Source organism: Helianthus annuus, chromosome 11 (assembly GCF_002127325.2).
Source record: "Helianthus annuus cultivar XRQ/B chromosome 11, HanXRQr2.0-SUNRISE, whole genome shotgun sequence".
NCBI classification, from domain to species: Eukaryota; Viridiplantae; Streptophyta; class Magnoliopsida; order Asterales; family Asteraceae; genus Helianthus; species Helianthus annuus.
The window spans coordinates 71,592,408-71,649,529 of NC_035443.2; the positions used below are offsets into that span (position 1 = coordinate 71,592,408).

General features: G+C 38.6%; 2 protein-coding genes and 1 long non-coding RNA gene across 3 annotated transcripts; all 3 read left to right on the plus strand.

Annotated features, from left to right (window-relative positions):
• Positions 1-30,846: 30,846 nt before the first annotated feature.
• LOC110892102 lies at positions 30,847-31,967 on the plus strand. The gene is made up of 3 exons (XR_002565835.2): positions 30,847-30,956; positions 31,045-31,136; positions 31,229-31,967. It is a non-coding gene; the product is annotated as an uncharacterized LOC110892102 (long non-coding RNA).
• An 870-nt stretch (positions 31,968-32,837) lies between these two features.
• LOC110888398 (DExH-box ATP-dependent RNA helicase DExH9-like) lies at positions 32,838-33,556 on the plus strand. The gene is made up of 3 exons (XM_022135924.2): positions 32,838-32,958; positions 33,035-33,145; positions 33,383-33,556. The coding sequence occupies exons 1-3, from the start codon at positions 32,857-32,859 to the stop codon at positions 33,554-33,556; spliced, it is 387 nt and encodes a 128-aa protein (XP_021991616.2). The 5' UTR covers positions 32,838-32,856.
• Positions 33,557-33,764: 208 nt separating this feature from the next.
• On the plus strand, positions 33,765-34,461 carry LOC118484025 (curved DNA-binding protein-like). Its single transcript, XM_035979905.1, has 3 exons — positions 33,765-33,843; positions 33,939-34,230; positions 34,389-34,461. The coding sequence occupies exons 1-3, from the start codon at positions 33,765-33,767 to the stop codon at positions 34,459-34,461; spliced, it is 444 nt and encodes a 147-aa protein (XP_035835798.1).
• Positions 34,462-57,122: the final 22,661 nt, after the last annotated feature.

A 57,122-nucleotide genomic window follows, 5' to 3' on the forward strand; every position in this document is an offset into this window, starting at 1 on the left:
TCAATAACTTGAGGACCAATGTTGAAATTCCTCTAGTTCCTGAAACCCGAATTCATAACATTCATCCTCAGCAGAATATTATAGGTGATGTTCTCAGTGGTGTAAGGACAAGGAATCAAATCAGAAATAATGAAAATGCTGGCTTGTATGCTGAGATACGAGAATCGGGACAACAAAATGATTGGTCTTTCGCCTGCTATGTTAGCCAAGAAGAGCCTAGATCTTGGAAGGAGGCATTGAAAGATGATTCCTGGGAGGAAGCCATGCAAGAAGAACTTCAGCAGTTCGAGAAGTTGGGCGTATGGAAATTGGTTGATAGGCCCGATCATTACAAGAAGATCGGAACTCGTTGGGTGTTTAAGTGCAAAAAGGACGACCGTGGGATTGTTGTCCGAAACAAAGCAAGGTTAGTTGTTCAAGGCTTCAGTCAGATAGAAGGTATTGACTACAATGAAGTGTACGCACCTGTTGCCCGTCTGGAGGCTATTAGAATCTTTCTAGCCTACGCATCCTTCAAGAAATTCAAGGTGTACCAGATGGATGTTAAAAGTGCATTTCTTCACGGAGTAGTCGAAGAGGAAGTATATGTCGAGCAACCACCGGGGTTTGAAGATCCATTACATCCTGACAGAGTTTTACTACTTAACAAGGCGCTATATGGTCTTCATCAAGCGCCTCGAGCCTGGTATGAGACACTGTCTACCTACCTGCTGAACAACGGGTTTAGACGGGGTTTGATCGATTGTACCCTCTTCATCAAAGAAAAAGGTGAAGATCTTCTGTTGGTACAAGTGTATGTCGATGACATTATCTTTGGTTCTACTGATGATAAGTTATGTAAGGAATTTGAGAAGGTGATGCAAGATCGATTCGAGATGAGTGCGATGGGTGAAATGACGTTCTTCTTGGGTTTGCAAGTTAATCAGTCCGAAGCTGGAATTTTTATCCATCAAACCAAGTACGTCGAAGACATCTTGAGCCGGTTCCAGATGTCCGATTCGAAGCCAATTTCTACTCCTCTTCCGCAGAATCACGGGATTACTCCGGATGAAAAAGGGGAAGCTGTGGACTCTTCACTTTATCGTGCTATGATTGGATCCTTAATGTATCTCACCGCATCAAGACCCGACATTATGTATCCAACGTGCCTTCTCGCCAGATACCAAGCAAATCCGAAGGTCTCTCACTATGCTGCTGTCAAAAGGATTTTTCGTTATCTGAAGGGTTGCCCTGACACCGGGTTATGGTACCCTAAGGATGATAACTTCGATCTCAAGGCTTACAGTGATTCTGATTTCGGCGGCTGCAAGAAAGATGGCAAATCAACTACAGCAGGATGTCAGTTCTTAGGCAATCGCCTAGTCACTTGGCAGTGCAAGAAGCAGACATGTGTGGCTACGTCTACATGTGAAGCGGAATAGATTGTTGCGTCTAGTTGCTGCTCCCAGGTTCTATGGATCCAACAACAGATGCGGGACTACGGTTTTGAATTCCTAACTACTCCTATTTATGTTGATAAGGAAGCTGCTTTACAGATCACTAGAAATCCTGTACAGCACTAAAAAACGAAGCACATCGATATTAAATATCACTTCATACGTGATTGCTTTGAAAAGAGACTTATCGATGTGGTTCATATTCATACCGATCACCAACGTGCCGACCTTTTTACCAAAGCATTTGATAAATCAAGATTCGATTATTTACTTTTGGTAAACGGCATAAAGGTGAAGCAAGAGTAACCGACATCGGGAAATCGTTTTTGTAAATATTTTTCTAAAACCAAAAATCCAAAAATATTTTTTTACTTTATTTTATTTTTGAATTTTAGGGGGAGAAAGTTTCAAGAAAAATACAAAAACATTGAAAAACCACAAAAATACAAAAATATGTCTTTACTTATTTACTTTCTGCATTTAAGGGGGAGAAAATTCAGAAAAACACAAAAACAATAGAAAAACAAAAATGAGTTTCTTGGTATATAAGAGACAATGATATTACATCAGAGGTCGGTCGAAACATGTTTCTAGAAATCAAAAGAAAAGAAAATGATAAGTAGCTCTACTAATGATGTACCGGTAGACTCACGATCATTTTAAAGTATGCAGGAGATATAAACATAACGAACTGAAAACCGCGTGGGAACCGCTCATTGGCATATGGTCTTGGTACCGAAATTTCGTTTGATAGATTGCCGAGGTTCTGAGATATTCGGGGTTTATGTTGTTTATCATCTGGGTATCATGGTTGTTTCTATAAAAGACAAAGTCTAGTTCTTCCATGATACCATACATACGTGTACATATCTCATACTGCATTCGACCTCAATAAGTGATAAACAATCACATGTCCAATCAAATAAGTGATAAAATATCACATTTATCCGGGAGTCAAGTTCGTCTCTCTGCTGTACGAAAGTACTGACCTGTTCACGGACTTGCTCCTGTGCCCTCATGCATATGAAAATCAAGTTCCTCATCAATAAGTGATTTCATCATATAGGGCTTGGTTTTCAAATTCAAATAAGTGACTTGCTCACATTTTATATACGTTGAAAACGGATGATAAATGGTATACTCGCCAGTAAGGTGAACTCTCGTGCATACCTTGATACGGGAATGTGTCGTGAGTGGATGAACACCGGTCGGTAAGTATAAATCATACCTTAAATGTATCTCAATGTATTATGATTACACTTGATCGCTGAGTTTAAGTGGATAACAATATCGGTAATTGTGGTAGAATACTTATCCACCTCTGTAAAAGAATATTAAAAGGAAATGTGTTTTGACAAGAGACCGCAAACTGATATGATTCTCTTCGCCAGAAACTCGCAAAAATATTGTTGTGTTTGTACATATTTATTTACTGCTTAACTTTTATTGTCTTATTTTAAACAGTTTTGTCGTTTGGTGCATATCAGCACGACATTAGCGGTGATGTCGTTTGATAACACTCAAAGGATATTAAAATTGTTGTCTTTTAATTTATCAAAATCCAAAAAGATTTTCAATTTAATCTTATTTTTGATTAACCGATGTTGGTGCTCGATCCGATACCTGGCAAGCCGAAATACTTCATAAAACTGACCTTTGCAGAACTTCATAACGGGCAATTTTTCAAAATGGTCGTTTCTGAAAACTTTTAAGAATTTGAAGGGTTTGAGTTGCAAATTCCCAAAATCCAAAGTGTTGGTGAAAATCTGATCCTTCGAGGAAGCAATGGCCCTCGAAAGATCAGATGGTCAATGAAAGTCAATCCTCATGGTCGAAAGATGAATTGGTCAACGAAGGATTTGACCAATTGGATCCTTCGAGCTCATCGGACTTTTCGAAAGATGGATCAGGTCGAAAGATATCCTTCGAGGGTCCCCACAAATATCTGGTATCTTTCGATCCAGATCCACAAATATCTGGTATCTTTCGATCCAGATCTGGATCCTTCGACCCAAAGTCTTATCTTTCGAAACACCTTTTCATCTTTCGAAAGGTTATCGATCCTTCGAGGCGGTTCGAATTTCGAGATCAGAGTATAAAAGTGGTCTTCTTCTTCATTTCAACATAACAGTTCAAAAGTTCATCACAAAAACCCTCTGATCTTACCAAAACTCTGCCAAAATCGAAACAAAAATTAGATTATCAAGATTACAACAACAATCACGGTAGGATAACCCTAATACACTTTACAAACAACAATCTGTGTTAGGATAATCCTCATCTGATCATGTGATTCTGATTTCTCTTGTTCTCATACTTATGAAAATGATGGATGATATGTGATATATATGTAATGTGATAATGTTGTAAATATGTTAATGGTAGGTTTTTGATGATCATAAGGTTTTAACATGGGATGGTAGTTTCTGATGTCAAGGGTTTTTGGTTTGGGTTAACAAGAGCTTTGTTTGGGAATTTGGTCTAAATCGGTACATGTGTTTGTGTTTAGTATCTGGGTTAGGATTAGTGTCCGGGTTGGTTTTGAGGTTGATGTTGTTAAATGGTTTAATGTTGATGCTTGAAGGATTTGAAACACACTTAAAAACAAACTTAAAACAATCACCGGAAAATAATCCGATGAACAGTGCCGCCGGAAAACAACACGAAGGATGATGATTCTTAACCTCGAAAGATGGACTGCAAATTATCCTTCGAAATGTGACTCGAAGGATACTAAGTTTTTCGAAGGATTCATCCTTCGATTGATCAGATCTTTCGATTGACCAAGATATCTTTCAAAATTAATGATCTTTCGAAAGCTGATCCTTCGATAAGGCATTTCATCCTTCGAGGAAAATAACATCTTTCGATCAAATTGTCATCTTTCGAGTCAAGTGTCAATCCTTCGATGTCTAAATGGAATCCTTCGAAGAAACAACACTTAGAAATTTTTCAAGAAATTGAAATTTTTCTAAGTGTGAACTCCTTGTTGACTATTTGACTATTTGACTGTTTTCTCATTACGTGCCCTTGTTTTTTCATGAACAGAAATGGCACCGAAAGGGAAGAAGGAACGGGCAAAACCAACTAAGAAAGAAAAGTCTGAAGTTGAATCTATGTCCGAGCCAAGACACAGCATGGCCGCGTGTCACACCCCGACCGCGTATAACATGCAACCACGGCGGAAAACGTCGGGGAGTGTTGTGAACAGAATTTAAATTGTTTCATAACCATGGCATACAAGTTGTATTTTATTTATAAACAAGGGTGTTACATTGTCTTGGAAAGAGAGTACGGAAATCAAAACATAATTAAGCTAGTTCAAACTTCATTTTTTAGGCTCTAAGGCACAGGTCCGCCCTAGAATCATGATCATCGTCCTATGGAATAGCTCCTGAAAACACATGTGAAAGTAGGTACGTCAGCATAAAAATGCCTGTGAGATACATAGTTTTTGTGAAAATGGGGTTCATGACTTGAGCTTAAAGAAATGTTTAATAACAGTCAGTCATGAACCTTGTAATTTGTCTTGCTTTGTAAACCATTTGAAAAACGATAACATCAAATGATATGTATAGATAAGTGCAAGGTTAAATGAATGACCAAGTAAAATGAGTTGAATAAGATAAGTTGTTTGTGAAAATAATGTCTTGTGAAGACTATGTTATTTATGTAAAATGTAATGTGTCTAAACTGAAATGACTTAGATAACGCCACGATATGTAATATTATACAAACACTTATATATAGGAAGTACCAGCGGCGTATCCACCATGTTTGTATCATATTATATACGCCACGTTACTTAAATCATTTACCCAAACCAATCCACCATGTAAATTGTTCATGTGTAAACCAAATGTCAAGTGTTATTGTGTAAACCATGTCAAATGTTTATGTTCAAATGTAAACCACCAAATGTGTATGTCAATGTCAACATGTTTATGTTCAATGTAAATCATGTAATGTGCATCCCAAAATGTATCATGTATGGTAAGCGAAATGTATCAACTTAAACCATATGTAAAATGCACAAAACAAGTCGTTGAAGTAACACGTGGTTTAAATCAACGTTATGTTATGTGGAAAAATGCATGCTCTATTGATATTAACATTTATGTGGTATTGTAAACTATGCATACATCCAAGCCTTGAGACTGTGGCGATAAACCCTTAAACAAATTAAAGGTTTATCTAAGTTATGTATATCGAATTCGGTCACTCCTTCCAGTCCTATCAAACCCAGGACTTCAGGAATGGGAGTTGTCAATTCCTATGGTACCACTACCTACTAACGAACGGCGTATCTAATGTTAATGAATGTATTGTCCCATGTTAAACAAACCAAATGTCATAACAAAATGAAGGCATGTGATGTAAACAATTGTACTAAGTATGCTAAGTAAACATACGAAGCAGAAATGTTCATGTAAATCAATGTGCCCATATGCTGAGTAAACATATGCAGCAGAAATGTTCATGTAAATCAATGTGCCCATATGCTGAGTAAACATATGCAGCAGAAATGTTCATGTAAATCAATGTGTCCATATGCTGAGTAAACATATGCAACAGAAATGTTTATGTAAATCAATGTGTCCATATGCTGAGTAAACATATGCAACAGAAATGTTCATGTAAATCAATGTGTCCATATGCCGAGTAAACATATGCAACAGAAATGTAATGTAAATCAAATGTACTAAGTACGCACACAATGGGCATACGTAGCATAAAATGTAATGAAATCATGTACTATAATGTACTAATGAGCATAGCAGATATACGATGTGAAAACATGGAAAGCATGAAAGTAACAGATAGGCACATGTGTCTCACCCCAAAACAGTTTGGAAAACAGTAAAAGATGGGGTTCTATGTACTCACCTGAGATTGCTTTGAGTTCCTTGTATAATAACCAGATAATGCTAAAGATCACGGAATATCAACGGCACCTAATAGGTAGCTTATGTTAATATACCGGACCAAATCGGAAGGATCGGATAGTACGCGGGTTCGTAAACCAAACGAGTATGGAGACTCGTGTAATATGGTTTAACAAAGCCGACATACTAAAATGAAACTCAACCTAAGTGCTTATGGTCCATCACGACCTGTTATGCTACCCTAACGCGTCGTTCGCGTAGAACGCGTATGGAACGCCTAACATCGTGACCACAAGATATAACCTCGGAAGGTTATAGCTATGGTCACCTAATGTGTTTGGTCAGGTCCTAATGACCGACCAAATGGGTCGGGTTCGAAAGGATAAGCGATGGTTTAGATCGCTTACCTTACGACCCTATATAAGCACTATACTAAACGTGACGAGCTAAGCATGTTAGAACATGCTTAACTAAGTTTGAAAACAGGTTTGACATCAAAACAAACGGCTTTGATGCCCACGAGTAGTTTGGTTACAAAATACGCAAGAATGCACATTTTGGCCAAAACTACGACTCGTCACTGAGCCTAGATTACGTGGTGATCAGTAGGTATGGTCACTACGGACCATAACCATCGTGATCACGCTCACGTTATGAAGTTCCATGAACTTCGCATCGACCATAAGCTGGTCAATGCAGAAAGTCAACAAAACGTTGACTTTCGGACTCGAAAAGCGAATAAAAGAGCGAAAGAAGACTTACGGAGGGTCCCCGAGTGCTAATCTAGATCAAATAGCTCAGGTATGAAACAATGGTTTCAACTTAGAGCTTCAAGATCAGATTGTTGTGATTTTTACACAAAAAGGGGGGGAGGTATTTATAGGAAAAGTGGAACCGTTAGGATTGTTTTATCGAATATCGTGCCTTGATCTCGTGCGTACATGTGTCCAGTGGTTAAATTCACTGAACTTGGCCCTTGGCCCTTCATTGGGTGAAAAGGCATCGCCTCTTGATCGAACGAAAGGCCAGATTTTGCATTAAATGCAAAATCTTTCTGTCAGACATCCTTACGCGGCCCGCGTGAAAGTGTGTGCAGGTCTTACGCGGGTCGCCTGGCCCCGTCTGATCTGCACCACTTGCAGAATTTACGTATTTGGCCCCTGTTGCGTTTTTAAGCTATTTCCAGCCCTTTTAAGACCTGTAAAGCCATCTTTAAGGCCCTAAAATGATGCCTAAACATTGTGGACATGAAACATGCCCAAAAATGTTCCGGATGTTGGCTCGTTTGGCGGTACGATCGCGATGTTCGCTTAATTACGACGGAATGCGCATAAGCGCGAAAGACGATCCAAATGACGCGACGAATGGATTTTTCTTATGCCAAACACTAAGGCATAATATAAGGATGCTTACATAAATTTTTGGATGTCCGGATGTATTCAGAACGTAAGTTATGCGCAAAAGTGCAAACTTGTGCACTTTTTGACACTTTTAGTCCCTGAATGACCCAAAAGTTTATTTTAGCATACCAAACCCTTCAAAGCCTATTTCTAAGCTATGCAAAGGATATTTATGGTATGTTTAACTTATGGACATGTTCCGGAATGTTCGTTACAGTTCAAATTGGCATACTTTTACAGTTTGTCAAGTTTAGTCCCTGTAAGCGAATTAACTTGTTTTTGCTATACCAAAGCCTTCAAAACTTATTTCTAAGTTATGTAAAGGTTATTTAAGGTATGTTGAGTATATGTTGATGTTCCGGAGTATTTGTCGCATTAAACTGAGTACGTTTACGCACCAGTTTGCGTATAATGCTCCAGAAAGCGATGTAGAGTTTGAAATTGAACGAAAGTCAAAACATAAAAAAATGTAAAACATAATCAAACAATCATTGGGATAAAAAAAACATTGTTTTATTGATAATTGAACTGTTCACAATGATTACAAGCACAAATGTTACAGTCTCCCCTACTTGTGGAAATTTCGTCCCGAAATTTATTTAGAGGAAACTGATTGAAAAAGATGCGGATATTTTGCCTTCATTTGATCTTCACGTTCCCAAGTAAACTCGGGTCCACACTTAGATTCCCAACGAACCTTGACCAAAGGAATGCGCTTGCGTTTAAGCCACTTGACTTCACGTTCCATGATTTCTACCGGTTTCTCAACAAACTTCAGTGTTTTATCAACACGAATTTCGTCAAGCGGTATGTGGAGGTTTTCATCAGCTAAACACCTCTTGAGATTGGACACGTGAAAGGTTGGATGAACATTTCCAAGTTCAGGAGGTAACTCAAGTCTGTAGGCTACCTTACCGATTCTTTCGACGATCTTGAATGGTCCAACATATCTAGGTGCAAGTTTTCCTTTCTTTCCGAATCTGATCACACCTTTCCAAGGTGAGACCTTAAGTAATACACGATCACCGACTTGAAAATCCAAGGGCTTGCGTTTTAAGTCCGCGTAATTCTTCTGACGGCTTCTGGCTGTCTGAAGGTTATCACGCACTTTCTTTACCTTTTCTGTTGTCTCTAGAATGATGGCAGGTCCAGTAAGCTGAGCCTCACCGATCTCATTCCAGCAGACTGGTGAACGACATTTTCGACCATAGAGAGCCTCGAAAGGAGCCATGTTGATGCTGGAGTGATAACTGTTGTTGTAGGAGAATTCAATCAATGGAAGATGTGAATCCCAACTACCACCAAAGTCGATCACACAAGCACTAAGCATATCTTCCAGTGTCTGGATTGTTCTTTCAGATTGACCATCCGTTTGCGGATGATAAGTTGTGCTCAGATTAAGTTGGGACCCCATAGCAGATTGCATGGTTCTCCAAAAATGGGAAGTGAAACGAGCATCTCTGTCAGAAATGATGCTCAAAGGAACACCATGTCTAGCTACAATTTCATCCACGTAGATTTTAGCAAGTTTGTCAGCCGAAAAATCCTCACGGATTGGCAAGAAGTGCCTGATTTGGTAAGACGATCAACGATTACCCAGATGGCATCGTGACCTTTCTTTGTGCGCGGGAGTTTGGTAATGAGATCCATAGTAATGTTTTCCCATTTCCACACTGGGATCTCTGGTTGCTCCAATAATCCGGAAGGACGCTGATGTTCAGCCTTAACCTTAAGACAAGTAAGGCATTTGGATACGTATAAGGCAATGTCTTTCTTCATACCAGGCCACCAATACTGAATACGAAGATCCTTATACATCTTATCTGAGCCAGGATGAATGGAATAACGAGACTTATGGGCTTCATCCATAAGCAAGGTACGAAGATCATCTTGGCTTGGGACCCACAAACGGTCCATGAAATAGTACGATCCATTGTCTTTCAGTTCAAGAGCAGGTGTTATGTGATAAGGAAATTCCTTATCCATTAAACCTTGTGAAACACAAGCTTGTTGAGCCTGAGAAATACGGGCTTGGATATCGGTTTGAATAACAGAATGGACACGTACACAATGAAGCTTAATACGTTCCTTGCGACTTAATGCATCGGCTACGACATTCGCCTTACCAGGATGGTAGCGAATCTCGCAGTCGTAGTCGTTTAGAAGTTCAACCCAACGTCGTTGTCTCATGATGAGCTCTTTTTGATTGAAGATATGCTGAAGACTTTTGTGGTCTGTGAAAACCACACATTTTGTACCGTACAAATAGTGTCTCCAGATTTTGAGAGCGAAGACAACTGCACCCAACTCCAGATCATGAGTGGTGTAGTTCTTCTCATGAATCTTTAACTGCCTTGATGCGTATGCTATGACTTTGTTTCTTTGCATCAGGACGCAGCCAAGTCCTAATTTAGATGCGTCGCAATAAACGACGAAATCATCGTTGCCCTCAGGCAATGTTAGGACAGGCGCGTCGCAAAGCTTTTGTTTCAAAGTCTGAAACGCTTCCTCTTGTTTGACTCCCCAATCAAATGGCTTGTTCTTCTGAGTTAGAGTAGTTAGAGGAACTGCAATCTTCGAGAAATTTTCTATGAAGCGGCGGTAATAACCCGCTAGACCAAGAAAAGAACGAACTTCAGTAGGGGTAGTAGGTGTATCCCAATCCTTAATCGCACTGATCTTGGAGGGATCTACATGAATACCTTGTTCGTTGACAATGTGTCCTAAGAATTGAACCTCTTTAAGCCAGAATTCACACTTGGAGAATTTGGCGAAAAGTTGTTCTTTCTTTAGGAGTTCCAAAGTAAGACGGAGATGTTGCTCATGATCAGCTCGCGTCTTAGAATATATCAAAATGTCGTCAATGAAAACAATGATGAACTTATCCAAGTAAGGTTTGCAGACCCTATTCATCAAGTCCATGAAAACAGCAGGAGCATTAGTCAAACCGAATGGCATGACTGTGAACTCGTAATGTCCGTAACGAGTACGGAACGCTGTCTTTGGAATATCTTCTTCATGCACACGGAGCTGATGATATCCAGATCGTAGATCAATCTTTGAAAAGTATGAAGCACCTTGCAATTGATCAAAGAGATCATCAATGCGAGGTAGGGGATATCGATTCTTGATGGTAAGCTTGTTAAGCTCACGATAATCGATACACATCCTAAAAGATCCATCCTTCTTCTTTACAAAGAGAACGGGAGCACCCCAGGGTGAAAAGCTAGGACGGATAAAACCTTTGTCGGAGAGTTCCTGCAGCTGTTTAGATAATTCTTGCATCTCTGACGGTGCAAGACGGTATGGAGCTCTGGCAACGGGATTTGCACCAGGTACGAGGTCAATACGGAACTCGACTTGGCGTGCTGGAGGTAGACCAGGTAAGTCTTCAGGGAATACTTCGGAATAATCCCGCACGACAGGAATATCTGAAATAGACTTACCCTTGCCTTTATCCGCTGTAACATGCGCTAAGAAAGCCACATAGTGCTTTCGCAGATACTTCCGTGCTTTAAAACAGGACATGAGTTTGAGACCACCGGCAGGCTTCTCACCACGAACCTGCAGGATCTCGCCTGTTGACAGTGGTACACGAATAATCTTCTCAGAACAAATTATCTCTGCATGATGCTTGGATAACCAATCCATTCCCACTATAACGTCGAAACTTCCAAGTTGCATTGGCGTGAGGTCAATAGGAAAAATATGGTCGTTAAGGTTTAACTGGCAGTTGCGTAGAACGGGATTAAGAACAATGGGTTCACCACTGGCAACCTCTACTGTCAAAGGTTTACCTAGTTTCGTTCTAGACACGCGAAGCATTGTCTCAAAAGACAATGACACAAAGCTCTTGTCGGCACCCGAATCAAAAAGAACAGATGCTGGCTGATTATTAATAAAGAACGTACCGTTCACCACCTCGTTGTCTGCTTGTGCTTCTTGTGCATTCATGTTGAAGACTCGACCTCGAGCCGGTACCGGATTCTGGTTTGCATTCTGGTTCTGGTTGACTAGTCTTGGACACCGATTTCTGTAGTGGGTCAGATCCCCACAATTATAACATGCACCTGGTGGGTAGTTTGGTCGTGCAGCCTGACCCTGTTGCTGAGCAACCTGTTGAGCAGGGTTCTGGACTGCGTGATTCTGAGCAAACCGACAAACATCGGCAAGATGACCCGACTTCCCACAGTTAGTACAGAAACGGCACTGATATTGTGGCTGGTGGTGACTGTTGCATCGATTGCACAAAGGTGCACTTCCTGAGTAAGGTTTCTTTGCTGCAGGCTGGTTGGGAGCTGCCTGGTTAGTTTGGGCAGTCACAACAAAATTTTGGGAAGCCTTACGCTTCCTTGACCCCCTTGAGGAACCAGAGTCCTTTCCCTTCTTGTTCTGACCTTTCTTACTATCCTCCTTGTCAGCCGACTGCTTCTTGCCCTTGTCACCCTTCCTGTGTAGTTTATTCTTTCGGATCTGCGACTCAGTCAACGTCGCCGATAACTCGATTGCCTGACGGAGTGTGGTAGGGTTGCTACCAGTAAGGATGTCTTGTACTGAGTCAGGCAGGCCGTCGATGTACCTTTCGATAGCCTTGTCGAGTGGGGTAACCATAGTTGGGCAAAGAAGACTCAACTCCTCAAACCTATCTGTATAAGCCCTGTGCTCACCACTATCTTGCTTCAAAACATCAAATTCTTTCTCCAACGCTCGCTGTTCATGACGAGGACAAAACTCCTTCATCATAAGGGCTCTCAGTTCAGCCCATGACTGAGCTAGAGCAACTTCCGCACCTTGATCTCTCATAACCCCGTTCCACCACGTAACAGCCCTCTTCTGAAACACACTCGAAGAAAACTCGACCTTGCGATTGTCAGGACACTGAACATGACGGAAAGTGTTCTCGATGCTCTCGAACCACTGAAGAAGCCCAGTTGCTCCCTCAGAACCACTAAACTTGAGTGGCTTAGCCGAGTTAAAATCTTTGTATTTGCATGTACCATTGTTGTTGTTGTTGGCCTGGTTCCATTGAGTAAAGAGATTCGGGAATTGGGCAGCCATCTGCTGCGCAATGATCTCTGCCAGTTCAGCAGTCGCTATTTGGTGTTCACGTCGAGGAGGCATTCTGGAAGAGGAAAACATGAAAGGAAACGAGTGAGATGATTGGGTGTAGAGAACGAGATGAAACAGAATCAATAAAAGCAAAGATAGTGGTTATGCATCGAATGCAAACAAGCGATATGAAATGTCTAGTCAAAGTAAATGGGTCAGAATTAGTGTATCGCGAAGACATGCTCTCCTATAAGTGAACACTCACCCCAAGAGTTCCCAGGTAAGAGTGACTGGTCCGATTATGTGGATTTGTACGAACACTCTAGCCTTAGACAGAAAACTCAGGGTACAGGCATTCACCCTTCCAGTTCGCATGTGTTCACACTATTAACCCAACACTTTGACGGAATTTTTGAAAATCCAAAGGGGTTCAAAACCTTATAATAGAGGGTTCAAAACCTTATAATAGAGGGTTCAAAACCTAGTAATGAATCATCCTAGAACAGATGATTAATTTTCAAAGCGGATTCGGAACCGAAGTTCCCGTTGTGGTTATCACCTAAGGATAGGTGATGTGCATGTTTTAAACTCTAAACACAAGATAACTTGTGTTAGGGTCCTAAAGTTATAGTCTAGGTCAAAGCATTACTAATAACCTAGTTCCCTATAACCATTGGCTCTGATACCAACTCTTCTGTCACACCCCGACCGCGTATAACATGCAACCGCGGCGGAAAACGTCGGGGAGTGTTGTGAACAGAATTTAAATTGTTTCATAACCATGGCATACAAGTTGTATTTTATTTATAAACAAGGGTGTTACATTGTCTTGGAAAGAGAGTACGGAAATCAAAACATAATTAAGCTAGTTCAAACTTCATTTTTTAGGCTCTAAGGCACAGGTCCGCCCTAGAATCATGATCATCGTCCTATGGAATAGCTCCTGAAAACACATGTGAAAGTAGGTACGTCAGCATAAAAATGCCTGTGAGATACATAGTTTTTTGTGAAAATGGGGTTCATGACTTGAGCTTAAAGAAATGTTTAATAACAGTCAGTCATGAACCTTGTAATTTGTCTTGCTTTGTAAACCATTTGAAAAACGATAACATCAAATGATATGTATAGATAAGTGCAAGGTTAAATGAATGACCAAGTAAAATGAGTTGAATAAGAAAAGTTGTTTGTGAAAATAATGTCTTGTGAAGACTATGTTATTTATGTAAAATGTAATGTGTCTAAACTGAAATGACTTAGATAACGCCACGATATGTAATATTATACAAACACTTATATATAGGAAGTACCAGCGGCGTATCCACCATGTTTGTATCATATTATATACGCCACGTTACTTAAATCATTTACCCAAACCAATCCACCATGTAAATTGTTCATGTGTAAACCAAATGTCAAGTGTTATTGTGTAAACCATGTCAAATGTTTATGTTCAAATGTAAACCACCAAATGTGTATGTCAATGTCAACGTGTTTATGTTCAATGTAAATCATGTAATGTGCATCCCAAAATGTATCATGTATGGTAAGCGAAATGTATCAACTTAAACCATATGTAAAATGCACAAAACAAGTCGTTGAAGTAACACGTGGTTTAAATCAACGTTATGTTATGTGGAAAAATGCATGCTCTATTGATATTAACATTTATGTGGTATTGTAAACTATGCATACATCCAAGCCTTGAGACTGTGGCGATAAACCCTTAAACAAATTAAAGGTTTATCTAAGTTATGTATATCGAATTCGGTCACTCATTCCAGTCCTATCAAACCCAGGACTTCAGGAATGGGAGTTGTCAATTCCTATGGTACCACTACCTACTAACGAACGGCGTAGCTAATGTTAATGAATGTATTGTCCCATGTTAAACAAACCAAATGTCATAACAAAATGAAGGCATGTGATGTAAACAATTGTACTAAGTATGCTAAGTAAACATACGAAGCAGAAATGTTCATGTAAATCAATGTGCCCATATGCTGAGTAAACATATGCAGCGGAAATGTTCACGTAAATCAATGTGCCCATATGCTGAGTAAACATATGCAGCAGAAATGTTCATGTAAATCAATGTGTCCATATGCTGAGTAAACATATGCAACAGAAATGTTTATGTAAATCAATGTGTCCATATGCTGAGTAAACATATGCAACAGAAATGTTCATGTAAATCAATGTGTCCATATGCCGAGTAAACATATGCAACAGAAATGTAATGTAAATCAAATGTACTAAGTACGCACACAATGGGCATACGTAGCATAAAATGTAATGAAATCATGTACTATAATGTACTAATGAGCATAGCAGATATACGATGTGAAAACATGGAAAGCATGAAAGTAACAGATAGGCACATGTGTCTCACCCCAAAACAGTTTGGAAAACAGTAAAAGATGGGGTTCTATGTACTCACCTGAGATTGCTTTGAGTTCCTTGTATAATAACCAGATAATGCTAAAGATCACGGAATATCAACGGCACCTAATAGGTAGCTTATGTTAATATACCGGACCAAATCGGAAGGATCGGATAGTACGCGGGTTCGTAAACCAAACGAGTATGGAGACTCGTGTAATATGGTTTAACAAAGCCGACATACTAAAATGAAACTCAACCTAAGTGCTTATGGTCCATCACGACCTGTTTAGGTAGCTTATGCTACCCTAACGCGTCGTTCGCGTAGAACGCGTATGGAACGCCTAACATCGTGACCACAAGATATAACCTCGGAAGGTTATAGCTATGGTCACCTAATGTGTTTGGTCAGGTCCTAATGACCGACCAAATGGGTCGGGTTCGAAAGGATAAGCGATGGTTTAGATCGCTTACCTTACGACCCTATATAAGCACTATACTAAACGTGACGAGCTAAGCATGTTAGAACATGCTTAACTAAGTTTGAAAACAGGTTTGACATCAAAACAAACGGCTTTGATGCCCACGAGTAGTTTGGTTACAAAATACGCAAGAATGCACATTTTGGCCAAAACTACGACTCGTCACTGAGCCTAGATAACGTGGTGATCAGTAGGTATGGTCACTACGGACCATAACCATCGTGATCACGCTCACGTTATGAAGTTCCATGAACTTCGCATCGACCATAAGCTGGTCAATGCAAAAAGTCAACAAAACGTTGACTTTCGGACTCGAAAAGCGAATAAAAGAGCGAAAGAAGACTTACGGAGGGTCCCCGAGTGCTAATCTAGATCAAATAGCTCAGGTATGAAACAATGGTTTCAACTTAGAGCTTCAAGATCAGATTGTTGTGATTTTTACACAAAAAGGGGGGGGAGGTATTTATAGGAAAAGTGGAACCGTTAGGATCGTTTTATCGAATATCGTGCCTTGATCTCGTGCGTACATGTGTCCAGTGGTTAAATTCACTGAACTTGGCCCTTGGCCCTTCATTGGGTGAAAAGGCATCGCCTCTTGATCGAACGAAAGGCCAGATTTTGCATTAAATGCAAAATCTTTCTGTCAGACATCCTTACGCGGCCCGCGTGAAAGTGTGTGCAGGTCTTACGCGGGTCGCCTGGCCCCGTCTGATCTGCACCACTTGCAGAATTTACGTATTTGGCCCCTGTTGCGTTTTTAAGCTATTTCCAGCCCTTTTAAGACCTGTAAAGCCATCTTTAAGGCCCTAAAATGATGCCTAAACATTGTGGACATGAAACATGCCCAAAAATGTTCCGGATGTTGGCTCGTTTGGCCGTACGATCGCGATGTTCGCTTAATTACGACGGAATGCGCATAAGCGCGAAAGACGATCCAAATGACGCGACGAATGGATTTTTCTTATGCCAAACACTAAGGCATAATATAAGGATGCTTACATAAATTTTTGGATGTCCGGATGTATTCAGAACGTAAGTTATGCGCAAAAGTGCAAACTTGTGCACTTTTTGACACTTTTAGTCCCTGAATGACCCAAAAGTTTATTTTAGCATACCAAACCCTTCAAAGCCTATTTCTAAGCTATGCAAAGGATATTTATGGTATGTTTAACTTATGGACATGTTCCGGAATGTTCGTTACGGTTCAAATTGGCATACTTTTACAGTTTGTCAAGTTTAGTCCCTGTAAGCGAATTAACTTGTTTTTGCTATACCAAAGCCTTCAAAACTTATTTCTAAGTTATGTAAAGGTTATTTAAGGTATGTTGAGTATATGTTGATGTTCCGGAGTATTTGTCGCATTAAACTGAGTACGTTTACGCACCAGTTTGCGTATAATGCTCCAGAAAGCGATGTAGAGTTTGAAATTGAACGAAAGTCAAAACATAAAAAAATGTAAAACATAATCAAACAATCATTGGGATAAAATAACATTGTTTTATTGATAATTGAACTGTTCACAATGATTACAAGCACAAATGTTACACCGCGTATCTGCAACCGGAAGACAAAGTTAGTCCGGAATACAAGGGGATAATGGAGTATCTTCATCGAGCACGAATCAACCATGCAATTACTACACAACACACCGCTTACCAGTCCCAGATCAAGGAATTCTGGAATTCTGCTGTGGTTGAGACAGTGAATAATCAAGAAGTGATTAGAGGATTCGTTACTGAAAAACCCGTGGTGATCACCGAGAACACCATCAGAGCGCGTATGCAATTGGGAGATCAACCAGAAGATTCGACTTCTATTGATTTACAGTGTCAGCGTGGTTTATTGATGAGGCTACGTTACAGCGATAATGTGCTAGCAAATCAGATAAACAAAGGGTTTATGCCGTTACGATACAAGTTCTTATTGCATATTCTTATTCACTGTCTGAGCAACAAACGGTCTGGATACGATTTGTCACCTATTGAATTGACGGGATTGTTTACGGCTTTAATTCTGAACAAGCCGTTCAACATATCACGTTACATCTTTGACAATCTGAAAGAGAATGCCCGCAGGCCACTTCTGTCAGCTAATCAACGGACGTCAACCAAGTTTTGGTTATATCCAAGATTCTTGCAAATGATGATAGATGATCAGATTCCGGATCTTCCCAAGGTTGAAGCAGATGTTCTACCAGTTAATCCGATGAACGAGCGTACATTGCTGATCTTCAAGTCTATGTCTAAGTATAAGGAATCCGATCCAGTCAGAAAGCTTATTGGTCACCTCGATGTTCCGACCTACGAGGCACCACAGAACAACAAGTGGCGTCGAGATGCAAGTGATTCTGATGACGAAGAGCCCAGGTTAATCGCGTTAGCTAACACACAACTCGGGGCTAAGCACGGAATTAAAGCATCAAGCAAGAAGTCTGCTGGAAGTTCCAGTGCTGCAACACATGTTGAAGTTGATGTAAATGTTGCTGCGGAAGAAGTTCAAGGAGTGTTCATCGAATCTGATGTCCGTAGTGATATTGGTGGTACTGTAGTTGGAGATACAGGTGGTAGTGCAGGTGGTGATGGTGGTACTGCAAGTCGGTCAGGCGATGATACGACCGACAAAGGTAAAGGTAAGGTGGACGAGCCGAGGAAGTTGGTGGATGAAAGCAGATCATCTTCTGATGATGAAGGAGGTTCTGGTAATGATGATTCGTCTTCTGAAGATGATAATCCTCCTCCACCAGGGATGCAAAAGGTTTATGATCAGCGCGGGAATTTTCGTGGCTTTGAACGTATAGAGAAACCGGTTAGAACCACAGAATCTGACAAAGATGAGGATTATATTCCTGCTGCTCCTGGTTTGATTAGAAAGAGGAAAGCAAGAAGACAGGGTACTCGTACTTCAAAGAAATCAAAGGACGGATCAGGGTCAATGGGTGAAACTGCTGGTGATGCCCCTATACCTGATTCGATCCAGCATTCAACGCCTCCAGAGCATCAGCTACCTCCTGTCAGTGATCAATTAACTACATCAGAGATGCTAGCGCTGGTCTCTTCTCCTCAGACGTCTTTTGGGACACGCACGGCGACTGTTGATCAACAGCCGCCTGCAACTCCCGTCTCAGGTACGCACGTACGTCCTCCTCTTGTTATTACTGGTCCAACAGGTACTTCCGGTCCATCTGTTCAGTCTGGCTCCTCGGGACCTGAGCCTTCACGGCCGACTCTAGCAGAAACATTGTCTAGTTTGTCTGAGGCTGAGAAAATTCACTTCCTGATCGAACAAATCAGTGAATTGGGTAACTTAGTCGTTCGGAATACTAGAAAGATTGAGAGTATCGTGTACAGCGAACTCAGGATGTGGAGGCACACAACAAGCTAGTCTCAATTGTTAGTGCACAGAATCTTAAGATAAAAGAACAAGCTCTAGAGATTGAAAGGCTAAAAGAAGCAAACAGGGCTCGTGATAGGGAAGCTAAGATAATGAAAGAGCGGAGTGATGTGTTAGAGCATGAGGCAAAAGTGTTAAAGCAGAAGCATGAAGAGCTGTCGGAGCGCTATAAAAATCGTGATGATCGCTTAATAGAAGCCTTCAAGCCTGTTCATGCAAACTTCAAGAAAATTGATCACAAAGTAGGTACGCTTTGGAATGAAAGGTGCAAAGCATTAGGCATCGTTCCCTCAAAGCGTGGCGATGACAAAGACGATGATGCAGCAAATCCTGATCAACCAGCTGCCTCAGGTTCCGGTGCAACTGCATCCGGTGCTACAGGTGGGTCTGGTACATCTCAAGATGTTCCTACTGCTCCTCCAACAGCTACTACTGGTCCGTCTGAGCAGACTGAAACGTTGGAAGCTTCGGCAGGGCTTGAACATGTTAGTCTTGAACCGGAAGCGTTTGCCGATCTCCCTGAATCCTCAATTGTTCAACAGTATCATCCAGTCACGGGTGAACTATTAGAAGAGGGAGAACATGTTACAGAGATGTCTGATGAACGTGTATTAGCTCTGAAGGAATTGGATGAAGTTGATTTGAAGATGATCGATGCTACTCCGTTAGTTCCAGACGAAACCGATTTCTCTACGATTGAAGAAATCTTCATCGGTTCGGATCCGGAACGTCCTGTTTATGTTGGTCAAGATAATGCGGAGTTTAATGCTCTTGATGATGAGTTTGTGGCAGCAAAGACAGCAGAATTTGCTAATCTTTCTTCAGATTCTCCTACAGCTCAAGAAAACCGTGAGAAGACCGTGAACGAATGGCGAGCGGATTTCCTAACTAGGAATCCTCCTCCGCTCCCTCCGTTGGATCAAGTCAACTACATGAATCTGGAAAAGAATCCGGCTCGGGGTCGTATTATCAGCTGGATGTTCATCAAGGAGCTTCACTGCATGGTTGTGAAGCGAGAATGCGGCCTTCAGTACTTCAGGACTCTTCTCAGCATTCTTTCACTTCCTTATTATGATGTTGCTGTTTTGGCTCAGCTGAAGGTTATTAATCGAGTCGAAGACAAGATGGTGGATCTGTTTGCCAAGAAGATCAGGTTGGAACGAAGAAGGGGTTGGAAGGATCCGCTATACAAGCCGCAGTTTCCTCGATACGAGCAGATCAGGTTTACGCTTGATCCAGACACAAATACTGCTCGTTATCGTTTGGTTTATGATCCTCCAAAGTTGATGAAGAAGATACCGTTGTTGAAGATGAAGACAGATTTTCTGGGTAACTTTCGTTGCTGGGTTTATGATGCAGATACTGGAGAAGCGGTGATCGTATTCCAAGACAGACAGGAGAACTTTCGAATGATAGATCCAATGTGGATTACTAACATGTCCAGGTCGGATATTATTGTTCTTGAGGATCACGAGATCAACTACTTGGTTAGGGATCGGGAACAAGCAATGAAGTTTCAAAAGATGGCTTTGTATTGCTTCAACCTACTTGTGAATGCGGGAAGTGCATGGTCAACGCATCACTTAACGGTTGAAAGGACGTCAGAGACGTGAAGACACGAAGATCGAGACAAAGCTACAGCCAAGGGGGAGTTTGTTGGTACACTTGTGGCTGTACTTTGTCTGTATTTTGTAATGATATAAAACGATGTCTTTTGTTAGTCTTGTTTACGTCTTTTGTTGGTTTATATATGTGTTTTGATGTAAGTTTGACCAAGTCAACCATCCTCCTGGTTTGACTTGGCCAAACAGTTAACACATGGTTTGTAAGTTGTTTGTGTCGAAGGATGAGTCATCGAAGGATTGTTTATATCCTTCGATGAGCTCGAAGGATAACCTTCGATGGATGTAGATGGACCTTGAAGGATATACCATCCTTCGAGGTATATGTGGATCCTTCGGTAGGTGTCTGATCGATAGATGATCCTTCGATCAGTCTTTCTGATCCTTCGACCAGACAATCTGTTATGAGTATATATAGTCTTGTAAGGGGTTCACTTCACAGTTAGACAGAAAGACAGAAAGTGTGTGCATGTGAGTGAACTTAGTCTTGTAGAGAGCGTATTTTCAGTTTGGTCAAGGGCTGTAACCGTGTCCACTGAAATACAAGAGAAAACTTTGATATCTCGTGTGTCTACCTTTCTCTTTGTAGCTTGTGTTCTCATATAAACTACCGGTTTGCATTCTAGCTTGGATTCCGCACTTGCTAGTGTGTTAAACATAACAAGGATAAGGTTTAACCTCGACCTCCGGGGGACCTACAGTACCTTCTGACGCAGGCTTTTAACTTTTTTCCTCTTTTTTTTTCTTCTAAGTAATCTTCTTTTTTTAAGATAATTAAATGATATATTTCTATCTTTATTAGCAAAACGCCAAAAAAATACTAAAAATGGTTAACCATTACAAAACGCCAAAAATAACAAAAAAAATATAATAATAATAATAATAATAATAATAATAATAATAATAATAATAATAATAATAATAATAATAATTAAAAACAATAGTTATCAATTTATGTGTATGTGTACAATGTGTGTACAAAAGGAATCTTATGAGTTTTCTCTAAGTTACGAGAGACTACATGAATTAATGAAATACGTACGTGTCTCTTTTTAAAACAAAAGGAATCTCTGGCATCAAGTACAACATTTCAACTATATATAGAAGCTTATACCAACAATTCATTTCTCACATCTCTTTTTCTCTCGATCTCGCTGTGTACATATATATTCTTATTTTATTATTTACACTATGATAATAATAAAGCCCTGCCCCGTTTTAAGTGTTTTAACTCCCGATCACCGCTACCCATTCCGATTGATCTAAAGCCCCATAACGCATGTCAAGGCTCTGCCCGACTAAGTTCGTTTGGGTTCGGTCTCGTGACATCGGGACAAGATTGAATTAGGAGTACTATACTTACCACGAGTGCATTATATATTTTTTTAGCTTAGAAATTATACCCAAGATTTATACCAGAAGATTTTCTAGTTGAACCCTAAAGTTACAAAGTGAGTCCATTCTCTTTTCTCACCAAAACTATTAATTATTATTTTACCTTGTCCAAGAGGAAACCCTAACTAAGACCCCCCAAGTAATTCTGCATAACCCCTAAAAATTTCAGAACAGTTGGAATCAGGATCAGGGCCCCTAAAACTCGGGGGGGGGGGGTATTCCCTAGTTAGTAATATCTACACAGTTTGTTGTCGAAATCGAATTTTAACGAACGGTTGACTCAGCTAGGCTACCAGGACGCGAGGCTACCCTATGCTAGAAGGGTTCCCCTCGCGCCACGCGACAGCCCCTCGCGCCACGCGAGGGAGCTGTTTTCCAGGTATAAATAGGGGAGTTTGGCAATTGATTTCTGGCATTGGTTCGAAGTTCAAATTCGTTTCCTACACTAAGTTATTCACTTTCTCGTTCAAAACACACACACAGCACGAAATTCTGCTACGATACAGGGTAATAACTCGATCGCTATTACGATTCAATGTCCGATCGACTGAAACTATCCAATGGATGTTTAAGTGCTGCCCACATTAGGGTTATACTTTGTCATTCGTCGTGATTCCGACACGATGTTTGAGTGTCGCCCGAACTCGGGCTATACTCTGTCATTCGTTGCGAATCCGCTGGATGTTTAAGTATCGCACTTTGTCATTCGTTGTGAGGTTTTAATCTCGTGAGCTTATCGTAAAAGTTGTATTCAGTTACTTACCTAGTTTCATGTGCATCATTGTTTAAGTTAGGATGTCAGGCTTATCAGTAGGCTAAACTCTACCCCATACACTTACAATCAAACTAGATGCTAATTCTCAGAAGAATTTTAATCAGGAAGCTTGTTAAATCAATACTGCATGCTTATAATGTGAGTCATTCTCCTTTTATCAACATTGTTTTACAATACTCCAAACTATTTTCAAAGTTATAATTACAGGGATTAAGTCGTGGTTATCTTGAATCACTGGCTAGTGGGGTATTGTGCACATTACTAATTTCTCACGGTTAGGCTAATAAATCCTCACAATGATAATCATCACTACTTAGGTGAAAGGACCCAATAGTGGTATGACCATCGTCACCAGGAGGTGACACGGCACCAGATAAAAATAAGATAAAAGCCATCGTAATCGCTCTTATGCTGTAATTCATAACTAAGGGTCATTTTATAAAAACCTGAATGAACTCACTCAGTATTTCCTGCTGACAAAACCTTTTTAAAACGCGTTTCAGGTAATTACAGTAGATTGGAGTAAGAGTTGGATACGGCACTGAAGGCATAAATTAGTGGCTTATTTTCTTAATTACATTAAATTAAGAAATATGGTTTTACGTAATCGGGTTTATCCCATATTAAAGCTACCTTTGTAAAACATGGGTTTATCCCATCTATTTAATAAACAAAATCAGGTGTTTCTAAACTCTGATAATTTTTCCTAACTCACGGTCCTGATGAAATTTCCGCTGCGATGTTTTTAAAAATAACCACCGGTACCACTTGGCTGTTCGCGGCTCCCGATTCCGTCCAGGGTGGGTTCGGGGGTCGTGACAGCCCTGTTGTGAAACTAGCCTAATAGCAACAAATAGAAAGAGAAAGAAAAGAATAATAGAGGGAAAAGGGAATTGGTATTTCATTGATTGAGGTATATTTACAATGTGATACAATAAGGGTATAAATAGGAGTACAAAACTTGGAGAGGAAGCTAATCTATTTTGGTGTTGATAACCATATTAATAAATAAATATATTCATAACACTCCCCCTTGGTTATCTACTTAATACACCGTGAGATGTCCTCATTAAAAACCTTGCTAGGAAAACCTAGTAGGACAAAACCTCAACTAAGGGAAAAAGAGTGCAGAGCGTATTTTTTTATTCTGATACTTCTGGATCAGGTATGTTGCCTCGTTAAAAAACCTTACGAAGGAAACCCAACGGGACAAAACTTAGTCAAGGGAAAAATAGTGCAACTTGAATAAGTCTCCCCTCATTTTAACATGTATCTTTTAAATGAAGTGTCTCCATCTTCCTCGAAAGTTGCTCAAAGCTTTTGTAGCCAATGATTAGCCGCTTGATTCCCTTAATGTGCAATCCTTTATGTTCGCAGCGTTGTATGATCTTCATATGAGTCTTCCAGTGCTTCTTCTTGTAAATAAATATCGTAAGATCCATAATTTTGTTTCGTCACATTCCCTATATTTACAAAACTATTGTTTTGATGGTTAGCAAAACATAAACCCATATCTTTTGTAAATAAATATATGTTGTACCAAAACATTATCTCTTCACTATACGCAAGTTATATCTTGTTAATGAATTTAACGACATATGTTCGTGCATAACCACCAAGGTATATCAGTACAATTCTTATATAACTATGGTACTTCTGGAATAAGGATCGTTGTTTCTTTGATAGGAGATGATAAAAGTCATTCTCTATAGCAACAAATTAATATCATTAAATGTACTTACACCATAAGCTTTGTCCGTATGCAATGTCCAACACCTTCTTGATGTATTATGATTGATGGATAATAATATAAGTACATGTTCCACATATTGAGCCATAACTTTGCAATGCCATCTCTAATTTGCAAATTATTGATTTAAATATTTGAGCTCATTTTTTATCTCTTAAGGAGATTCAATGAAATCAACATATATAATAACACTTGTAAACCTCATATTGTTCTTTTAATGAAAACACGTGGACCAACTACACCATGTGTATATCCCTTTTGAAGTTCATTAATAAGTTGATTATGTCACGTTCGACTCTACTATTTTAGTCCATATAAATCTTTTTCTAACTTTATAAAGATACCTTGTCGAGGTTTTGAAATCAATGCCTTAGACATTTACAATCATCCACATACTTCTTTCCACGTTGACTAATTATGTATAATCATACACTTTATAGGAGTTCCGTCATATAAACTTCCTCATTGACTTCTATATCATATACAAAGATGTCTTGAACACTTGCATCATTAATAAAATCCATATTGTACTATGTTTGTACATTGTACATTGAGATACCATAATCACCGAGTACAAGTTTTTTATGTTCATTGGTGCACAATAATTACATCATTAAGATGTTTTAATTAACCTTTTAGGCACTCAACTACCATAGGAAACTCTTCAAGAGTTCTAGTTATATTTAACATATAAAATAATCATAAGGTATTCAAATTTGAATCTTAATGTTCTCGAGAAATTATTTTACATGACTTTGATAATTTAAATCCTCTAAGGACTTTCATGTAAACTTTCACTATCAAGTGAAAAATAACTTTCATAAGACGCATATTAATTCTCTCTTTAATGTTAATACTAGACTAATTAAATATTGGAAAGTTAATGCATCATGGATCTTTGCAAATATTTTGTGCCACCAATTTTATCTTATATCGCTTAATTTGATTTCAATTCATGATTCACATAAAAGACCCATTTGTATCTAATATGTTTTACAACTTCAGTTCTACAGACTGTTGGTTCGAAAACTTTCCATTTTTAATAGAGAATTCAACTCTCCCTCATTTGCGTATTTCCATTTTGACCAATCATTTCTCATAGGCAGATCTTAAATTTTTATCCTCATCATTTCAAGCGCTATATTATATACAAAAGTATGCCGACGTCGATTTTGTTTCGATTCCATATATTTTATAGACATGATACAATATAACGAGATCTCTTTATTTTCAGGTACCTGAGGTTCTTCTTGAACCATCATGTCTAATGTCTCTTCGGGAGACCCTTTTAAATACCTCGACTTGACCATCTTTATTACTTGCTCCTTTTCTCGAGGATTTATATTTTTGGAATCGACTAGTCTACCATGCTCCAGGCGTCCACAAACTCATTACCAATTTATGTTGTCCTTCTAAGACAATTATCTTAATTGGAGCATTAGCAGTTGGCATTTACGACTTAGTTAGTCATTTTTTCAGGTCAGTGAATGCGACTGGTAATTGATTAACATTCTGATTAATTTGATTTTGGGATTTTAACATTTTGCATTATGATAAATAAAACATTATCAATATGAGATAGTAAAATGAAGAGCGTTACCAATTTTGGACTAATTATTTTATGAGATAATAAAGATTATCAATTACAAAATTTATAAACCTTTGAGAGAATGAAAAATCCCAATCAACACCCATCATCTCTAATCCATTAATATATATATATATATATATATATATATATATATAGTGGAGAGTTCAAATGAGAAGAAATTTTTTGTAAGAAGAAAAAAGAACAAATTTCAACCAATAAGAATGTTTTATTTTACTTCATTTAATATAACTATTTAATGTTACTACAAGGGTACATTAGTAAATCTACATATATCATTAATTTGTAGTCTTCCTCTTTAATAGCTAATACATTAATTTTTTTGTAACTTATCTTCAAAATATATATTTTTTCAAAAAAATAAAATAAAATAACTTAAAGTGTAGGATAAATTACGAGTTGTGTAGGACAAATTACGAGTTATGTAGTATAAATTTCAACGTGTAGGATGAATTTCGAAATATGTAGGATAACTTTTTGATGTGTGTAGGCAAAAAAAGTTAGTGTGGAGGATAATAGTCTTTATGACTAATTAATTAGTCAAAAATGATAATAAATGAGATAAGTGAAAAACTATTTAATGTTTTACAAAATTACCCTTTGTTCTTTTTATTCTCAATTAATTTTTCTTCTCAAATGAACCTTCCCCTATATATATATATATATATATATATATATATATATATATATATATATATATATATATATATATATATATATATATATATATATATATATATAGAAAGTATAATGTACTTCAAGGCTTAACCTACATTAACATACATGACAACAAATATAACGTGCGTTATTATCATAGAACGTGCGTGATTATAGTCCCATGCGTAATTATGTGGTCCCATGCGTGATTATGTGGTCCCATGTGTGATTATGTGGTCCCATGCGTGATTATACCCCTGATCCAACGGTTACCATTGTCTCCTACGTGATGTATGATAAGGCTTTTTGTATGTTAACCTTACTCTATATATCTATATATATAGGGAGAAGATCATGCGAGAACCACCTCTTATTGTGAGAACCGCGAGAACCAATGTGAACACACCAAAAATGGCTAAAAATAGCTAAAAATCGCACAATTTTTTTTTAATATTTTTTATATAAAAATCGCTACTTTTCGAAGCAAAAAAAAATTAAATATTTTTTTTTAATTTTTTTGGCCACTAAAGTAGCGATTTGGGCATAAAAAATATTAAAAAAAATTTAGATTTTTTTTTATTTTTTTAGATTTTTTTAGATTTTTTTTTTAGGTTTTTTGGGGGTTTAGTTTTTAGTATTTTAGCTTGGGGGGGGGGGGGTTGTTTCGGTTTTTTTTTAGGTTTTTTGGGGGTTTTAGTTTTTAGCATTTAGCTTTGGGGGGGGGTTAGCTTGGGGGGGGGATTAGGTTTTTTTTTTTTGGGGGGGGGGGTGTGGGGGGTTTAGGTTTTTTTTTTGGGGGGGGGGGGGGTGGGGGTTAGGTTTTTTTAGGTTTTTTTAGCTATTTTAGGTTGTGTTCACATTGGTTCTCAAGGTTCTCACAATAAGGATGGTTCTCGCATGAGCCCCTCCCTATATATATATATATATATGTATGTATGTATGTATGTATGTATATATAGGCTAATTATAAGGAGAAAACCCACTCCAGTTGACTAAACCCTGAAAACTCACACATATGGCTAGGATTGAGCCACATCACCTTATGTATAAAAATGAGACAAGGGTAATTTCGTCATTTTCCCCTAATGTTGACTAGATGTGTATGAATTGTACTTGCCCCTTCTTTCCTCATAACCATTTTCCAGCTTTCTTGTGCAGATATTTCTTCTTAAATCATACACACCTTTCTCTCTCTTAAATCACACACACTTCTCTTTATCTCTCTTAAATCATACACACTTCCGGATCTAAATCAACCACCAAAATTCTTCTTCTTATCAAAATCATTCACAATCAACCACCAAAACTCTAGATCTACAAGCGTAACAACCCGGTGACGGTGTAGTTCAAGATCCGGTTTCTTGGCAAACGAAATATTCATCGATCCACCATAAATCATCACCAAAACCACTGTTTTTCTTTGCGGATTTACTTCTTTGAGTGGTTCAATAGATTTGTAAGGTGGGCTCGGGTAGTTCCTCGACAAGGGTTTTAAGATCCGATGGTGGTTTCAAGATCCGGCTGTGGTTCCAGATCTAAAAGATCATCCAGATCCATAAGTATGATTGTTTTCAGGGTTTTTTTTCAGATTTGCATTTTTTGTGTTTTATAGATCTTCATTTTTTGTGATTTGTAGATCTGCAACTTTTTTTATTTTTTTGTTCAAGAAGCTGAATGTTTTTTAGTTCTTGTTTTCTGGATATGTTGTTTTTTATTACTATTTTTTTCATTTTTTTTTTGTGTAAAATTTGTTCTTATGTAAACAATTTGATTTTTTTTTCAGATCGGAACAAATGGAAACAATTTGATTTTAAGTTCTTATGTATTGGATTAAAATCTAAGTTACTTTCTTGTTTATTGTTATGATGATTGAATCTAAAAATCTGTTGTTGTTTGATTCTTGTTAATAAAGTTATATTTTTATATGCATGTTATATTTTTGATGTAACAATTATCATGACAATTTTATGCGTCTTAGTTATGAAACTCCAAGATCTAGGCTTTTTTTATGTAACACTATGTAACCGGGTGTTAGAAATGTAACAATCGAAGAAAAAAAGCATGTTATTTTTTGTGTTACCTAAATAATGCCAGTTACGTTTTTTTGTGTTACATAAATAATGCTCGTTACATTTTTTGTAACAATCAAATCAAAAATGTCTGTTACATTTTTTTTTTGTTACATAAAAATGTAACAATCAAAGAAAAAATGTCTGTTACATTTTTTGTGTTACAGAAATAATGCACGTTAAAGAAAATAAAGTGCATTGTTACATTTTTTTAAATTACTGTAAAAATAAAGTCTGTTGGTACATTTTTTTCCAGGTTATATGTTACGTTTCTACGTAACATGTAACAAAACCAAAAAAAAAAAATATGTTACAAAAATAGATTATCATATACACTTTTTTAAATTACTGTAAAAAATGGCTGTTACATTTTTTTTTTGTGTTACAGAAATAATGTCATTTACATGTAACAAAAAAAGTGTTACATATGTGACGTAAATTTGATCATGTAAAAATTGTAGTGTACGTACCAACATGTAACATCTTTTAGTAGGAAGGTGACTTTTGTAAACATGTGATGTAATATAACACTTTGTAACGGACGAGAAAGAAAAGAAAACGCGTTACACTTTTATGTATGTGGATATTGGCGATATCCTTTAAATGGTAACGTTTTTGTACATTTTTTGAAATTATACAGAAAATGTAACGTTATTTGTAGAATGTAACATTAATAAGATGGTACATATAATGTAACCTTATTCAACGTGTATATCCAATTTTTCACTTAATGCTTTTGCATTTATTTTGTTATATACTACACCAGTGGCCCAAAACAACAATATGAAGAAGTTGACACTTTTTTTTCGTTAATATATATGAATTAAAAAAAAACCATCATTTCATGAATAAGATTTTAGTGTTTTTTAATAAGAAAAAGATGCAAGAGAAAGAGAACACATTGGAAAAAGAATTTGTCAGAGCCTTTTTCTTTTCTTTTTTTTTAATATGTATTTTTGAATTATTTGTTAAAAAGGATGCACGAGAATTGGGACACTTTGGAAAAGGGGACACATTGAAAAATGGGACACATCAAAGGAAGTCAGATGGACAGATGATTCTATCCCCATTTTACCCTTAGATGTACCATTTATTGATTAATCTATATAACTATATAATACATTTCCAATGGACACAAAGGTAATTTAACACATCTTTTTTAAGATGGCAGACTAAAAGTCTTAGATAAACCCTATATTTTTACATTTTCCTTCCCATTTTATCCTCCTCTCTTTACATCCCCTTTCATGATGAAATCCTTCGAATATAAACATCAGTTTGTTCAGCTGAATCGTTCTCCTTCAATTAGGCTTTATGATTGAATCTCTACAGCCACAAAGGAATTCAATTCTCTTCCAAACCTCATGAAATACAGACCGATCATTCTTCCAAAGCTCATGAAACATATTCTCTCTCTTTCTCTTCCAAACCTCCGGCTCCCACAGTGTATCGCCTGAATGGGTTCAACATTTCCGGTTAAGGCTAGGGTTCCGGCGATTGAATGTCAGTAAGTGTGAAACCCTTCATAGTCCAAACGCACAAAAACAAAGACTTGATAAAGGTTCCTCCCAAATCTTCTACACAGGGTTCCGATTGAGACTTCCAGAGGTATGTTTTTGGGTTTGATTACGTTCGGTAATGATGATAATTGAATGAGACTGATCTATACCCGTGTTTAGAATATGTAATCGGTGTTTAAAGGGACGAATTGAAGCTGAAGGCGCTGTGTTAAAGAAGCAGATCAAGGATGTTTTGACAGGTTATATTTGTAGATAGAACATATTATTTATTATTGTTTTGTGACTATGTATGTGTTCTTTATGGTTTGCTAATAGTCAAGTTGTTATTCAATGGTGGAGGGGAGATTTTGGGGGTGGAATTTGTTTAACTTGTGACTTCGTCTTTAAACAAATAAAAATAAGAAAAATACAAATCTGGATAATAATCCTACTTTACCTCAAAATTCACTTCTGAAGTTGGTTGGAAACCCTAAGCAAGACCAACAAGTGCGATGGATTGCCTGAGTAGCGGCGGTGAAGCCGCGCCCTTCATCCAAGGTATTTTAACTTTCCTTTTATCATGCATTACATTAGCTTCAATTAAATGTTTATGTTTATTTACATGATATGATTCTGTAAGGAGCAGAAACAACGACGCACCCAGCTTGAAAATGCAGTCAAGCCCGGTCAATGACAGCGAGCTAGCTATATTCAGTCTTAAAAAGACAAAAGAAATCGGTAACCAAAGAGTCCATTCCCGTGGCTAATAGAAACAACGGGCCTATTAATATACCCGAATTTTGTGACCGGTTTCGTATCTATTGTTACAGATTTGGCTGATTGAGCTTGATTGGAATGAAGGGTTTCAAATAAAGTGGTGGAACTTGGCAAAAACTCGCCTTTGGTGGTATCATCTTTTAATGTGTATGTCACTGGAGGTGGGTTCCATGGGGTCACGTTTGTGCAACAAATGGTGCGATGTTTTGTGGCTAACCGAGGAAAGGTGAACCTGTAGTTTGCAGGTTTCCAAAACTTGTGGTCTGTAGATTGGACTTTTGAAAGAACCATTGACGCCATTGTAGATGGAGGTCGAACAACAGAAGCCATTTTATATTCCTGCTAGATGAAGGTCTCCTCTAGGTATTTTCTTTTTGTGGATTTATTAGTGGTTTGTTGAATACCAATGTTAAAATTTTTATCTTGATCAATGTTGCATAAAAGCAATTTAAATTCATATCACTTACTTGAATTTTTATAGTGAAAGGTTAATTTGTTGAAATGTTAAGAATGGTTATTTGTATTTGTTTTAGTTTCAGTTTTTGTTTTCAGTATTGTTTTTTTCCTGGTGTTTTGGTGCCGGGTTGCGTACTAAAAAAGTCAACATGGTCAGTATTTTGTGTTCTCTAAATTGCTTGTATATCCATACAGTTGTCAGGACAACTTCTGTCAAGACAACATCAAACTTTTACCCGGAAGCAGCAGTTTGCTTACAAAAGTATAGACTTTTATATGACCATTTGAAAAGGTAAGAAGTACTCAAACTTTCCTTTTTCTTTTTCATTTTTTGTTATTTGTTAAAAATGTATATTATGGTTTATTACTAAAAAATTTTATGTATTACTTATGATAAAATGAATTGCTTTTTTATTTTTATCTTTATAATTTACATAATGGATTCCATATGAGCACGTAGCTATTGCTACTTTGGACCGTCAATGCCTTTATGTAGCAAAGGTTGCTCTCTCCTCATTCAATATCTATATTTTTCTGTTGAACTGTTTTGGTTTACTTATTTATATATCATTTTGGAACTTTTCATGAGTTATTATTTAATTTTTTCTTGGGTTAATGTTTCTGATTTTGGGCTTTGCCAGGTGTCAAATATGCTTCCCCTCTTGAAGCGTGGAATAGGCGTGCATCATTCTGGGTGAAGTCATTGAAATACTATTCCAAGAAGGTCTAATTAAGGTTGGGATGAGACTGTTAAGCATTCATTTATATTGGTTTTGCCTTATGTTTTGTGTTTTTGAGGTTTTTATACTGAGATTTTTTGCAACAGTGCTTGTTTGCCACAGCGACATTTAGCATAGGTCTCAATATGCCTGCAAAAACGGTTGTTTTTTTCAAATGTTCGGAAGTTTGACGGCGATAAATTCAGATGGCTATCAAGTGGTGGATATATTCAAATGAGTGGTCGAGCAGGTCGTAGAGGAATTGATGATCGTGGGGTCTGCATACCTTCCACCGCTAAAATGATGGTCAAAAGGAGCGCCGACTGTTTAAACAGGTATCATAGTCAAAGGCATACCTTTTGTAGTGAAAGTCAACTATTTTGTTGAATGCTGCATTTGTGGCCATATTACATCGTTACATTGTTCTTGGTGTTGAGTATTATAATTTGCATCTTGAGTTGACTTTCGTTGTTGACTTTGTCAGCGCGTTCCATTTAAGCTACAACATGCTTTTGAATCAATTGAGATGCAAAGACGGTGATCCAGAAAATTTGCTTCGTAATTCATTCTATCAATTTCAAGCTGATCGAGCCATCACTGATCTTGAGGTTGTCTATCTTTCTTTTCATAAGTTATGATTCAAATTTGTCACGCATATTGCTTACGTATTTATTCTGTTTGCAGAGACAAATGAAAGTTCTTCAGGAGGAAAGGGACGCAATTCACATTGAAGAAGAGGATAGCTTAGAAAATTATTACTCTTTGTTGGAGCAATATAAAAACTTAAAGATGGATGTGCGTGACATCATCTTTTTTCCTAGATATTGCGAGTAAACATTTTTCTCAACAAAAGTGCGTTACCATTACCAGTAACATTGTATGAGGTCTTGTTATGATTTCCATCCCTTGTGGGGGTGATGTTTGAAGGCATCAAATAAAAAGGAAATTAATTCATCATCATCATCATTATACTAAGTAAATCCCACCGATAGCAAAATATTCGATTAACGTTCACTTGATTGAATTTCGTAGGCATATACTTTGGGATTGGAAGCTGAAGTTGCAAAACTAAAAGAAATCAACCACGAATTGCTTAAAAAACAGGCATGTAACTGTAACTTTAATCATCATTATCATGTTCATGAACTGTTTGAATGTTTGTTGTTGACCTGTTGTGTCACTGCAAGAAGAGATGATGGAGAATAATCAGGTATGTATTCAAATAATAACCTCCATATCAACTTAAAGTCATGTCACATGTTATTAGTATTTTGTAGGTGTTTTAAGAAATTATCTGGTTATAAAACAAATTTATTTCAGACTAAGGCGAGTATGAGAGGGGTTTGATAATTCCGGTCTGGATTATGATTATAAAACCGTATCCATACATGGTCCCATATCCGTCAGGTACCCGATGGCTGAGGCGCTGATCAGGGGGCTTCCGATCATCCTCAACGACTATATTCCAGGACAAGTATGTAAATTCCACTTCTGTATGTTTCTTACAATTTTCTATGAGCGAGTCTGGTGGGTTGGGTAACGGGTCAAAACAGTTTCTCATATAATTAATGTTTTCAATATGATATAGATCTGTACTCTGTTTTCGAATTAACCCCCTCTGCTGATCGGTCAGTTTTGAAGAAACAGTACAAGAAAATGGCGGTTTTGCTTCATCTGGATAAGAATAAGGCATTTGGTGCAGATGAGGCGTTTAAGCGTGTTTCTGAAGCGTGGAGTGTGTCCTCGGATAGCTCGAAGAGAAACTGTTATGATGTGAGGATAAATAGGCAGTTTGTAGCGATGGTTTCGCAGTTTGTTAATCTCGATACGTTTTGGACTGTTTGCACGCCGTGTCGGGTGCAGTACGAGTATCTTAGGAAGTATGTTAATAAACGGCTTTGGTGGGGTTTTTGTTGCGGTTGAGATGGGGGCCGCTCCCATGACGTATTGCCCGTGGTCGTATACTGCTGAGGGTAACGGGTATGTGAATCATACGTATGACGTTAATTCTGGTAACGGGTGAAGATTTTGATGACAGGATGGTTAACCACTTTGTTCAGGAGTTTAAGAGAAAGAACAAGAAGGATATCGGTGGGAATCCAAGAGCTTGAGGAGGTTGAGTGTAGGTCCCTTTTTGTCGGATGACGAACCTCAAACCTTGTTATACTAACCCGCTAGCGAGCAAACCGGGATTAAACAAGTATAAACACAACACACAAGGGTTCACCGATTAACACAACTTGTATTAATGCAAATGAAGGTTTCGGTTACAAGCACAATGTTTACAAACCTAACTTGTAAACTCTCAAAGTGTGTGTGTGTGGTTCCGGACAGAAAGCTCTCAACTTGTCTCTCTATCTCTCGGGTGTGCACTCTCAGAACTCTAGAACTCTGGAACTTTCAGAACTATCTAACACAACACACTGCATGGGTATTTATACCCAGCTCATGATGTGCAGTCCGAAGGATCCGATAGATGGTCCGAAGGATCATCTATCGAAGACAAGTCACTCGAAAGATCAGCAGGGACCTCGAAAGATCACCTTTCGAGGTCTAATCATTCGAAGCATATCTTTCGACGAGATCGAAGGATCCACATCATCCTTCGATCACTTATCCTTCGAGACAGTACATCTTTCAACTTTTACCAACTGTTGTCCAAGTCAAACCGGAGGATGGTTGACTTGGTCAACTTACAACACAAGAACAGGACATCGTTTACATCGTGACCGAATACAGACAAAGTACAGACACAAGTGCACCAACAAACTCCCCCTTGGCTGTAGCTTTGTCTTTATCTTCTATAGTTGTAGACACGTCTCGATGTCCTTTCAAGTCTTCAAAGTCGGAGGATCTTCAAAGTCTTCACGTCTTGAAAGCAGAGAGTGTATCAACAAACTACCCGTATCATGTAGGAAGTGTCTTGACAAACTCCCCCTTAACATAAGCTCCCCCTTGAGTTATGCTCGTGAAAAGACTTTATCTTTATGAAGTGAGATCCTTGTGGTGTTGATGATGGCCAGCGGCAACTCGATCATCTTCATCTTTTGAGCGCCTTCTCGTCGTGTCTTCATTCCAAAGCTTGTCATCGACCATGTTCTCCTAGCCTTTAGAATCTGCACATGCAAGAAATCTAAACGCGTAATGAGAACAACTGCTTGGAATATAGTATAAACAAATGACACACGAATGACCATGTCATAATCAAACACCGTCCGACAGTTTGAAAGTTTAATAAATTTATCAATTTTAAATTCTAACTTTCAAAATCTGCAAATTTTTGACCGTTTATGAAGATTTAGTCAATTCGGTTTTCATTCAGGTTTCAGGAAACGAAGACTTGAGCTCCAACATCGTACGATCGAAAATAAAGTAGAAAGAAAATCTTTTTGGTATTTTTGTATTTTTCAAATGTAAAGACTGAAAGCAGTAAATAAATATATACAGACATTCTTTTTGTGAGTTTCGAGGGTAAGAGAATCATATCAGTGTACGGTCATGCCAAAACACTCTTGTTGTTCAGTTAGTTAATATTAAGATAAGCATCCTATAACAATTATCGGTATTGTTGTCCACTTAAGCTCAACTTATCAGATGTAATCATGGCGAGGGGATACGTTAAGGTATGATTTATACTTACCGACCGGTGTTCATCCACATCACGACACATTCCCGTATCAAGGTATGCACGAGAGTTCATCTTACCGGTGAGTATACTGATTATCATCTGTTTGACCGTATATGATGTGAGATTCTCACTTATTTTGAATTGAAAACAAGCCCTATGTGATATAATCACTTATTGATGAGGAACTTGATTTTCGTATGCATGAGGGCACAGATGCAAGTCCGTGAACAGGTCAGTACTTCCGTACAGCAGAGAGACGAACTTGACACCCGGATAAATGTGATATTTTTATCACTTATTTGTTTTGGACATGTGATTGTTTATCACTTATTGAGGTCGAATGCAGTATGCAATATGTACACGTATGTATAGTATCATGGAAGATCTAGACTTGCGTCCCCGTTATTTTTCGGTAAAAGATACAACCATGATACCCAGATGATAAGCAGCATAAAGACCGAATATCTCAGAATCTCGGCAATCTATCAAACGAAATTTCGGTACTAAGACCATGTGCCAATGAATGGTTCCCACCTGATCTTCAGTCGATTAAGATTTATATCACCCTGCACACTTTAAAATGATTGTGAGCCTACCGATACATCTTATATAGAGCTGCTTATCGTTTTTCATTTAAGGTTTAAAGAGGTTTGGATAGACCACTGATGTACTATCATTTTCTCTTTTGCTCGCCAGGAAACTCATTTTTGTTTTTCTATTGTTTTTGTGTTTTAGAAATTTTTCGATGTTTTTGGATTTTCTGATTTTTGGATTTACTCCCCCTAAAATCAATAAACTAAGACAAATTTAAAAACACACAAAGATATTTTCAAAAATGATTTTCCGATGTTGGTTTTACTCTTGTGCTTGACCTTAATGCCGTTTACCAAAATTAAGTTTTATCAGAAAAGATTTAACAAATTTTGGAAAAATGAGTTGGCATGTCGGTAAGCGGTGCGGACCATGACAACATTGATGAGTTTCATATTGAAACAATCACGTGTAAGGTGATATCCGAGATCAACGTGTCATGCCAAAGAGTGCTGTACGAGATAATAACAATTCACAAAGCAGCTAAAATATCGACAAGTATAGGAGAGATAAAGAATTTAAAGGGGTATCCTGCAACTGTTCCGTGCATTGCAAGGAATCTAAGCACTCTCCCAACTGGATATCCACCCGGTGTGGACTTCAAAGTCGAATTTGCAACTACTGAAAAATCTCTTGACAGCAACAAGCTCATAAACCTCCAGGTCCGGCTGGTCTTCCACATTTCACCAGCGAAGGTCTTTGACTTTCTCTTTCAGAAATGGTGTGCGGATGTTCAATCCACGCCAAGGCATCGACACACATTTCACTTCATTCGTTCCTGTGGACCCGATCAAAAACCATAATGACCAAATTTGACACGTTCTTCATTTGGTCGAATTTTGCAACTTCATTCATCCAAATTTTCCTTTTCTTTTCTCTCTCTCCATCAAAGGCAACAATTTCTTCTGTCGCCTATCTTGTGCAAAGACATTCCACTATCAACAATCCTAAGACTATCAATAGTTCCTCCTGGAACTTCCTGCACACTCACTCAGAGATTAGTTGGAGAGAGGGACCCAAGCCATTGTGGTCTTGGGTCTTCCATTTTCATCAATGACAATAACTTCTTGTCTTTGATGGTTTGTAAATTGTGATGGTCCCCCTGATTCAGTAACCGATTTAGGTTTCCATGTCTGTTTTGTTTTATCAGTGTCATTCTTTAAAATTTTAACTTCATTACAGTTTGAAGTTTTTGAATTTGTTGATTTTACAGAAACAGATTGTTTTTGAACCACATCGGTTTTAATTGCTTTTTCAATCCGTTTGACCTGTTGGCGTTTCTGCTTCTTCTCCCTTTCTTTTACAAGTCGGGGATTTTGTTTTGTGGAAACAGATGGCTTACGGTCAGTCTTGCCACGGGGATCATCAACGTTTCCTTTTTGCTTATGAAGATAAGGGCAATTTCGAATTATATGCCCAATGGTTCCACACTCAAAACATGATCTTCGTTCAACATACCCCGAAGAATCATGTGTTCTCTTAGCCGATGATGTTGAACCTTGTGAACTCGAGGTACTAGGCTTTGAGCTGTTTTGTTCACTTCTTTTCAAAACAGTAGCTTGTTTGACAAAATCTAAGTTAGATTTATTTTGAAACGTCTCAATTTTGTCTGTTCCCGTCGATTTCACAAAGTTAACATTTTTCTTCTTCTTTTGATTCGGCTTCTTCTGGACTTGAGCCGGTGACTTTCCTTTGGGCTTGGTGTGATTTTGCTGTTTTGGCATTGCTGGTAATTTCTTGTTGCCAAATTGTTTTCGAACTTCAGCCTTTGGGATTGGAGGACATTGTGTAACTGTAACACGTGGTCCTTTCTTTCCCAAAAACTTACTTGTCGAATTTTCAAAGACTTTACTGATTAAGGATTGATTAACGTTCTTAATCGGAAAATCTTTGTCTGAGTAAATTTTATCATCACCAACCAAAGTGTACAGCAAGGTCACACTCTCCGACTCCTTCTCAGACGAGGACTCAGTTGCAACAGTCTTAGCGGGTGTGGCAGGGGGATCACATAGAATGTGATTCTCAAGAGGTATGTCCTCATTTTTGACTACCGCATCAGACTTTGCTGGAGCAGCATCATCAGATTCATCATCTGAAGAATCAGCATCCTCAACCTCAACAGGAGGATCCTGTTTCTGTTCAGCAGTTACAGATGTCTCTGCTGACACATTTGAATCTGAGGATACTTCTTTCTGGTATCCGAGTCCTGCTGCAAACTCCTTCACATCAAGAGGAACAGATGGTTCGAAGAACACTCTATCCTCCTCATCAGGCATGGCATCATAATTGTGTCTGACTGGTGGTGGACATTTTTTGTATCCTATGCATGTGACATCCTTCTTTTCTTTCTGAACGTCAATGATGTGATCCAACACGTAGCTAGAGCTCAAATAGCTGTCTAGCTTGAGTTGGATTGCCTCACTTTCCGTTTTTACACAGACCATTTCTTTTTGCATTGCCTCAAGACGTGAGATGTACAAATTAATGTCCGTTTGTTTTCTGGAAACCATTTTAGTCAATTCAGTTTTATCTTTCTTTAATGTCTCAATCATTGACTTAAATTCCTTTTCATGGTTTTCATAAAACATATTGGCTTCTGTGCATTTTGAAAGATCCACAGTCAACTTCTGATTGTGGATGAATGTCACATCATATTTTTCTTGCAAAGCCTCGTGTTTGCTTTGCAATGCACACCACTCATCATTCAAGGAACCATGTTTGTCTTGCAAGTCAAACAAACTAGCTTGTAAAGCATCATGTTTGGCTTGCAACTCAGACATGTTTGCCTCTAACTTAACACATTTAGCCTGCAAGCTATCACAGTTATCACAGTTTACAGCAATGGGTTCATCGACACATACCTGACTTGAAGAACTGTCGACATTAGCCATAAAGGCTGAATGGAGAGAAGACGAAGTACAAGCAGCTTGGTCCACCAGAATAGATCTTCCAACACTTAGTGTTGCAGCTTCATCCAAACGTTCATCAATATCAGCATCAGCCGAGACACCAGATGTCTCACTCACATTCTCATCGCCTGACCCAGATGAATCTTCATCAACACTCCTGCTGTACCCAGAAGAGTCTTCATCCTCAGAAGATTCACCACCACTGGCGGAAGATTCTCCACCACTGGTGTTAACTACATCCTTCACAACTTGAGCAAAGCAAGCTGTACCATTAGGAGCATCACCACCAAACTGGATTGACCAGTCACAACCTTCATCCATCTGAACTACCAGTGCCCGGTTGGTTTGATTGTTGACGGGCACTAACGTACGTTCACTATTTCTGTTCTGGTTCTGCTGGTTGCCCTGGTTTCTGAAGGGGTTCTGGTTTCCATGCTGTGCTGGCTTTGCACATTCCCTCTTGAAGTGACCCCGTTCACCACAGTTGAAGCACTTTACAGCTTGCTTATCGAACCCATACTTGGTGTCTCGCTTACTTTCCAAGCTGGTTCTGCCAGTACTTTCCATCCAATCCTTTGCTCTTCTCACAGCACTAGCAAAGGCCCACTTGATATCCATCAAGTCCATCTCTTCTTTATCTATCTGCCGATAGTCTTCCTGTGTCAGATTAATGTTGCCAATCTGGCCTTCTATCAACCCACAGTACGCGCTCACTATAGTGTTAAGTAGTTCCATGTGTTCCTTGGCTACTTCTACACTGACTTTAGAAAAGCTTGAAGTGTCGAGCTGTACTGTATTTGGCTTTGATTGTTGATCAGCAGATGATGTTCCTCCATAACATGCACGTTGTTGTTGAGCAGGAGGAGGTGGAGGTGGTTGGATTGGATTTCCAAATATATCTGTGGTGGGAGGCGGCTTAACAGGAACTTGTATTGGATTGCCAAAACAATCTGTGCTTGTGACAAACGCCGTTTGAATTGGAGCATGTGAACCAGTTCTTGCAGACGAAGAGCTGGAAGTTCCATAATACATTTCTGGATTCTGTGGCAATGGAACTCTCTTCGCCTTCAATGTTTCCTCCTGATCCTTGTTTTCCAAAAGCTGCACGAAGTCGTTAAAACTTGTAGTTCTCAACGCTCCGTTATACTTAAGGATTTCCAAGAAACTACTCCATTGAGGAGGTAAGGCATCAGCAAACTTCTTTACCACCTCTGCTTGAGTTGTTGTAACTCCAAAATTGTTCAACTCAGTAAGCAGGTGATAGAAACGACTTGTCATGTCTCCCAGAGACTCCTTATCCATGCAAGCGAAGCTGTCAAATTCTTTCTTGAGCAGATCATGACGCAACTGACGTGTTGCTTCATTCCCTACTCCTCTTGTTTTCAACCCGTCCCACAACTTCTTAGTTGTCTTGAAGCTGACAAACTGGTGATAAATATCCTTGCTCAAAGCCTGGGTGAGAATGGCGTATGCTTTCTTTTCCAGATCATACGTTTTCTTTTTATCTTCAGGAAGATCAGCAAATGACGCAGTCTCTGAAGCAGCAACCTCTATGGCTTGATCGAAATCTGTGGTGAAACGTATCCACAGTTCCGTATTTTGACCAAGAACATATGTTTTAAACCTCTCAGCCCATCCTGGATATTCATTCAAACTCATCAGTTTTGGGGGTCGATTCAAACTTCCTGTTTCGCTTTCGCTTAATAAGATACTTTGTACACTCGGAGTTTGACCCGTTACTAATGCCCATTGATTTGATGGTAAAGCATTTGTTTGTGAAGATGTAGATACTGGAGATTCGGCCCATGATGGTGATAGACTTGTACACGTGTATTTTCCACTATCAGGAGCCGGTGTACCCCACCATGAAGGAGTAACTCCTGAACTTGTATATTTACCACTATCTGGAGCAGGATTCCACCAACTCGGATTCATGATTAATGAGCAAAATAAATGCTAACTGAATACTCCGAAAGATCACACAGCCGAAGAATCCTGGTCGAAAGATCTGAGATCACAGAAACTTGTTAGCAATAAACTGACCACAATCGAAAGATCAACTATTGTTCGAAGGATCAACAGTACTCGAAAGATTACTGTTGAGTCTTGAACAATAATTTCGAAAGATTCAAGAACTCGAAGGATTCCCTTTTGAAAGATCCTTATCTTTCGAGTTAAATGTCCTTATCTTTCGTATATCTGACTTTCGAAAGATCACACTTGTTCGAATGATCAACAGTGTTCGAAGGATCACTGTTGACTTTCGAGCACTGGCTTCGAAAGATTCAAAATCTCGAAAGATTCACACTTGAAAGATCCTTATCTTTCGAGATAAATCCCTATCTTTCGGACACTGTCTTTCGAAAAGATTCCTTTATCGAAGGATATGTTACAGACTTCGAAGGATGGGTCGAAGGATGATAGTCTTTCGAGCCTTCCTTGATCAAAAGATAATCTTTCGAAGTCGAAGGATATCTTTCGAGAGGTTCTGACACAACTGACGTTGATGTGATAGGTTGGTGAAAAGGTGATGGGTTGGTAAGTCAACTTTCGGCAGAAAGGATATGGTCAGATGTACTTTCCCACCAACTTTGAAAACTTTACCCAAAATAGATAACCTTATCTTCAAACCAGTCACCGGAATATTGACCGGAATAATCGCCGGAAAACACAAAGTCACCTAAAACAAGTTTTCAAGTTACCCAACCCACTTACGAACACTCCCGGTAAGTTTAAAACACGTTTTCCAGTTTAAAAGTGAAGAAAAACCAACAAAAACGGGTGTTAAACCAAGTGTTCAAACACACACCAAGAACTTGAAAAACCCGGTTTTAAACAAGGTAAAGAGCCAAGCTCTGATACCACTTGTAGGTCCCTTTTTGTCGGATGACGAACCTCAAACCTTGTTATACTAACCCACTAGCGAGTGTGGAATCCAAGCTAGCGAGCAAACCGGGATTAAACAAGTATAAACACAACACACAAGGGTTCACCGATTAACACAACTTGTATTAATGCAAATGAAGGTTTCGGTTACAAGCACAATGTTTACAAACCTAACTTGTAAACTCTCAAAGTGTGTGTGTGTGGTTCCGGACAGAAAGCTCTCAACTTGTCTCTCTATCTCTCGGGTGTGCACTCTCAGAACTCTAGAACTCTGGAACTTTCAGAACTATCTAACACAACACACTGCATGGGTATTTATACCCAGCTCATGATGTGCAGTCCGAAGGATCCGATAGATGGTCTGAAGGATCATCTATCGAAGACAAGTCACTCGAAAGATCAGCAGGGACCTCGAAAGATCACCTTTCGAGGTCTAATCATTCGAAGCATATCTTTCGACGAGATCGAAGGATCCACATCATCCTTCGATCACTTATCCTTCGAGACAGTACATCTTTCAACTTTTACCAACTGTTGTCCAAGTCAAACCGGAGGATGGTTGACTTGGTCAACTTACAACACAAGAACAGGACATCGTTTACATCGTGACCGAATACAGACAAAGTACAGACACAAGTGCACCAACATTGAGAACTGCCTGTGAAAGAGCTAAGAGGACTCTTTCGTCCACTGCTCAAACCACCATCGAAATCGATTCTCTTTACGAGGGAATCGACTTCTACTCCACGATTACACGTGCAAGATTCGATGAACTTAACATGGATTTGTTCAGGAAGTGTATGGAGCCGGTGGAGAAGTGTCTGAGAGATGCCAAGATGGATTTATGGCTTATAACAGAATGTGGTTGTGTGGAATTATGCAGCCGTTTAAATAAGTTAATGAGGGATTATGTTGTTTCAAGCAAATCAGTCAAGCCTGTTGTTATCTGTAGTTTTCTAATTTGAATATTATAAAAGAAAAGAGTTATTTAGAAAATCATCCTTAAATGTTTGTTGCATTGTTTTGAGATGTTTGGTTAAAATTCCAAGCTGGTAACAACTTATTTAGTTATGAGTAAACTGAAAAGCAAAATTGGGGATACTGTAAATATGAAAGTTAAAAGGTAACACGAGGGCTAAAAGGGGCACTTTCCTACAGTAACATATGTTCCATTTTAGTCATTTTACCATTATAGCATTTTTATACCAATATGGTAATCTACCTTACGGGTATAGCATATAGTAAGTGTTGCGGGTAAGTTTATGATATGTCCACGCCCTCGTACAATTGACTCCGCCGCAACGCGCGGGTCTCCCACTAGTATAATAAAAAGTAGGAGAGATAATACCTAAACACATCACAACCATCCATCTCTTCTAATCAATGGTAGATGTTGGGTTTCTTGGGTTTAGTCAACTGGAGTGGGTTTTCGATTTATCCTTGCCCTGTATATATATATACATATATATATATATATATATATATATATATATATATATATATATATATGTATATAAATATATATATAGAGTTATTTACTCCTCTTTCAATCATCTCTATGCACACAAGTAAGACTTCTAATCTCTATCCTCAATTTAGGCATTATGACCGGTTATGTTATTATAGGTTAAGTTGTATACTATTTATGTGGTCCTTCAACTATAGCAATATGTATTATTTATTTTTATTCGTTTAACATGATTTGAGGATTCTTACTCTTCCTTGATATAAAAATAGTTAAATGGCTACAACAAACATATCCTTGCTAAGTGAACTTTATGTTATAATTGATGATTCAACTATAAAAGTCTATATCATCAGACTGTGGAGGTAACCGGTCTACAAAAACCCAACCGCAACACCATTTTATGGGATAGTCTTCATAGATGAGCAGGTAATAAATTAAAAGTTTAGATTTTCACTAAAATTTTTTTATTATTGTTGTCAATTTATAATATATATTGTTGGAACCTTAAGGTTTATACATAGAGAAGTATGAAAGTACAGGGTTGTTTTTGTTTAGTTTAACTATGTTATTTGGGTCGAACTTGTAATGGGTTGGGAGGTCTCGAGTGGGCCTTGGTTTGTTTACGGTCCATTGATAGTAGTATATAAGTTACCCTTAGTAATAGTTTAAGGGTTGTTGGTTTTGCATAGAAACTGTGACAGGCCACTCGAGATCTTGGTTTCGGTAATCTTGTATCAGTCATCGTTCAAGGTGAATGCAAGAGTATTTTGTTTAGATTATTGCGTTTATTTATTTTACTGTTTTCTTGAATCCACTTGTGTTTGGTTTCCGCACTTACACAACTTATTCTTGATATCATTGAGAGATCCTATCGGGTTTTACAATTGGTATCAGAGCCAAGAAACCATTCTTGGTTCGGTTTTGATATCAATCGGATTCAAGAACATCAGTTGCTACTAATCCGGTTGTCTTTTTGGTGTTTGTTTTGCAGTGAAAATCATCAAATATTCAAACTGTTCTTCGTGTAATCATTGAAAAATATCACTGAATTTGGTTTGTGTGATTTCAGAATATTGTTAGCTGATTTCTCGGGAGTTTGTGATCAAAGAAAATTCAAAGATTACAATATCTTTGAATTTTAGGAAAGTGCTGAAAATCAGGGATTACGAGTCAACAGTGTTTATCTCATATCTGTTTTGCAGGTCTCGACTCACAACCATTAGCAGTCTCGGCTTGTGCTGTTCCAGTCTCGACTCGCAACCATTAACTGTCTCGACTTGTGCTGCTTCAGTCTCGACTCGCAATCATCAACAGTCTCGAATTGTTCTGTTCCAATCTCGACTCGCAATTGTGGTCTCGACTCGCAACGTCATTCTGCAATGTTACTTGGACCTGGACTTTTGAACTGTTAACACTTTTGGACCATTTGAAAATAAACAATTAATTAATTAATTATGACAACAAATAACGTTGATTTGGCTGCTCTTAACAAACAACAAGAACTGGACTCAGAGGTTGGAACCACTACTCGCCTTCCAAGGTTAACTGATGCCAATGATTTTCCAGAATGGAAATGGCGCTTTGAACAACATGTAAAGGTCAAGGATTCAAAAATTTGGAGAAGCATCATGAGAGGTCCAAGAGAGATAATGACAGACAGTCCTACTGAACCGGGTTTAAAAGTTAAGAAAGCTAAGAGTGAATATACTGAAGAGGACTTCAGTATAGTCGAAGAAGATGACAGAGCATTTCCTATCTGACCATGGGATTGGGACCAGATATAGCTATTGGTTTTCGTGCTTGCAAATCTGCCAAGGAACTGTGGGAATCATTGATCGACGTCTATGAAGGGAATGAAGACATGAAGGAGAGTCGAAGAAATTTGCTGCGACAAAATTTCAACAATTTCAACCATATTTATGGTGAAACTGTTGACAATCAAATTCAGCGGTTCGTGAAGTTAGTAACCCAAATGCAGATGGAAGAGATTCATATATCAAATGCATCTTCCAACAGACAGCTTCTGAATGCATTGCCAAAGAGTTGGGATCATCATGTTGCAATGATCAAGAAAACAAAGGATCTTGCTAGGTGCAGCTTGTCGGAAATGATTTCCCATATCAAAGCATGTGAACTGGATGATAAACAACGAGAAACCAATCATAAAAACAGCTTGCTAGCCGCAGGATTCACTATTGCTCCAACCTCGTCAACCAATGACAACACAGCCCTTTTATCTCAAGGAGGATTTCAAATGTTTAGCAATGTTGCATCTGCTAAAGCTGCTCCTACTTCTGCAAACGTGTATTACTCTGGGTCTCCTGGACGAGCGGCCCCATCATCTTCCACTGCTGCTTCTGCTTCTGCTGTGAATACTTCTTCTGCAGCTCCTGCTTCCACTGCGAAAAATGAGATGATAGCGTTCTTTACACAACAGTCAAAAGAAAATTTGGATATCGCAGCCTCTGTTATAAACTGTTTGAATGCCTTCGTGGCAGGAAAACTTGATCCTCCAAAATGGTGTCCCGATGACCTATCACAGATCCATCCTGATGATGTTGAAGAAATGGACATAACCTGGCAGATGGCAATGGCTGCCTTTAGGGCTCAAAAGTTTGTGAAAAGAACAGGTAAAAACAGGTGGGGCACTGCCTGGAATGGAGCTGCTAAGGTGCCTTTTAACTTACGCTGTTACAACTGTCATAAGGAAGGGCATTATGCTCGAAATTGCACAAAACCACTGATGAATAGAGAACAAACTCATGCACAGCCCGTAACACCTAATCGAGAAAGAGCTCTTGTGACCACTGCTAGCATAACAGATGCTGCTGCTACTGGAAGCCCTCAACCGCAAGGATTAGCATAAGCCCTGGTGGTTCGGCCCAACATCAACTTTGATTGGACTTCTGAAATTGATCGTCTGAACATTTTAGCTCCAGAAAATCAAGCTACTTCAAATAACATTGCGTTCATGACCACAAGTGATCAAAACTCCAAGCCCGAAGAAGAGACTACAGCTGAAAACTTTGCTTTTATGACTCAAATCCTTTCAGCTCCTGTTAAAGGTCTCACCAAGGAAGAGGTACTTTCCGTTTTCTGTACTCCTGAATGTAGGGAAAGGGTTGAAGCTTATAGAATACACAACGCTGAGCTCATTCAAGATTATCAAGATATAAAAAATAAAAATTTTACCTTATCTAAAAACGAAAAACTTTATAAAGAAAAGATTGAGGCTCAGCGAAAAGATATTATCAAACTTAAGGATGATGTCAGTGTAAAATCATCTCAACTCTTATACGTTCAGGAAAAATTGTGCGCTGTGACTAAGGAACTGGAAGATATTAGTGACATATATCAAATTAATGAACTTAATATCAAGAAATTTGATTCTTCCAGCAAATTAGTTAAAAACCTGTGGGATCAACAACTTGGGTACAAAGAAAAGAAAGGGCGTGGTTTGGGTTATAATCAGACTCCTCCTCCATATAATGATAATTACACTTATCTGCCAATGACTGAGGAGGAGATGATGAATGAGAGTAATATGACTTATGGTTCCAAGAACAACAAGTCGTCTTCTCATGACAGACAAGTTGAGAAACAGAAGTCTACTCCATTAAACTTTGTTTCCAAAGGCTCAATTGATCCTAATGTTTCGTCTTCATGTGCAGATGATATTTCTGAAGTAAAGTGTGGAGATGATCATGGGAGTGAACAAGAAATTATTTCAAATATTTCTGAACCTTATTTTGAACCTTATTCTGAACCAACTGAATCTGACATTGCTTTTAGTCGTTCTTTATTTGCGTCGTTTTCTGCTTTTGTTTCGTCTTGTGAGCCTGTTGTTTTGGGCAAAACTGATGATGTTTGTGTTGAAAATTTGAACAATAAGTGTGGTGATGATTGTTTTTCAGCTAATGTGTGTGATTCTAATGTTTCAGTTCATGAAAGTGTTACAGGTGAGGTCCCTCAGGACGCATTCAGTGAAACCACTGAAACGACTTCTCAAGAAAATCAAGAGTATCCTGATTCTTCTTCTGAATCTGTCTCAGTGGGAGTCCCTAATGTTGAATCTAGTGGGACCCCATTGGAAACTGTAGTTGAAATTGAACCTGAATCAGTTTCACATGATAAATGCGTTGAGGAAATGCATATTGATGAGACTTCTACACGTTCAGATAATGAACCTGAATTAGTTTCACATGATGAATGCATTGAGAAAATGCATATTGATGAAACTTCTCCATGTTCAAATACTGAACTGAAATTAAGTAACGAAGAAAAGGGAACTGATATAAGTGAGAAGTCATCAGAAGAAAAATCACCAAAATGCTCAGAACAACCACAAGCAAAACATGTTCAGAAAACCAAAACGTCAAATCATTCAAAATCAAACAAATCGTGCAAAAACGTTCAAAATACTCACAAATTGAAGCGTCAAACATGTTTTAACTGTGGCATCGCTGGTCACATTGCCAGAAATTGTGTTCAACTCCCAAGAGCACCGTACAAGAGAAAGTCATTGCAAAATCAGAAGGTCATGTCTAACAGATATCGTTGTTCAGAGTCAATGACGACTGAAAAGTCTAAGACAATGAAAAACAACTATCGCAAGACTAAACCTTCTGATCAGGATTGGAATGCAGCCAAACGCAAAAATCAGAATCAACAAAATAATTTTCAAAGACATCAACATTATGCTTTTGGTAATTACAATTCTAATTGGTCAGGCAAGCATTGGAAACCTAAAGCTAAGGTCATGCAATCCAATCCATCGCATTCATGTTATCAAAATTCTGCCATTAGAAATTCTTCGAAGTTTTTGAATAAAGACAATTTAGTGTGGCAGAGAGCTACTTATATTGATGCACAAGGAAAACCCATATCCACTATGGGCTGGGTTCCTAAATCTAACTAATCCCTCTGGTACATGGATAGTGGCTGTTCCAGGCACATGAAAGGAGACTTATCCCAATTGGTAAATGTCAAAGAATTTAATGGTGGATATGTCTCATTTGCGGGAGGAGAATCAGGCAGAATCACGTTGAAAGGAACAGTTCGCAACGGCGTCTTAAGCTTCGAAAATGTTAATTATGTTCCAGAACTGAAACACAATCTGTTGAGCATTTCTCAGATTTGTGATCGAGGGAATTCAGTTCATTTTACAAAGAAAGGGTGTCATGTTCTTAAACCTGGGATTGTCATTCCAGAAGACTGGTTCTTAATGACAGCAGAGAGAAAAGGAAACGCCTATGTAATTGATATGAACAAGAAACCGTGTGAAGAGATCACTTGCCTATTCTCAAAGATTTCAGAACATGATGGTCTACTGTGGCATCGTCGCCTTGGGCATGTGAATATGAAGAACTTGAACCGTCTGGCTAAAGGTCAACTAGTACATGATCTTCCAATAAAAGATTTCATGTTGGTTGAAAAGTGTGTTGCTTGTGCAAAAGGAAAAGCTCATCGAAAACCTCACAAGGCTAAACCAGTACCCTCGACGAAGGCCGTGCTTGAATTACTTCACATGGATCTTTTTGGTCCAGTGAATGTGCTGAGTATTGGCAAGAAAGCTTATTGTCTTGTAATCGTCGATGATTATTCTCGCTACACCTGGGTATATTTTCTCAGTCATAAAAATGAAACTGCAGTCTTGGTGAAACAATTCATCACTCTGGCTGAAAATCAAGAGAGTGCTAAGGTGAAGGTTATTCGATCTGATAATGGGACAGAATTCAAGAACGCTACTTTGGACACATTCTGCACAGAAAAGGGAATTGATCGTCAGTACAGTGCACCACGAACCCCTCAGCAAAATGGCGTAGCTGAAAGAAGGAATCGTACTCTCATTGAGGCTGCACGAACTATGCTGGCTGACTCGAAGCTTCCTAGTTTCTTTTGGGCCGAAGCTGTTAGCACGGCTTGTTACATCCAGAATCATGCTTTAGTAAATAAACGTCATATGAAAACTCCTTATGAGATTCTGGAAGGACGTAAACCTTCGGTTTCACACTTTCGTATCTTTGGTTGTCCATGTGTATTATTACTCATGGACTCTAATGGAAAGTTTGAAGTCAAAGGGGACGAATGTTTCTTTGTTGGATATGCTAAAGGCTCTGCCTATAGGGTATACAACAAAGTAACTAAAAAGGTCGTCGAGTCATGCAACATTGAGTGGCTTGAAGAGAACGCTACGGATGCTAGAGTCGGACCAGATTGGTTATATGACTATTCTGAATTGTTTAAATCATTTAACATTTCGTCAAGTGATTTTTCAGATGCAGGTGTGTCTACTCCAAAACAACTGTTGTCTTTTGAGGACACTGAAGAAGAAGAACAGACAGAAGGAAGCATCAGACACCATACCATTGATCCGCCGGGAATGGTGTTTTCGCAGCATCCTACGTGTCAACAAACGTCCCATCAATCCCCTGAAGGTGCTTCAACTAGTGGTTCTGCATCTAATGATTCCGGATCTGCACTATTTCCTGAACCCATACCTGAAGATTGCATTGTTACCACTCCGTTTGTTCATAGTACTGCAACACCTAATGAGGGGGAGACTAGCAACACCACCACTGAAGACGAGACCGTACCTGACCTGGCAATACCTACAAGTGTTCAACGAAATCACCCCATAGAGAATGTGATTGGTCCTGTAAATGCAGGAATTTTGACCAGGAGCCAATCAGGAACCATCAATACTTGCTTATATTCTTGCTACATTTCTCAAATCGAACCTAAAACTGTTGATATAGCTTTGCAGGAACCAGGCTGGGTAGATGCCATGCACGAAGAGCTAAACCAGTTTGAGAAGCTTGGAGTATGGAAACTTGTCAAGTTGCCAAACGGAAAGCGTAAACTTGGAACTAGATGGGTGTTTCGAAACAAGCAAGATTCCGCAGGGGTTATTGTTCGAAATAAAGCAAGACGGGTGGTTTAGGGATTTCGACAAATTGAAGGTCTGGATTATGATGAAGTATATGCTCCGGTTGCCCGACTTGAAGCCATCCGGATTTTCTTAGCTTACGCATCAAATATGGAGTTCACTGTATATCAGATGGACGTCAAGACAGCGTTTCTATATGGAGATGTGAAGGAAGAAATCTTCGTTGAGCAGCCACCAGGTTTCGTGCATCCAGACCATCCAGAATATGCCTACAAGCTAGACAAGGCATTGTATGGATTACACCAGGCACCACGGGCTTGGTATGCCACATTAACTGAACATCTGTTGGCTCATGGGTACACACGTGGCACGATAGACCAGACTCTGTTTATCAAGAAAGTGGGCAAGGATCAAATCTTAGTTCAGATTTATGTTGATGATATTATTTTCGGGTCTACAAGTGAGGATCTTTGCAAGGAGTTTGAGAGAGTTATGAAGAAGAAATTTGAAATGAGTGCTCTTGGGGAAATGACATTATTTCTGGGTCTACAAGTCAAGCAGAATTCTCAAGGGATTCTTATCCATCAAGGGAAGTATGTGGATGACGTGCTAGCAAAATTCAAGTTTACGGACGCAAAGCCTGCTGAAACACCAATGGCAGAGAGACCATTATTGACTGAAGATGAAGAAGGATCTTCTGTGGATCAACGTCAGTATAGGTCTATGATCGGGTCATTGATGTATCTGACAGCTAGCCGTCCGGATATCATGTTTGCTGTCTGCAACTGTGCACGATATCAGGCTAATCCTAAAACTTCTCATCTTATTGCTGTTAAAAGAATCTTTCGGTACCTTAAAGGCTGACCCCGGTTTGGTCTGTGGTATCCGAGGGATTCCAATTTTGACTTGTTTGCATTCTTTGACAGCAACTTTGGAGGTACTGACAGTGACAGGAAATCTATATCTGCGGGATGTCAATTTTTGGGCGACAAGCTCATTTCTTGGTAATGCAAGAAACAACAAACAGTGGCGATATCTACAGCTGAAGCTGAGTACGTTGCTGCTTCTGCATCTTGCTCTCAAGTGGTGTAGATGCAACATCAATTGCAGGACTATGGTTTGACTTATCTTAACACTACTATTTACTGCGATAATGATGCTGCAATTCAAATTGTTCGAAATCCTGTTTTTCATTCCAAAACCAAGCACATTGACATAAAAGTTCATTTCATTCGAGACTGCTTCGACAGAGGTCTTATTACCCTTGAACAAATCGACACAGATGCAAATGCTGCCGATTTGTTCACCAAACCTGTCAGCAGTGCGAAATTCAAAGTGCTTGTGGATTTTCTGAAAATGATCCGTTTCACTGACTGAGCATGTTTGTGTTTCGTAAGTAAATTTGTTCATAAAGTTTTCTATTCTTAGGTAGTTTTTATTTATGCACAAATTTAGGGGGAGAAAAATACAAAAACAATAAAAAATTTTTGAAAAATACAAAAACATTAAAAAAATTAGAAAAACACAAAAAGAGGCGTTGCATGACTGGGAAATGAAATGAATTTTCACATTATGGTCAAGGGCTGACTCATGTAAAACCAGTATCGAAATAGTTTGACTCTAGTATTGATGTGTTGGTAGGCTCTATTCTTAAGACTGGAAACATTGGCTGTTTTGTCTAAGAATTTAATTAGAACATGACCCCAGGAAAGAAAGTCACTTGGAATTAGCTCATTTCTATTTGAATGTCTGTATGTTGTCCCGATACACACAATTTTGGTCTGTCTCTGAAATCTTTTCTGAAAAAGTCGTGTACCTCCTCTGCTGCATCCAGATACATGCTGACCTGGAGGTGCTAGGCAACGACAGCTTCTGCTGCATCCAGATATATGCTGACCTAGCTGTATGTTGTCGCGCTGTAGATCTAATACACCCGAAAGAGGCCCTCTAGTGCCCAAAAGAAACCCCAAGAAACCTATATCAAATTGAGAAAAACTCATTTGATCTGTATATTATATCATCTCTGCAAAAGATCTATTCTGTTCTCTTCTCAATCTATTCCCGGTTAAGCTTTCAGAGATCTGGATTGGACTTGTGAAATATGTGGTAGGGAACCTACGCACATGATAGAGTGTGCTGTTTATATTTCCGGGATTTGATTAGTATTTGTCTGGGTGTTCAGTGTTAAGAAATCAAAACATGATAAAATATGTTACAGGCAGTTGTATGGAACAGGTTTGGGAAGATGAGTTTAGGTGGAAAAATATACTGGCAATCGTCTAGATCATTCGGTAGTAGACCAGTGTTGATAAGTGAAGTCAAGCCCGAAACCCCGTGATTTGATCCCTGAGTAATCTTCGTTATTTTCCTATTTTATTTTGTAAATAATAATTTTTATTATTATTTATTTTTTGTTTTTTTTAGGTTTTTGCAAATCATGCTCGGAAAGTTTAATGGGTTTTTAATCGTTAATTGCTTGCTTAATGGATTTGATTAAATCTGAATTATTATAAAAATCTTTCAAAGAAAATCCAACTATTATAAGCCCAAACAGTGTCCGGCCCAAGCCCACTTGGTTGGGTTTAGGTATAAGTTCAGGGTCTCGAGTCGAGACCTCATTTCTCACTCGAGACCTTCAAGAAATTCTCTCTCAAAATTCCGGCGAAAGTCTTGTTCTTCGTATTTCCGATTAAATTCCGACTTAAATCTCCAATTTCGAGTCATTATTCTTGGTGTTTCCGGTCTCGATTAACTGTTGATTCAAGGTATGATGATGTTTGCACTTGAAGTTTTGCAGATTATTTGAAGGATTGATGATGATTGGATGATGTTTTGAAGATGGCCAAGAACCCTAATTTTACATATTTTGGTCTTCAATTGGATCAGAGGATGTTTTAGGATTTTGATCCAAACAGTGAAAGGATTAAGTTGTTTATGGAAGTCTCGACTCAGATGTTATCAGGACTCGAGACCAGTGATTGCGAGTCGCAACCTCATGGTTGTGACTCGAGATCTCTAGGTCTTGACTCAAGGTCTCGACTCAAGATCTCAGTTGTGATTTCTGATTGCGACTCGAGAACTTATGGTCTCGACTCATGGTTTCGAGTTAACAGTAACTGGTCTCGAGTCAAGATTAGAAAATTCTGAGTTGATGAAGTCAAATATGTTGATTTTGAAATCTAAATTTTTGTGAAAATATTTGTGTAAAGGTTTGTAATGCACTTCTGTTTTGTGCAGACCATGGATTTGAAGTTCATTACAACACACAATCAGGCTGGATATTTAGCACCTCCTCCAGAGAAGCATAGAAGATTGTATACCTCATTGATGAAAGGTCTCAACAGCTGCCGTATAGTTCACGCATTACGAGACAATCCAGTAATCTATGAAAGTCTTATTCAAGAGTACTGGAAGAATGCGAAGATTGAGGTTGTTGAAGGAAAGGGGGTCATTATCTCTGAAGTTCTAAAGAAGACTGTTACTGTGTCAGAGCAGATGATCGGAGAAGTGTTGCAGTTCAATGATCAAGAATCAGATTCGATAGAAGTTCCAGCTGGCACAGTTGAAGCAATTTTGCCTAGACTAAGTTATGAAGGAAAATATCCACCTCTGATTAAGAAATTTGTGCATCCTTATTGGCGACTTCTGCTGCACATGTTTCTCTTGTGTATATCCGAGAACAGAGGGGGAACAGATCAGTTGAACAGTACACAGGCTACTGCTCTAGTCTGTGTGATAACTAATGAACCGTTCAACTATTCGAAGTATGTTTTGGAAGCTATGAAAAGGAATGTGCTAGGAGTCAGGAAAGACAAATTTCTCATGTATCCAAGGTTTTTACAAATGATTTTTAATGCGCGTTATCCAGAGTTGGAGAAATCTGGAAATACATTGGAGTTGAAGCCTATGGGTCCTGCTTGTTTTGGTGCTCTCACTTCAAAGAAGGGTACTGAAAAGAAGTTTGAAGGATTAATTCCGTTGGAGAAGTTTGGTCAATTTTCAGAGACTGAAGATGTTGCTGCTGATCCTATGATAGTGCAACCTGTTCAAGAGAATGTTGTGCCTGCAAATGCTATTGTCGCTGAAGAACATGATATTCAGAGAGGTGCTGGTGCTGATGAGCCTGAGACAGAGATCTTGACAATTAACTCTGACGATGAAGGCATAGACATTATGTGTGATTCGGGAGACGATGAAGAACTTCCTCCTGAGAGTGAAGCTGAAGCTGCTGTTTCTACTGTTCCTCCAGTGATTACTGCTGAAAATCTGGCCTTGTTATTAAAATCAGTGACTGATAAGATAGGAAATCCTCCTTCCGATCTTACAGTATCAAATGAAGAGCCTGTTGAAAACCCAAGAGATCCTGATTCTTTACCGTTGAAGCGAAAGAGAAGGGATCCTCGACTCGGTATGTATGTTGAGCAAAGCAAAGATCAACCTGAGAGTGCTATAGAAGATGAAGATGGTTTGTATGACTTCGATATTGAGAAAAATCTCACTGATACCACCACCACAATTGAAGATTTCTTTAAGTCCGACACTGATTCTGAGAGGGATGTTTTGAAAACTGCTACTGCAGATGTCCAGGTTTCAAATGTTGACGTTGATACTATGCCACCTAATGTTTCCGATTCTGCTGGTCCTTCTAGAGTTGATCTTGATATGCCTAGCAGTTCAAGTGGTAAGAGACCTGAAGAACCGTTTAGAATGCCTCTTGATGATTCAAGTGATGATGATGAATTCATTAGTATGAGAGAGATGAAGAGGCGGTTGATGGTAGTTGAGCAAGATTCAATTCATAAAGATGCGAAGATACTCCAACTTGAAGATACTTTACTTCAAAAGAATCGACAAATTGAACAGCTTCAAGGAGATGTTAGTTTATTGTTCAACATGGTTTATGACTTGCGTGGAAAGTTGGAAAGGAAGTTTGGTAACGAATTTTTTGATCCAACAGATATACAGAAAAGAAGAGAGGCCTTTAATAAAGATGATGCTGAGCAAAGTGCTGCAATGGAGAACTACTTTGAAAAAGTGATTGATCCTGTTGTAGAGAAGGAAAAGGCTGAAAGGATTAAGAAGAAAAGGGAGTTTGTGATACTGAAGAACAAGAATCTTAATCCTGATGATGATGATGCTCAGGCAACACATCATTTGATGGATGTTGGTGAAACTCTTTATGACAAAGTTGGAAACAGATCTGGCATTGTTAGCTGGGGATTTGATCATGATCGCAAAAGGTGGTGGATTAAGAGAAAAGTTGGTCCTGTTGAATGGTATAAGGCTCTAGCTCAATTTCAGACGTTTACCAAGATTGATCTGACAAACTTAGCTAACGCACCTTATATGGACGACAAGCCGGGTGGTCGTGGTCATTTATTTTGCGAGAGGTTGAAGAGGGAGGTTCTTCGTGGGTTTCCTTCTATGCATACTGCTGAATCTCTTGTAAAACCACTTAAAGGTGTTCGAGATCCATATACTAACAAGCGAATGAAAGCGGTTCACTGGCCTGCTACTGACAAAGAGAAGGTGATTCCTTCAGTGAGAAAGATTCCAAAAGGTGCCTTGAAGACGTTACATTTCTGGGCATATGATGAACGACTAGGGCAGGCGGTGATCGTTTGTGATGACGATGTGAATTTCCGCTTGGTGGATCAAGTTGATTTGTTGAATGTTGCTTATGAAGATCTGCAGGTGTTAGCTCAGAATCAAATTAGAGCTACTGAAAAGTATGAAGAGATTGCTAAAGGATGGACTGCAGCTGTTGCTTCAGTTATTCATATCCGTACGAAAGGTTTTGGTGGGCTTAAAGATCGTTTGGGTGGTACTCGTGAAGACTGATGTTTCAAGTCACTCTATGCATAAACCTAGGGGGAGATTGTTGGAACCTTAAGGTTTATACATAGAGAAGTATGAAAGTACAGGGTTGTTTTTGTTTAGTTTAACTATGTTATTTGGGTCGAACTTCTAATGGGTTGGGAGGTCTCGAGTGGGCCTTGGTTTGTTTACGGTCCATTGATAGTAGTATATAAGTTACCCTTAGTAATAGTTTAAGGGTTGTTGGTTTTGCATAGAAACTGTGACAGGCCACTCGAGATCTTGGTTTCGGTAATCTTGTATCAGTCATCGTTCAAGGTGAATGCAAGAGTATTTTGTTTAGATTATTGCGTTTGTTTATTTTACTGTTTTCTTGAATCCACTTGTGTTTGGTTTCCGCACTTACACAAGTTATTCTTGATATCATTGAGAGATCCTATCGAGTTTTACATATATATACATATATATATATAGGGAAACAAAATGCCAGCAAGCGTAGTTGAAAAATGGTATAAACGATTTGCAAAGTTTCTTGTGGAGAAGGACTGTTTGATTCTTAAAAAATTAAGTATCGTTAAAGATTC

Excerpts from the sequence above, each read along its gene's own strand:
- LOC110888398 (XM_022135924.2), top strand. The coding sequence starts at position 32,857 with ATGCTTTTGAATCAATTGAGATGCAAAGACGGTGATCCAGAAAATTTG. Across the intron at positions 32,959-33,034 it reads GAGCCATCACTGATCTTGAG|AGACAAATGAAAGTTCTTCA; the intron begins GTTGTCTATCTT and ends TTCTGTTTGCAG. Across the intron at positions 33,146-33,382 it reads ATAAAAACTTAAAGATGGAT|GCATATACTTTGGGATTGGA; the intron begins GTGCGTGACATC and ends TGAATTTCGTAG.
- LOC118484025 (XM_035979905.1), top strand. The coding sequence starts at position 33,765 with ATGGCTGAGGCGCTGATCAGGGGGCTTCCGATCATCCTCAACGACTAT. Across the intron at positions 33,844-33,938 it reads AGTATGTAAATTCCACTTCT|ATCTGTACTCTGTTTTCGAA; the intron begins GTATGTTTCTTA and ends AATATGATATAG. Across the intron at positions 34,231-34,388 it reads CAGTACGAGTATCTTAGGAA|GATGGTTAACCACTTTGTTC; the intron begins GTATGTTAATAA and ends TTTTGATGACAG.